Genomic DNA, 72,089 nt, shown 5'->3' on the forward strand with positions numbered 1-72,089 from the left:
TATTCTTGTGATAGTGAATAAGTCTCACAAGATCTGATGGTTTTTAAGGGTAGCTTCCTTGCACATGCTCTCTTGCCAGCTACCATGTGAGATGTGCCTTTGCTCCGCCTCACCTTCCACCATGATTGTGAGGCCTTCTCAGTCATGTGGAACTGTGAGTCCATCAAACCTCTTTTTCTTTATGAATTACTCAGTCTTGAGTATTTCTTTATAGCATTATGAAAATGGACTAATAGATTTTGTAACTCCACCTACTTTTAACATAATTTCAGTGCATTTTTAAAATAGTGCATTTAAAAAAAGTAGTTTACATTTTTAGACACAGGATGTACAAAGATATAGTTTTGTGACATCAATAACCTAAAGGGATGGGGACAGAGATGCAAATGAGCAGAGGTTTTGTATTTTATTGAAGTTAAGCTTGTATAAATTCAAATTATAGTATTATGACTAGGACGTTAAATGCAGTCCTCTTGGTAATCATAGAGAAAATAGTTTTAGTATATACACAAAAGAAAATGAGAAAGGAATTAAACATTTCACTACAAAATACCAACCAAACACAAAAGATGTAGTAATGCAGGAAATGAGGAACCAAGAAGAGGTAAGGCGTATACAAACAAATAGCAAAATGACAGAAGTAAATCTCTTCTTGTTAGTAGTTACTTTAAATGTAAATAGATTAGACTCTTCGATTAAAAGACAGATATTGGCAGAATGGTTTAAAACAAACTCATTTCACTTTTCTAATTTATCTTGTAATGTTAAGTATAATCTTTTTTAAATAGTCTTAATACTTAAACCAATTGTAAAAGTAATACATTATAACAGTAAACACTTGCTTACAAAAATAATAATGTCAGTGTCACAAGCAATAGAGTTACATTTATTAAGTTTGTACTATATGCCAAGTACTATTCTAATGGTTCATACTTAATTAGAAATAATACTACTTTAGTTCTCATCTTACAGATGGGGAAATTGAAGCACAGTTTGAAAGCTTACTCAAGGTTACACAGTAACTAAACGATAGCCTATTCTGATAACAGAATTCAACTGAACTGCTATGCTGAGATATTAGCTGTGATTATTACTAGTTTTATATATAGAGTATTACACAGAAGATTGGCCCTCCAATTTTCTAATCTATGTATTTTTAAGTGGCTTGCTCATAAAAATAATACAATAAGGAAGAAGTGGTCAATTCCATACATTCTAGATAGAGGACCACACATCTTTTCATTGGTGTGGCCTATTTATCTTCGAAATGATGATACGGTTACATGAGAGACTAGTGTGGCTAGGACTAGGCAAAGGATTATCACTCTTAAAAGGCTTAGGGTCCAAATTCTACAGATTCCACAGACTGACCTTATATTAAAAAGTCATCAGCATGAATAAATTGCATCCCATCTCTAGAAAGGCAGCGAAATATAACACACTTTTCAGTAGAAAGGTTTTTCTTTTTCCCGTCTGCAAGCTTGAATTCAAAAATCAGTCTGAAATTAGATTTTGTTGCCAACATTAATCTTAAATTTTAAAAAAGAGCATGTTTCTTAAAGTTGATTTATGCCAGCCTCAACTAAGCCGAGGGAGAAAAAGTGGGTCAAGACACTCTGAAATACTTTTTTAATGTCATGAGAACTGCAAATGCATGTTTTTGCTCTGAGGCGAAAAGAAAAGATTCAAAGGAAATGATTTTTGGGGGCTTCTTTTCCCTTATTGAGAAAATATTTGCTAGGTTTTACATACATTTCATCATAATGCATGTTTTCTTCAAATATCCTTCAGAGAAAATATTACCAACCATTATTCTAAGATTATCACAATAGAAAGATCATTTTATACACATGATGGTAATGATAAAATATGAATTAGGACAAGGAGGTTTTAGACCATAGTAAAAGAAATTGAAATCAACCTGAGTATGTCAAAATTGTAAGGAGAGGATGGCACTATGATATGTGACAATGGCCGATTTAAGATGAGTCCTAGAAATAGAAGGAAAAAGCATTAGATATTATGATATAAGACAAAAGCTAATGGGCTAACAATTTTGGAATCGAATGCTTCTTTTCAAGGTTTTAAGATCATAGGTAGAACATTCATGACTGTACAAAATGGAAGATCTGAAAATCACATACTATATATATTGGTTGAATATTTTTAACTTTATTTTTGATAATAATTTAAGATCATTTTAGAAGGAAATCAATATATACTTTGGATTTTGTAAGTGAAAATTTATAAAAGATTGTACAGTTGAATGGAAACTTCAAAGCAGTCCAGTCCAACCATCATTGGTTCATTATTCATGCATTAAATGTCCTGTCATTCCTTCAACAAGTGTCTGCTTAATTAACTGGAGTACAGTAGTAAATAAGGAAAACTGTCTTTATGCAGCTTATATATTAGCAGGGAGACAAGGACAATAAATAAGTAAATATGTAAAATGGTGATAGGACTAAGAGAAAATAAAGATAAGGAGAAGGCATAAAAAGAATGGAGATAGTTGCATTACTAATTAAGATGATCAAGGGAAGGTTTCATTGAGAAGATGTCATCTGAGTAAAGTCCGAAGAAGATGATGAATGACATTGCTAGATATCTAGTGGAAGAGCATTTCAGGATCAGCAAATACAATGGACTTGAGGTATCTGGGCATTAAACATACGTGTGCATGTGTCTTTATAGTAGAATGATTTATAATCCTTTGGATATATACCCAGTAATGGAATTGCTGGATCAAATGGTATTTCTGGTTCTAGATCCTTGAGGAATTGCTACACTGTCTTCTACAATGGTTGAACTAATTTATACTTTCATCAACAGTGTAAAAGCATTCCTATTTCTCCACATCTTCTCCAGCATCTATTGTTTCCTGACTTTTTAATTATCAACATTTTAACTAGAGTGAGATGGTATCTCATTGTGGTTTTGATTTGCATTTCTCTAATAACCAGTGACGAAGAGCCTTTTTTCCATTTATTGCAGCACTATTTACAATAGCAAAGACTTGGAACCAACCCAAATGCCCATCAATAACAGACTGAATAAAGAAAATGTGGCACATACACACCATGGAATACTATGCAGCCATTAAAAAAAGGATGAGTTCATGTCTTTTGCAGGGAAATGGATAAAGCTGGAAACCATCATTCTCAGCAAACTAAAACAGAAACAGAAAACCAAACACCACATGTTCTCACTCATAAGTGGGAGTGGAACAATGAGAAAACAAGGACACAGGGAGGGAAACATCACACACCAGGGCCTGTTGGGGTGTGAGGGAGTAGGGGAGGGATAGCATTAAGATAAATACCTAATGTAGATGATGGGTTGATGGATGCAGCTAACCATCATGGCACGTGTATACCTATGTAACAAACCTTCATGTTCCGCACATGTATCCTAGAACTTAAAGTATTTTTTTAAAAAAAGATATTTGGGCCTTAGGGCACACACCAGCAGTATAGAGCATGTTGAAAGGCCCACTATATGTATAAAAGTCATTAAAAGGTGTTTCTCTTTATTGTAGTGATGCAGGATTTCAGTCAGGGATACCCATAAGGTGTATGCAGTCCTGGAAAAATAGTTTTTGTGCACCTCTGCGTGTATAAACAATTTTATTAAAATATATTATCTTTTTATGGGTCCAAGTGTGAAGATTTAGAATGATGGATTGATGGGACATACTTAGGTTTACTGTCTGTAAACATCCTGGCTGCAGATGGGCACAGATTTTTATATAGCCCCCTTATTCCCAGCCCTGGTAGCCTGATAAAGTCACTCTTTATCCTTAAGTCACTTTCTACCATCCTGTTATTGTCATAACCATTTTACTTGCCCTGCTTCCTAATCATCATTCTCTAGCTCTTTGTAAGATTCTCTACAATTATCATCCAATTTTATTAGACAAACTACTGTATTTGCAGTGGAGACACCAGTTAGGAGACTATTACAATAATCCAGGGATACCTGATGGCGATCAATTGTGTCAAATGCTACTGATACACAGCATAATATGAAGACTGAGAAGTAATAATTGGATCATCGATCCTCTGTAGTTGTTCTTGCTGGCTGAGTGAATACCACCACAGTGTGGCAATTCCTTGTTAAAACACTCATTCCATATTTCCGCAGGTCTGGCCAATGTATTTCTGTTTAGGGATAAACAAAAAAATCTGAAATGTCCCAGATGTGTTCATGAACAGTTTAGTTTTTATCTTTCATTAGCACCATGTAAAACGTATCAACATGGCAAATCTTCCTTTTTCACTGAACCTGTTAGTAAAAGACCGATTCGGTGGAGACTTTGGAGATTGGTCCAAATGAACCTTAAATTATTGTTGTTTTCTTGCCAAGGGCTAGAAATGGAATTGGTGATTTAGGCTGTAAGGTACTTTAAAGAGGCAACAGAATTAGCAGAATGGTAGAAAGTGACCCAACTAAGGATTCGGATACCAGGGGCCGTAAACAAGGGGACTATACAAGAACCGGTAGCCCATCTCTAACCAGGGTGACCCCAGCACTGAGCCACATATCTGATTCAGCAAGAAGAACCTACATGCCTTTGGCCCGGGACCATAACTGATCTCAGAATGTGGGGCAATTCAAACTCATAAATAGAGGTAAATAGATACATTTGTCAGGCAGTTTCTGATGTCAGAACATGGTGAGGGAGGCAGTAATTGTGGAATAGAATAGACTCAGAGCTAGTCCTTATTCCAACGGGTGTTTATTTTACAAGCAGAAGGCTGTTATTTGGTTATTTGGTTTACATGAACTAATATATGTGAAATATTTTACTATATAAGTTTTAAGTATGATAAAACTATCCCATGACAGTTCAGGGAGCTGTATCTTTTATAACTGTCATGTATTTTATGGCATTGCCAGCTTTACTGAAGTTATTTCTGGGGAATAAGGTACAGGGCTCAAAATAACAATCAAACTTGAAGACAGTAGACTTTCCTTCATGTGCTTTATTTTTTTAAACTTATTTTAAAGGAATAACTAGAGAATTTGGTTCAGGTTATAAATAAGAAGCATCCAGGGATAAGACCCAAGCATGAGTCAGCATGAGTCAGCAATTCAGTAAGCCTGGGAACTGGAAATGAGTTGGAATGTAATAGCCTTCTATCACTTTAATATGAATAAAGCTTTTGAACTCCTGAAATTTCAAATGCTTGTGGTTGTCTGTTTGAAGACAATTTTGTAATATAAAATAATTCAGGGAAATATCTTCAGACAGGACAAAGTGTTACTACTGTGTCACATTAACAGAAATATTTTTTCTTAGTGACTCAAACAAGATGAAATAAGAACTTTTACTATATGAAATCTTGGGGCATCCACAATCAGTGAAAGCTTGGATTGCCTAAAATGAAACTCGAAATAAACCATTTGAGGTGCAGATTTCAACAAATTTAACATTATAAAACAAGGGGAACTTTCAAGTCTCCAAACACTGTAATCATATAAAGAGGAGACCCAACTTTTTGAGAAAGATAATGACATTTTATTTCATCAATGTCTTTCTATGAAATCTGGGTACTAGGTACTCACTGCTGTGAACTCCTGTTATAGAAAAGTAAACAAACAGGCAAGCAATTACCTACTACCAACTATTGAGCTAATTAGAGATGAAGACAGGGACATGGAAAAATTATAAATTATAAGTGATAGTAATATTCCAAGTGATAGTCACAGACAAATCAGAATGGTAGGCGCAATCATTCAGAACCAACCCCAGCTGTAGCTAACAATAGGGCATTATAGGTAAGTGTTTGTCGAATATTTGTCCAGGCTATAAGTAAATTCATTTAGCAAATTAATAATGTTAAGGTAATTAATGTTAAGGTAATGTTATTAATTAACATTAATAATGTTAATTTTAAGTTTAACTAAATTAACTGAGTAACTCTCCCTTTCATGTACAAAACTTGTATTTATCTCTGTATATTAGGATTTGGTCACTGTCTCAGAAGCAATTTGGAAATACATACTAATTTTTTAGATTGCCGAGAAATAATTAAATTATAAAATTTAAAAAATAATTCAGATGAGATAAACACCAAGTAGCAATGGTTCCTCGGAGCCTTTTTGAGTGTGGTAGCTACTTATTTGACTATAGTATAAGACTCAGAAACTGGCTTAGTTTGTAATCCTACAAATCTTCTACAGAGGGGCCTTAATTAGAGCATACGCTTTCCTATGTCTTTGAATAACATTCTGTGGTTTGCTTTGCATGCTTGGTTGGAGAGATAGGATCAGCATCACCAGTTCTTTATTTACGGTGCTCTAACTCTAAAAGCAGCAAATTGGACTCACTGATGTGGCAGCTGATATCTTCCCCCATGTCTAAATCATATTGTTGGCAGTAAATTAGATCTTGATGATCCTGGACATATTCCCAAGCCTCTTCTGATCTACTTGTGTTGTTGGCCAGTGCTAAGCTAACTAGAGTTAGTAAGTCACAATAAGCCGTTCATTTGAACAGGGAATTGTGAAGAAGAAAGCACTGTAGAGGGGGACGTTTAGAAGGAAGCAGGAGTGTTTTTTTTTTTTTAACTCTTATGTTTCAATCTGATAGGTTTTTGGATTTTATACATTGTTACATACTTACAAACTACACAGTCCTATTTTTTTCATTCTTATAAAGTACCTGGAAATATGATGTACTTAAATATAGGTAAAATTCAGTCTTGCAAGATGGAAAATGTGAATGTACTTAGCACTCCTGAACAGTGTACTTAAACATGATTAACATGGCTGGGTGTGGTGGCTTACCCCTGTAATCCCAGCACTTTGGGAGGCCGAGGTGGGTGGATCATTTGAGGTCAGAAGTTCGAGACCAGCCTGGCCAACATGGCAAAACTCTGTCTCTACTAAAAGTATAAAAATTAGCTGGGCATGGTAGCATATGCCTGTAATCCCAGCTACTTGGGAGGCTGAGACAGGAGAATCGCTTCAATCCAGGAGGCGGAGGTTGCAGTGAGCTGAGATTGCATCATTGCATTCTAGCCTGGGCAACAAGAGGGAAATTCCATCCCCCACCAAAAAAAAGATTAACGTGGAAAACTTTATGTTATATGTATTTTACCACTTTAAAATGATGAAAAAATAGGCAAAAGGTAGCCAGAAAGCAATGATATATGTTTGCAAACTTCTAACTCACTTCACTCATGAAAGTTCCTACAAAGAGTGTAAAATATCTTTAGTTATATAACTTCTTAGACAATTGGCCCCTTTAAAGCCCTCATAATAACTTATTTCCTGTAGGTTGGTTATATGAAGAGGAGGATTTTGCCTGTTGGGTTCAACAAATGATGTGTCCCCAGTGTACAGAATAGTGCCTGGCACAGAGAAAACACACAATGAATACGAGGCCACATTTCTTATTGTCTGGTAGGACACGTTATATGCTTAAAATAAAAAAAAAAATGAACATATATATTATTATGACTCTACATTCTAGAAGACATTTGTTATAAGACATTATTTTTTAAACATAACTCACAGTCCATTTCAAAATATATTTTTAATAAAGACACCCTTTACATGCCCATACAAGTATCTCCCAAATCAACATCCCACACCATTCACTGCTCTCTGGAAATTTAGCTGATGTGTGGAGTACAAAAGAATTTTTGGATTCCAGCAAGATTGGGAAACTGGGCTATACCTTCCCACTTTTCTTCACAGTGGGAAATTTCATGACTTTTATTTACCCAGTGAGCACTGCATAAGCCTCAAAGGGGAACTCCAATATGCTGTGCTTCCCAAAACTTTCAAATTACACAGCAGGGCTGGGCATGGTGGCTCATGCCTGTAATCCCAGCATTTTGGGAGGCTGAGAAGGGTGGATCACTTGAGATCAGGAGTTCGAGACCAGTCTGACCAACATGTCGAAATCCTGTCTCTACTAAAAATACAAAATTAGTCAGGTGTGGTGGCGGGCACCGGCAATCCTGGCTACTTGGGAGGCTGAGGCATGAGAATCACTTGAACCCAGGAGGTGGAGGTTGCAGTGAGCTGAGATTGCACCATCGCACTACAGCCTGGGCAACACAAGTGAAACTCCATCTCGAAAAGAAAGAAAGAAAGAAAGAAAAGTCATATAGTATTGTGAGTGTGTACCTGTGTATAAGACTTGTTAAATATTTCTTGGAAAGAATGTTTCTTAGGCAGAGTGTTCCAAAATGCTCCAAAGAGTGTTTAAGAAAATGCTGCTTCATCTAAAAACCAGAGTGTTGATTCTAAGTTAATGATGCCATCTTCTAGGTGGAACCATGTTAAATAACTAGTTAGTTGGTTGATGTCGCTCATAGAGATGCCATCCCTTTGGATAATCTAATCGAAGACAGGTTTAGAATTCTCAGAGTCACAAAGAAATCCATAAATCCCCTTTCAGTGTTAATTTAGCTTTCTGACACTGAGATACCCTTAGAGAAACAGCATTCTTAGGGCTATTTATTTTCATGTCATACACATTCTCCTAGCAGTCTTCCTTTCTGCTATTTTTATCATAACTCTCCAATATCCATCTGCAAAGGTAAGCACAGTTATTTCTAATCTTAAGCCATTCATTTCAGTTTTTTCTGCAAAGTGAGACTACTGGTTTTCTGTTGAGGATCAGGTAGAAAAACATGTTATGTGGTGTCATGTTTTTGTATCATATTTAAAACATACCTCAAATAGATTTAGGTATACTTCAATTCTCTAGTTAATGTGTACTCTGTAAATTATGTTTAAATTGATGTTAGTAAGATGTAGCTGAAATTTAAATATAGGTTTGCTGAGTTGAGTTTTGGTTCTTCTTTCATTGGGCTATAGCTATTTGCATCTTGCTAAAAATATTATGTAATTCAAGCAATTTAGCCAATGTAGTTTTGTGATGAGTTCTTAGAAAAGGGAATTGTCAGATCAAAGAAAACATACATTAAAAATTTTGATATATAGTGTCAAAATCTTTCGAAAGGCTGAGTCAGTTACATTTTTCATGTGGGAGTTTCTGTTTACTCATGCCCTAGACAACCATGTGCATTACTAAATATTAAAAGTTATTAACAAGTTGTTCCTCCAATAGTTTAGATTACTTAAGTGGGAAGCTATTTTCAGGACCTTGCAATTTTTTTTAGACATGTAGAGTTCGATTTTTGTAAAATATCCTGTCTTTTTCTTCCTTTTACAAAAACTGTTAGTTTCAAAAAAAAAAAAGTTTTTCATACTGGTTTCTAAAAACTCATTGTATCTTAAAATTAGCCTTAATTTATTGACGTATAACTTAGCGTGGAATCAAATTTATAGTCATGATAACACTCTTCTCAGTCACTTACATGCCTCTATCTATTCTTTAGTAGGAAAGAAGGGGACAGAAGTTATAGCTAACACACTGGGAATTCAACATAAGTGGTGTATTTCATCTGTGCCTTTCTTTGCCTGTACCACTATTTGCTTTACTTCCCACTAGAATTTTCTTTTTTGTCGAAATATGGATATGCTCATGGGAAAATGTTACACACGCAGAAGTCATCTGCTATGAATGCCACAGAAAAAAACAGTTTGAGAAATATTTATCTAGCATTTTATTCCTTTTTCCAGTTTGGAGTGGGGAGGGGGCTGGATAGAGATAAATAGAAGAAAGGGGAAGATAACTCAGATGTATGGAGGTCAGATGATTTAAGAATCATGACGTTCAACAAAACGAAGCAGAGACCCTTTAGATTCCTTAAATTTGTACCCTTTCCCTGATGTATTAGTTCTATTGCCCTGGCATTCCATTTCTTCCTCAGATGCAAGCAAGAAAACACAGCATCCTAAGAAGCTCCACAGCATTCTTGATATGGTTTCCCATAAAAATTCCCTTGATAATTAGCTAATATAAAGCATTCACATGAGTTTATTTGGAAATTGGCTGATGTTTTGTTTTCCCTGTTGCTGCTGTTGAAATAGTTTGAGTCTGAAATCATTATGGCTGTGGTTACATTTCTTTGGCCAAAGGATGTTGTGAAAGCCTCCATCACCACAGAAACAGATGAATATTCCCCTGCTCATACTGGAAAAAAGTGAATTGGTGACAGCAGCTTTAGCTGCTTCATGGGAGGCCCTGAGCCACCACTTGGGCTCGTGAGTTCATGTCCCCAAACACAATGATCCATTTCCTCTCCTGCTGGTCCCAGGAACTTTTGTGCACTGACCAGCCTTTGTGAATTTTTTTTAAAAATTATTTTTCAGATCTCTGATGTCTTTTGTAAGAAAGATGTTCTCACTATCCTTTCTGAAAAAAGAAACCTCTTTAATGAAGCTGAGGATTAAAATTCCTAGGTTCTGATTTTCTGAGTCATAATCTTTCCAACTCCTGTTACAAATAATGAATGTAGTAACAGAAAATTTATAAACAGAAATAAGCAAAAAACAAACAAATAAAAAAGAAATGACTCACTATGTCAGCAAGGCCATATTTATCCTGTAGATATTGTAATGAATAGCTCATTTCTTTTATATGAACTTATGTTTTAAGATCTTTAAAAGCCTGGGTTTAATTAAAGATAACGAAAAAGAACAAAGGATTAATGGTTTTAATATACACAGATAATATAGTATTTTGGTACCGTGAATCATTCATCTTTATAATATTAAAAAATATCAAATATGGGCCGGGCACAGTGGCTCATGCCTGTAATCCCCGCACTTTGGGAGGACGAGGCAGGTGAATGAATCACCTGAGGCTAGGAGTTTGAGACCAGCCTGACCAACATGGTGAAACCCCTTTCTCTACAAAAAAATTAGCTGGGCATGGTGGACGCCTGTAATCTCAGCTACTCGGGAGACTGAGGCAGAAGAATCACTTGAACACAAGAAGCAGAGGTTGCAGTGAGACAAGATCATGCCACTGCACTCCAGCCTGGGAGACAAAGTGAGATTCTGTCTAAAAAAAAGAAAAAGAATCAAATATGCAATGCAGCAGTGCAGCTGAACTCGGCTAACTTCAGAAGACAGGTCTTAGTTTGGTGTCTTACTGCATTTACTGCTATAACAAAAATGCCATAAACTAGACAACTTATAAACAACAAGCATTTATTTCTCTCAGTTCTGGAGGTTGAGAAGTCCAAAATCAAGATCGTAGAAGATTCTGCCTTTGCTGAGGGCCTGTTACATCTAGATGGAGTCTTTTTTTTTTTTTTTTTTTTTTTTGAGACAGAGTCTCACTCTGTCACTCAGGCTGGAGTGCAAGTGGCGTAATCTTGGCTCACTGCAATCTCTGCCTCCTGGGTGCAAGTGATTCTCCTGCCTCAGTCACCTAAGTAGCTGGGATTACAGGTATGCACCACCACACCTGGCTATTTTTGGTAGACATAGGGTTCCACCATGTTGGCTGGGCTGCTCTCTAACTCCTGGGCTCAGATGATCCACCTGCCTCAACCTCCCAAAGTGCTAGGATTACAGGCATGAGTTCTAGATGGAGTCTTCTCACTTTGCCTAGATGGAGTCTTCTCCCTTTGTCTAGATGGAATCTTCTTGCTTTGTTCTCACATGGTGGAAGGGCAAGGACGCTCTCTGGGGCCTCTTTTATAAGGGCACTAATGTCAATTATGAGGCTCTGCCCGCATGATCCAATCACCTCCCAAACACCCCACCTCTCACTACCATCACCTTGGGGAATATAATTTCAACACACAAATTTTGGCAGGATACAAACATACAAACCATAGTATTTGGCTATTCAGTTAACTCAGTCATGAGTTTTTTGTGAAACATCACTTAGCCTCTTTAGGCCTTAATTTGCCCATTTCTAAAATGAGGGTTGTTGACCTCTCAGTTCTTTTAAAAATCCATACTTAAATGTTTCTTCTCAAAGGCAAACACTGTGGAAATCTCCGTACCCACAATCCTAATTTTGTAAGTGAAAAGACCAGTTAGAAGAGCTTGATTTACCATCTCAGAAAGATAAAGAATGTCAAATTAAATATTGTGTTTAGTCACAGATAGCTTCTGTTTTTTGAGAAAACTGAGAAAATGACTCTTCCATTGCAAGAACCCTATCTGTTGCATAGTTCAATATTTTCTTTTAAAATTTGGTCACAGTTCTGAATGTCTTTTGACATATAGTAAGATAGTATCTTTTTTTCCTTGTAAATAATGGTTTCATTATTTTTATTTTACAAATATAAGTTCTTCAAGCAAAATTCAAACAATTCATTTTGGGGAATTTTCGTCTACTGTCTTTATGAGTACTTTTTCCCATTGCATTTATTGATGTCTCCATTTCAGTGACACCAGTTTTGCTTAAATTACTACAATTGTTTCTCTTCCATATTAATAACATCTTATTTCTTAAATCTCTATGCATTTGCCTCCTGTGTCTATGCAGTTAACCTAAGGCTTTCCATATAAGCAAAAGTTTTAGTCAAGAATGTTTTTCCTCTTCTTGTTTCTAATTAATTTATTAAATACATGTGCAAGAGTGTTGCTTTCATTCTTAAGATATTTCTATAAGCCTGTAATCATTATTTTTATTCTATTATTTTATCAACATTTCTTTGATATCCAAGTCTTATTGAAACCATGTTTTTATAGTGCTCACAAGGGGATCTACTTCTATTCCTTGCATTACATTTTTTTTCTAAATTTTCTTCTGTGTTTTTTTCTACTTCTGGTTCCCTCCATCCCCTAGAATATTTGTCCCCCTCTCTCCCTTCTCTAATTCATTTGCGTAGTTACCAGTTCTTTTCATTTTGCTCAGGCTTGTTTTGTGGAGTTTTGTCAAAAGCTTTAACTTGTTCTAAATTGTACAGATAAACTCTATTTGGCATCCTTTTTGGATCATCTGGGAAGATTCTTGGCTACGGATTGAAGGCTTGTAATTATTTGTAGGCAATATTCACAGGCTGAGAATGTGAACCTTGGGGAAAGAGAAAGAAAGAGATCAGCTTGAAACTGCCCTTGGCAAGGGAAAGGGACTTGGGGCTCTGCTCTAATTTCTTCTAATCTTTCTTTAAAGGCCTGTTCCACCTGATTAGGGATGCATCCTATTTCTATGAGCTTTAGTTCAGTCTCTAAAAAAAGTGATGGATGAATTGTCAAGATATACTACTAGTGCTGAAACCTTAATGTCCTAACTCCCAATATTTCTTATCTGATGTTTCTTTCAATCTCAGCTGCCATCTATGGTGGGATGTAGGACCTGCTACTTTTATGATTCTTCAATATTTTCTCAGGTTTGTGTTCAAAATTTCATTTTGTTCAATTTTCTTTTCAAACACTGGGATACAAGTATACATTCTCAATATTTTGTTGAAGAATTTTTTCTTTTAAATGCTACTTCCAGAAAACATTGAAAATGGAGTTATACTGTACTAGAATCTCGTGTTCTTTTCCTTGACAACCATTTTTCAAGTGGTAGTAGGTTCTACCTATCTCTGAATGAATATGAATTGAAATTTTATATGCATACTTTTTACAGCTTTTGTTAAGTATTCATGTTAGTGTTGGGAGAGAAAATTTCTCTATTCTGGTTTATTCTGCCAACTGTACCTGGGAATTTAAATGGTGTGTTTTTTTCTTTATAATTTTCTTCCTTCATCCTTTTCTTCTTTTGTGTTGTTATCACACATTAACTTATTGTAAATATAATGTAACATGATTTTTAAAACTATAAACTTTATTAAAAGGTGCATCTTATTTCTGTTATCTATCCTGCAATTTCCCACCCACCTCCCATAAATATTAACTGCTATAACTTCACATATATACTTTCAAATGTTCTTTATGCATATAAAATAACGAATATAGCATTTGATTTTTCTACTTTACACAGAACATGCCATGTTATATACTCTGTCATGCTTATTATTTTTTCAATGTTTTAGAGAGTTTTTCACATAGGAGCACAGAAATCTCCTTCATTATCTTTTTAAAGAATTTTATTTAAAGTTCAGGGGTACATGTGCAGGTTTGCTATTTAGGTAAACTTGTGTCATGGGGATTTTTTTGTACAGATTATTTCATCACGTGGGTATTAAGCCTAATACACATTCATATTTTTCTTGATCTTCTTTCTCCTCCCACCCTCCAATGAGTCCCAGTGTGTGTTGTTCCCCTGTATCTGTCCATCTGTTGTCATCTTTCTCCTCCCACTTATAAGTGAGAACATGTGATATTTGACTTTCTGTTCCTGGGTCAGTTTGCTAAGAATAATGGCCTCCAGATCCATCCATGTCCTGACAAAGGATATGATCTTGTTCTTTTTATGGCTGCACAGTATTTAATGGTGTATATGTACCACATTTTCTTTATCCAGTCTATTATTGATGAGCATTTAGGTCGATTCCATGTTTTTGCCATTGCAAGTAGTGCTGCAATGAACATATGTGTGCATATGTCTTTATAACACAACGATTATAGCCCTTTGGGTACATACCCAATAATGGGATTGCTGGGTTGAAAGGTATTTCTGTCTTTAGGTCTTTGAAGAATGGTTACACTGTCTTCCACAACGTTGAACTAATTTGCACTACCACTAATGGCCAAGACGGCCAACTAGAAGCAGCAAGTATGTGTGGCTGTAATGGAGAGGAACAGAAGGGGTGAGTAAATACAGCACCTTTAACTGAACCATCATTACTTTTTAGAACAGCCTCAAACTCCATCATATGCATATGTCATAACTTGTCTTCTATTGGTAGATATTTGTTTTGATTTTATTGTTCTGATATTATAAATAATATTAAAAAACATTATGCACAATTTTTTAAGTTTGATGTTCATAGAGGTTTAACAGTTTACATTCTCCATCAACTATGCATGAGTGTTTGCCTATGACTACACCAGGAGAGTTTATCAAACTTTTAGATTATTTCATTATTTGATAAGTGAAAAGTGGTACGCAGTAAATCCTCACTTAACCTCATCGATAAGTTCTTGGCAACGTTTATTTTAGGCAAAATGACACATAATGAACAAAACCAGTTTTACGCTAAGCTAATTGATATAAACAAGTGTTAAGTTCTTATGACATATTTCTGGTCACAAAAATGTCACCAAACTTCTAAATAAAGACCAAAACATTTCTAATATTAATCATCGAAATAAATGTCAGCTATACATGCATTTAAGAAAGATTAATGAAAACAAGTAAGATAACGATCTGCCTAGTTTTCCCAGTTCTGGGTGGAGGTGGCCAGATCCTGTCCTGGCAGGTCAGGGTGCAGAGTGGGAGCCAGTCCTGGCCAGGATGCCATCACAATGCAGGGTGCACTCACATCCACATCCACGCTGGCTCTGAGTGGGATCCTGTAGACACACCGATTCACCCAATGTCAAGATCTTTGGGATGTGGAGGAAACTGGTCTCCCCAGAGAAAATCCACAGACAGGCAGAGAACTGGCAGACTCCACACAGACAGTGGCCTCATCCGAAAATCATTTTACATTTTCATCAATAAATCTAGAATGCATATAAAGAAATGACATTGACTGAAACAATGTTATTAGAGGACCTGCTGTATAAGCATAGTTGTAATTCATGCAAATTTGATTTTAAATATGTTTAGACATATTTTCATATGTTTAGAGGCCATTTATATTTTATTTTTCTATCTGTTGGGTTCTTTGTACTTGTTTTAATTTCAAATACTTTGTATATATCATGCAGACATCTATAGCTTATTCTCAACTCGGTGTGCTCTGTATTGAGGCAGATTTCTATCTATAGTATTAAGTTTAAGAACCACTGGATTAAGGGATGTATGCATTTATCCCTATGTGTATAGGAATATGAGTTTAATGAATATACAAATATGACCACCATTTATGATGTTGATTTTATCATCCTGGGACTACAAAAAGAATTACATTTCCTTTTTATCTCATATTATGACATAATCCTTGACTCTTCTCAGTATTGAAAACTGATTTTACTCCCAGGACTGCATATCCATTGTGCAAGTGCTAACCGCCGTTAATATAGAACTAGATAGTTACCTGCCAGGTACGTGGCTCATACTTGTAATCCCAGCACTTTGAGAGACCGAGGCAGGCAGATCATAAGGTCAGGAATTTGAGATCAGCCTGACTGACCAACATGGTGAAACCTCGTCTCCACTAAAAATACAAAAGTTAGCTGGGCAAGTTGTGTGTGCCTGTAATCCCAGCTACTCAGGAGGCTGAGGCAGGAGAATTGCTTGAACCGGGGAGGCAGAGATTGCAGTGAGCTGAGATGGCTCCACTGCCCTCCAGACTGGGCAACAGAGGGAGACTCCACCTCAGGAAAAAAAAAAAAAAAGAACTAGGTAGTTACCTTACAAAAAGGTAGATCTACCAAATGGTCCTGAAAGAGAAAGGCAAGTTCTGCCCAAGGCCATTTTAATTTTTATTCTAGAAGGCAGACATTGATCCCAATGTCAGAAATTACATTATTTCAATTTTCAAAAAATATATTTAGATTTTACAAAGGGGAGCCTGATGAACACAAAAAACACAAACATGAACACACACACACCTGATAGCCAGAAACTGTACACAGTTTATCAACGTATGCATGCATGCATGTCTGTGTCTATCTTCCTTACATTTATATATCCATTAGGTTAAAATAGTAGAATTTAATACAGAGTCAGCAGCTGTAAAAATAAAAAAGCACGTACTTTTTCATTGCACTTTCCTTTAAAGCCACATGGGGTTACATTTCCCTGCTCTTGACAATAGAGAAAGTTTCATAATTTTAGAAAGTTTCTTAGAAAGTTTCATAATTTTAAAGTTATTCTTAGAAAATCCTGTGGACTCCTTCCCAAGAGTAGCCTTGATTCATAATTAAGATTATTATCCATTAAAAATTGATAATAATTGTGTTTAAGAATCACAATGTCAAATAATAATAAAAAATAAACGTTCCCCTGTCCTCAGCGTGGAATTCATAGTGGAAGGCTGCAGTGGGGAGGTGGTAGCAGAGGGAGGGGATGAGGAAGTTGGGTCGGCTCCTTATTCTTTTCCACCTGGAGTCACCTCTGGTTTTCTGAGTTGGAGAAGTGAAAGAGAGTGAAGGAGAGAAATTCTTTTTTTTTTCTTTTGAGACAGAGTCTCACTCTGTCACCCAGGCTCACCCAGGCTCACCCAGGCTGGAGTGCAATGGCATGATCTCAGCTCATTGCAACCTCTGCCTCCCATATTTAAGCGATTCTCCTGCCTCAGCCTCCTGAGTTGCTGGGACTACAGGCACCCACCACCACACCTGGCTACTTCTTTGTATTTTCAGTAGAGATGGGGTTTCACCACATTGGCCAGGCTGGTCTTGAACTCCTGATCTCAGGTGATTCACCTACCTTGGCCTCCCAAAGTGCTGGGATTACAGGTGTGAGCCACTGCATCTGGTCAGGGGAGGACTTCTTTGGCTGGCACTCTGAATCCTGGGGTTGGTGCTTTTATGCATATATTTATATACATAAATGTATAACCAATGGTAGAATTGGTCTTCTAATTATTGGACAAATAATAGTTTCATTAAGATATGACCCTGAAATAGCTGATTAATAATTCAAGGGAAAAATAGTTAAATATTATGTAACAATATACTGCAAAATAATATCATAGATTTAGAAAGAAATTATAACAAAAAAAGCATACTTAAAAAGACTAGTAGAAAAGTTATGTAAATATTTACTTTACTCAAGCATGAGAAAGGTCATTCTCTACATAGAAGCATAAAAAAACAGATCATTAAATTATGCTGCACAAAATTAAGATATTCTACGTATCAAAAATGCCACATAATTGATACACAATCTGAGAAAAAATATTTACAAATAAATCAATAAATAGGTAGAGATAATTAGATATCCTTCTTAAAATAATTCTTAAAATTTGTAATCTCAATAGAAGAATCAGACATTTAATCATGTTTAGCAAATGTTTAACAGTACAGAAAAATTTGTCAGTGAAGATTGCACAGGCAATCAGTTGACAAAAACATGCTATGAAATGTTTTTGTGATGGAATTATGGACATTTTAAAATTTTTAAATATTTTTCTGAATTTTACATACAGAAAAAGTGTTGCATTTCTAAAAATACAAAACTCTGAAATAAAGTAAACACAATTATTAATATTCATTAAATCCATTTCAGAAGAATGGTGTGGGGAGATATTTGAATAATATATATGTTCTTCCTCTTAAATTTTTTTTAGAAATAATCATACTTGTTCTATTGAAAATGTGATGGCAATTATTCATTTCAAAAAGACTGTGCTTGCAAAGCTGGTTTGCATTTCTAAAACTGAGTATCCTATTATAGTTTTGTAAGCTTACAAAAGTGTCACAAGTGGGAAAGAAAGCACAGTAAGTTAAGTGTTGCCCTAAACTTTGTCATTGTGTATCTTTGAGTAAATCATTTTACTTTTCTACCTTTTAGTTTGTTTATTAGACACCTGAGCTTTGAGAGTTTTCACTTACATAATGTTTTGGCAGGTCAGGGAGACTCTTAATATGAGCAGCTAGAAGTGAATTTGCCTGGAAAGCAGGGGACCATTGAGGCCATAACTTATTTCAATATTAGCAGGAAGCCAGGTGGCGTAGTAATGCTTATTAACCAAGTTTTAGTCATGAGCATGGAGGAGTAAGGATAAGTATACATAATTTCTTTTTTGAATTTGTTTCTATTCATTTCCATAGTCCTGTGACTTAAGAAAGTAACAACACATAAATAAAAACCATAAAACATAATTTTTCTAAAATAATAACATTAACAGAACATGAGCTGCCATAATAAGAAACTCCGTTGTTTCTCACATCATCAGTGGCATCCAAGTAGCTGTGCAAAGTCAGGATAAGTGATGATGCCTGAGATCTGATACTCAAAAAATACTCTTCGATTACACTCATGAATGGGCTTTCTCAGAGAAACTTTCGAGAGGAAGGAATTTTGCAGAAGATTATTAAAAACACTCCAACAGTTATGGGGCAACAACAGGGAGCACATGAATGTTAATTTTACTTGAGTCATAAAGATACCACGTGTGGAAGACTTTTGGGAAATATGGATATTAAATGAGTGTACAAAATGTATATGTGCTCAGTTCAGACACAGCGTGATCGATTTTAAAAGAATTAGGAAAACAAAGCTCATTCCTTGGACTAGGTGTTCACTTGCTGTTCTCTCCTGCAAGGGCTACAAGCTTGCACTGTTAGTGCTCTGTGAGGCAGCATCTACATAAGAAGAGCAATGGTAAAAAGGTTTTTTAGAACACAAAGTATTTGAAAAGGGAAAATAAGGTCCAATTCAAATTGTTAACAATACTTCAAGTTATCTCCATACGTATAAACAAACACATATAATTGATGTAAATTGGGTTATATTATGCGTATGATTTGGCAACTTCATTTTTTTTTACTCAGTGTTATTCATCGGTAGCTTCCTAAAAGATATATATCATTCTGTTTAGGGGCTATGTAGTATTTCAGTGTATGGACAGATCATACTTACTTAACCAATTATGTATTAATGGAGATGTATGTATGCTACAACTCTTCATACAGAATACATACTATGTAGTTGGCAACTGTGCTGGACATTGTGGTACTATGATGAGCAAGGGAAAGATGATTTCTGCTTTAAAAAGCATATAGCTTGGTGCAAGTCTTCAAAATAAATATTCAGAGGCAAAAAAAATGATGACCAGGAGATACTGATCCTTCTGCCCTTGTGGCAACTGCACAGGGCCTTAGAGCAGGGAAGCATGTGGTTTAGTTGCTTCTGGCCCTGAGCATCCTTGTGTGGTGCTTCCCAGAGCAGAGAAGCAATTAACAGTGCAGCCTGTGGTCCTAGTAGGCTGTGAATAGAATGGGTGCACCATTCCATTACACATGGGGAAACCATGAAGGAGCTGCTCCCCTCCCTGCTCTGATTCATTCTGCAGATTAGAACAGCCAATTAGATAATGCATGATCCATTCTGCAAATTAGAAAGGCCTGAATATTTAAGAATGCTTGATATAAAAACAGTTTAGTTTAATTTAAATATGCATGAGCATAATCAGATTTCAAGGTTTGAATTTGTTGAGGAAAGAAAAAGAAAAACCTATTAAATTCTTTAAGTATAATTTTGACTACTTTACATATTGATATATTGCTAAAAGGTACTTTTAAATACTGATAAAAGGTACTTTTACTGATACTTTACAAGTTCTAATTGCTCATTTAAAAAATATTAGAAAATATTTTATTTGGTTCAAAATTTGATATCTTCCCTGCTTTGAATTGTAAATATATGGTATAAAAATAATAATGGTTTCACTCAAACCCCATTAGGAAGCAGCTTATGTGCTATCAAATGACAGACTGGGAAGCACTGGTCCAATCTCTGCTTCTTAAACTACCTGTAATGAAGAATATACATATTAAAAATTATATATATGTATATAATATCTATGAAAATATATAGCTAAAAAGAAAAAGAAAAGGAACATAAATACAAGCCCTCTTTCTAATGTTAAGGTCCAGGTATAAAATTTCCTTGTCAAATTGTTATAAAAGTTTAATGATTATTCTCAAAATTTTACCTTGTCATGTCATAAACCTGCTAAGAAACCAGTCTGCAGCCAGCAATAGAAAATGGACCAAACTTTGACTAAGTCTGATTTATTACTGTCAGATTCAAATTTTGAGTTATTAGAAGCAATACTACAATTCCTTTTCTTAGGTATACAACTTAATAAAGTTTTCTGATTAATTATTTGTTATTAACTCTTAGAAATGGAACAACAGAGTGTTATTTTATTCTTCAGTAATAAATGTATATAAATCAATTTGTTTTGCTGACAGCATGATAGTTTCTGTTACTGTACATGTGGCTCTGGTCATTATTCTTCCTGTTGTTGGTTTTATGTATCAGTAGAGTATGCCTATTTTAATATTAAAATTAATGTATACTAGAATAGCCAAAATGATTTTGAAAACGAATAAAGTGAGAGGAATTAATCTTCCCAATATTAAGGCTACAGTAATGAAGACAGTGTAGAACTGATGGAAGGATAGAAATACAGCTCAGTGGGACAGAACAGAGAGGTCAGAAATAGATCCACACATTTATACACAATTAATTTTTGACAAGGAAGCAAAAATAATTCAATAAGAAGGAATAGGCTTTCAACAAATAGTGCTGAAGTGATTAAACATCCATAAGGAAAAGAAAGAGAATCTCGACATAAACTTTATACCCTATACAAAAATTATCTCAAAATGGATCATCAACTTATATATGAAACATAAAGCTATAAAACTTCTAGGTAAAACAACCAGCCAGCATCAAAATGGCAGGATCAAATTCACACATAACAATATTAACCTTAAATGTAAATGGGTTAAATGCCCCAATTAAAAGACACAGACTGGCAAACTGGATCAAAAGTCAAGACCCATCAGTGTGCTGTATTCAGGAAACCCATCTCATATGCAAAGACACACATAGGCTCAAAATAAAGGGATGGAAGAAGATTTACCAAGAAATTGGAAAGCAAAAACAATGCAGGGGTTGCAATCCTAGTCTCTGATAAAACAGACATTAAACCAACAAAGATCAAAAGAGACAAAGAGGGGCATTATCTAATGGTAAAGGGATCAATGCAACAAGAAGAACCGACTGTCCTAAATAAATATGAACCCAATACAGGAACACCCAGATACATGAAGCAAGTTCTTAATGACCTACAAAGAGACTTAGACTCCCACACAATAATAGTGGAAGAGCTTAACACTCCACTGTCAGTACTAGACAGATCAATGAGACAGAAAATAAACAAGGATATCCAGGACTTGAACTCAGATCTGGACCAAGCAGACCTAATAGACATCTACAGAACTCTCCACCCCAAATCCACAGAATACATTCTTCTCAGCACCACATCTCACTTATTCTAAAACTGACCACATAATTGGAAGTAGAACACTCCTCGGCAAATGCAAAAGAACAGAAATAATAACAGTTTCTCAGACCACAGTGCAATCAAATTAGAACCCAGGATTAAGAAATTCACTCAAAACTGCACAACTACATAGAAACTGAACAACTTGCTCCTGAATGACTACTAGATAATGAAATGAAGGCAGAAATAAAGATGTTCTTTGAAACCAGTGAGAATGAAGACACAGTGTACCAGAATCTCTGGGACACATTTAAAGCAGTGTCAAGAGGGAAATGTATAGCACTAAATGACCACCAGAGAAGCGAGGGAAGATATAAAATAGACACCCTAATGTCATGATTAAAACAACTAGAGGAGCAAGATCAAACAAATTCAAAAGCTAGCAGAAGGCAAGAAATAACTAAGATCAAAGCAGAACTGAAGGAGATAGAGATACAAAGAACCCTTCAAAAAATCAATAAATTCAGGAGCTGATTTTTTGAAAAGATCAACAAAATACATAGACCACTAGCAGACTAATAAAAAAGAAAAGAGAGAAGAATCAAATAGATACAATAAAAAATGATAAAGGGGATATCACCACTGATCCCACAGAAATACAAACTACCATCAGAGATTACTACAAACACCTCTATGCACGTAAATCAGTAAACCTGGAAGAAATGGATAAATTCCTGGACACTTACACCCTCCAAAGACTAAACCAGGAAGAAATTGAATTCCTGAATAGACCAACAACAAGGTCTGAAGTTGAGGCAGCAATTAATATCCTACCAACCAAAAAACGTCCAGGACCGGATGGGTTAACAGCTGAATTCTACCAGAGGTACAAAGAGGAGCTGGTACCATTCCTTCTGAAACTATTCCAAACAATACAAAAAGAGGGAATCCTCCCTAACTCATTTTATGAGATCAGCATCATCCTGATACCAAAACCTGGCAGAGATGCAACTAAGAAAAGAAAATTTCAGACCAATGTTCATGATGAACATTGACGCAAAAATCTTCAATAAAATACTGGCAAACCGAATCCAACAGCACATCAAAAATCTTATCCATCACACTCAAGTCGGCTTCATCCCAGGGATACAAGGCTGGTTCCACATCCACAAATCTATAAATGTAATCCATCACATAAACAGAACCAAAGACTAAAACCACATGACTATCTCAATAGATGCAGAGAAGGCCTTTGACAAAATTCAACAGTGCTTTATGCTAAAAACTCTTAATAAACTAGGTATTGATGGATTGTATCTCAAAATAATAAGAGTTATTTATGACAAACCCACAGCTAATGTCATACTGAATGGGCAAAGGCTGGAAGCATTCCCTTTGAAAACTGGCACAAGACAAGGATGCCCTCTCTCACCACTCCTAGTCAACATACTATTGGAAGTTCTGACTAGGGCCATCAGTCAAGAGAAAGAAATGAAGGGTATTCGAATAGGAAGAGAGGACTTCAAATTGTCCCTGTTTGTAGATGACATGATTGCATATTTAGAAGATCCCATCATCTCAGCCCAAAATTTCCTTAAATGAAGCTCATGGATATTATGTTGAGCCAAAAAAGCGATCTCAAAAGAATGCATACTTTGGTTTAATTCATGACTCCGTTTTATGTAGCATGTGTGAAATAATTATAGATATGGTGAACAGATTCATGGTTACTAAAGGTTAGACATGGGGTTGGAACTGGGGCCCATGTGGCTATAAAGGGGTAGGATGAAGAAGTCTTGTGGTAATGGTGCAGTAAAGTGTCTTGATTGTGGTGATGGTTATGCATACAAAGAACTAGACACACACACACACACACACACACAGTGCATATATAACTAGTGAAATCAGAATAAGCACTATGAGCTGTACCAATGACAGTTTTCTGGTTTTGATGCTGTACTATAGTTATACAAGATGTTCATAATGGGGAAGGCATTAAAATGTTAGATAGATCTATATCTGTATATATGTGACATCATCAATTTTATAACTTAATATTCAATTTTCTAATAAATCACTTGGAGGTTAAAAAAAGGAAGTCACGACATAATGTGAGAAGTTTGGGAAATTCTCAAAACAAAAGAAAAAGCAAGACATTTACCAGTATAAATCATGTATATTGATTTTTCAGTTATATAGTCTTATTTTTTGATGAAGAAAAGTTGAGGAAAATTAACAAGAGCCTACTAACAGAAATGCCAGGTAGGCTGGTGAGTCAGTACTTGGTTAATTAAAGCACTCAGTGCCTGTAACCCCAGCACTTTGGGAGGCCAAGGCGGGTGGATCACGAGGTAAAGAGATCAAGACCATCCTGGCTAAGATGGTGAAACCCTGTCTCTACTAAAAATACAAAAAATTAGCTGGACGTGGTGGCAAGCACCTGTAATTCCAGCTGCTTGGGATGCTGAGGCAGGAGAATTGCTTGAACCCCAGCAGGTGGAGGTTGCAATGAGCAGAGATCACGCCACTGCACTCCAGAGCGAGACTCCGTCTCAAAAAAAAAAAAAAGCACTCGCAGTCCTGAGAGCATTGTTTGAATTCATGGACTTACTATATAAATGACTTCAAAAGTTTTATTAGGTAATGCAAAGGGACTTTCTATAAACAATTTTTTTTTTCCAAAGAGTTTTCTAGAATAATTCTGAAAAAGGATAGTGCAAGATTAAAGGAATGGGCACCAAGTTGAACAGATTGCTTTTGAAATGATACCTGAGGATACTCATACTTCACTCACTAAGACTTAGAAGAATTCCCACTTCCCATCAGTGATAGCATCATTGGTCACTCAAATAGTTCCCTTTATGGTGTACTTTCCCGTGTTGACTGGAAAGTCTTGGGCTTTCATCCCTGGTGTATGTTGGGTCCAAAGGAAAGAGAAATCCAGAAGTGCCTTGAGAGGAAAAAAAAAGCAATTGAAGGAAAGAGAAAGAAGATGGTTCAAGTGAGAAACAAGGAAACCTTGTGTCCTCTCATAAGCTTGATAGAGAATGGCAGGTATCCAGAATGCAACTGATGGCTACAGTTCCCTGCCCCAGGGAATAGGAAAGGCTTTCAGGGAATTGTAAAGGAATTCAAAGGCTGAAGACAGAAAAAGCATTCCGGGAATAGGAAGCAGACTCCTCCATAAGGAAATCCATGTGGAAGAGCTCCATCTTTCGCCATCTCAAGTGAGGCAACTCATCCTTAAGAGCAGACATCCTTAAGGTGGCACATGTAGTGTGCGGGGGATAGTGGATGAGAACTCTGTCTATATTCTTCCTTGACCCTTGCATTAAATCTGATATTTGAATTTTTGCCAATGAACCTATGTAATGACATAATAGACATTTAGAGTTGTAACTTTTACTAAATAAAGTAGATTTGTCATAATTTTAAACAGTAAGAAGCCACATAAAATTTTTACTTGGGTACAAAAGTGCATATGGGTCATTAGAAAATCCAGTGAGCAATACATTTTCAGTATTATTACTTTTGAGAGGATTATGGAGGTAAGGTCCAGTCAATCCTCCTGAACCAGCAAATAATAAAAGACAACTCATTTTCTTTATGATTGAAGACTTAGAACACTTTGTTTTCATGCTTCTGCCAAAGGAGATGAAATTCTGAAGTGTGACTAGGTAGTGAAGCCAGTTGAAAAAGCCAGTTATGAGGAATAAAATAAAAAAGAGAGAGAGAAAGTAAGAAAAGAAAAGAGAAATACTAAAAATACTGGTTAAGAATATTTACAGAAATATTATTCTTTTATTCTTTTTTTTTTTTTTTTGAGATGCAATCTTGCTCTGTAGCCCCGGCTGGAGTGCAGTGATGTGATCTTGGTTCACTGCAACCTCCGCGAGCCAGGTTCAAGGGATTCTCCTGCATCAGCCTCCTGAGCAGCTGGGATTACAGATGCTCACCACCATGCCCAGCTAATTTTTGTATTTTTAGTAGACATAGGGTTTCACCATGTTGGCCAGGTGGGTCTCAAACTCCTGACCATGTGATCTGCCCGCCTCGGTCTTCCAAAGTGCTGGGATTACAAGCATGAGCCACCGTGCCTGGCCTCTCTTATTCTTAACTCTTTTTTGAAAAGGATAATAAACACTGGGTTTACCCTCCTGGTGAGGCTAGTGAAACCCTAGCTTCACTGCTTGCTGACTGTGTGAGCCTGAGTAAGTTACTTAGCATCTCAGGTGTTCATCTAGAATAATGATAATAAAATAACCTGCCTTATCCTGTTGTTGTGAGGATTAAATGAACTAATACATGTTCTTACTTTTATAACAATAAAGGTGTTAGAAACAGTGACTGTTACAGACTGAATTATGTCTCTCCAGAATTCATATGTTAAAATTTTAACTCCCACTTCCTCAGAATTTGGCCATTTTTTTTTTAGCAGTTTCTTTAAAGAGGTAATTAAGGTTTAGCCAGGCCATTGAATTGGGCTCTAATTCAATGTGACTGGTGTCCTTATAAGAAGCAAATACTAGGACACAACCACACACAGTGGAAAGTCCATGTGAAGGCACAGGGAAAAGACAGCCCTCTAACAAGGCAATGAGAGAGACCTCAGAAGAAACCAAGACTGCCAACACTATGATTTTGTATTTCTAGCCTCCAGAAACATGATAAAATAAATTTCTGTCTTTTAAGCCACCCAATAAGTAGCACCCATCTGTGGCATTTATTATAGCAGCCCTGGAAGACTAATAAAGGGACAATAAAGCAGTTTTCTGGACTTTAAAGGTTATTGTTATATCTATAGATATTTATTAATCCTTTCTAAATATCCTATCTGATAGTTTGTGGTCTTATAGAATATAATTAAAATTGGCATCTGCAATTTCTGTTTGCTGAGGGGTTCACAGTTTATCTGTCTTTCCGATCTTTTATGATAAGTTTTATTCTTCTAGCTGCATTTTGTTTTTCAAACAACATGTTTAAAATTTCTCTCTGCCACCAGAAAATACACCCTGGCTGAAACTGCTAGCTGTATACTCACTGCAGAATCTATGGGACAAGGACAGATAGGGTTTACCAGCTATGGACAAAGAAGAAGCTGTGAAAAATATCATCATCATCACCAACATCATCATCAATAGACAGATGTTGCACACATTGAATATGTTCTTGTTTTTAAGGGACATTTAAAGTTTATTAATAAAGAAAAATATGACATTGATAAAGAAAACAACAAATAAATAAATATCTATAAACATATGTCATCAATGAAAGGAATATGTATAATATATAAACAATATTTTATTATTAAATAATATGTAATCAAATATAAAGGTAATATTAATTAAAGAAAATTCAATCATACCTATAAGGTTGAGAAATTCAGCATATCATTAAGTGATTTCCCCTTATTGGTCAAATAAAAACTTATTTAATTTTATTGCTTTATTTTTTATTTTTATAGAGATGGGGTCTCACTATGTTGCTTGGGCTGGTCTCAAACTTCTGGCCTTAAATGATTCTGTCTCTGCCTCCCAAAGTGCTGGGATTCCAGGTGTAAGTCACCATGTACAGGCCTTATGTAATTTTAAAAAGACTTTAGACTCAATATATTTGCCTGCTGAAATTAGAAGTACTGTTGAAATAAAAATATAGTAGGTAAGCCTCAACATATGTACCAGGTAGATTGTGTCCTATTTAAATCTTATATAGAAAGCAAAACAATAAAAATATTCCCCCTTTGATGTAGTTGAGCTCATACTAACTAGCATTCTTGAATACTTTCAACTTGAAACTATTGAAACTATACTCACGGATGAAGCAAGACCAGTTTTGAGTTTAAAACCCAATAACTCATTTAAGAATGAATACTTAAGTATGTATCAATTTTAAATCTTTCTAAAAGCCTTACAAATATATTTACTCATATGTACATGTATCTCTAATTGATAAGAATGATTATAAGTAAACTCTGGATATATTGTAACAATTATAGTTTGGATGCGTGTCCACACCCAAATCTCCTGTTGAAATGGAATCCCCAATGTTGGAGGGGGGCCCGATGGGAAGCAATTAGATCATGAGGGCAGATTTCTCATGAATGGTTTAGTACCATCCTCTTGGTACCATCCTTGTGATACTAGATGAGTTCTTGTGATATCTGGTCATTTACAAGTGTGTGACACATCCCCCTCCGCGCCCTCCCAGCAAAACATGCACACACAAATACTCTCTTCTCTCTTGCTCCTGCTCTGGCCATTTGCCTGCTCCCTCTTTGCCTTTCATCATGTTTGCAAGTTTCCTGAAGCCTCCCCTGAAGCTGAGCAGATGCCAGCATCATGCTTCCAGTATAACCTGCAGAACTGTAAACCAAATAAACCTTTGTTTTTTATAAATTTCCCAGTCTCAGGTGTTTTTTTATAAGAATGCAAGAATGGACTAATACAGAAATCAATGGATGTCACTGTTGCTTCATAACATAATCAAACTACTGTTTTGACTATTATAAAGGCAAGAATATATACAATGCACATACCATTAGTGATGTAGTTAATCAACACTAGCAATATTTAAAGACACTATCAATACCACAAATTACAAACACTAATTGAGTTTTCTCCATGTGACAAGTGCATTACTGATTGCTACAAAGTTCACAATTAAGTGAAACACATATTCTCAAATATCAAGCATCTCATAATCTTGCAGAAGATATCATGAAACTATTATAAAAAATAAAATAAATATTACCTGGCAAAGACATTGAAATCCTGGTGAGCTTCTACTTATAACAGAACAGCGTCAGTAAGCCTCAAACAGAATCAAAAAATATAAAATTGGACAAAGTTGTTGAACAACCATCTAGCCATTTGTGCCTAGTATTCCATTATTGGAGTGCTAGGCATGTGGCTTGTGGACATGAATCAAAGGTAGATAAATCAAGAAGTGTTTACTCATGAAAAACTGCTAGAGCTTCATGTAAGGATGGTGAAAGTTGGACCTTCTTGCCCAAGGGTGCTTCCACAGCCCACCCTGTGTCAGGTGGAGAGAGCTGTGCCTTTTTATTCACATATGCCTGGCCTTGAAAACCAGCAGCTTGGTTATCAAAGGGATCAAACCTGACCTGGTGAATGGAGTGAAAAGCTGTGTGTGTGTTTGTTTTTGTTATTTGTCTGTTTCCTCCACCAAGAGTGGCAAACTTGGTAGAAAACAAATGAAAATCTGCCACTTTTTTAGCCTGCAGATACAATCCCAGTTCCCTGAGGAAGACTAGATAGCAATGTAACAAGGAGATCATGGAAATGAGAGAGACGTGGAAAGTCCAAATAAGCTCTCTGGGCATCACTGAGTGACTGGAAACTTGCATACAATTCCAGGAAAGACCCAAGGCAGCACAGTGGAATATGAAAGTCAGGGAAACTTGAAAACTGAATGAATATTAAATGTGATCCCTAACTCACACATGGATCTATCAGCAGAGGGTGGAGGCCTTATGCACAAGACACATTTCAGTAAAAACTCTGCTCACATCATTAGCTGACCCCTAAGCTATGTGGACATAGAAGTGAATTTTTTAAAAACTGAGCAAAGACAGCAACTAACTGCTTCTGAAAAGAAAGAGTCCACAGTTTAAATGTAACCAAACAACAAATGAACACAGTGGAAAAATACCCCACAATAAAGTAAAATAAATCAAAATCCAGATCTTTCAAAATAACATCTAAAATGCTCTGTTTTTAAATGAAAAAAAATTATAAGAAATTCTAAGAAGCCAAAAAGTGTTACTTCTATTCAGGAAAAAAAATTGCAATGATTAGAAACTGACTCAAAGTGGGCCCAGACACTGGATTTATCACACAAAACTTCAATACGTTATTTAAAATATATACAAAGAAGTAAAGGAAGCTATGTTTAAGGAATGAAAGGAAAATGTGTCAATTTCCTTACAAATTGGGTATCTCAACAGAGAATATAAACTATAAATCTTGGGAAATTCTTGAAAATTATAATAACTGAAATTCAAAATGCAATAGATGGGCTCAAGAGCAGACCTGAAAAGACAACAGGATCCTATAGAAATTGTCCAATGTGAATAATATGTAGAAAAAAGAGGTACACAGTCCTGTGGAACAACGTCGAGCATATTGCCATGGGTGCGCAGGAATTCCAGAAGGAGAGGAGACAGACAGAAGAAGTAGCAGAAAAAGTATTCGATGAGATAATGTCTAAGACTTCCTAAATCTAATATTTTAAAATCTAAGAAGCTCATTGGACCTCTACATAGAGTAAACATGAAGAGCTCCACACTATTGTCAAATGACTGAAAGCTAAAACGCAGAGGAAGTCTTGAAAGCAGCAAGAGAAAAATTATTATGCAGAGGGGAACAAAAATATAATAACTGAATTCTAAGCAGAAAGGATGTAAGCCAGAATAGCATACTTAAATGTAGATGAAAAAACCATGAATGCGGAATTCTATGTCCAGTGAAACTATTTTTTAATGGAAGAAACATGAAGATATTCATAGACATACAAGAACTGAGAGAATTCATTTCTAGCAGACCTGTCCTACAATGGATACTGAAAAAATAATTCGAGTTGAAAAGAAATGACAAAAAACAGTAATTCAAACTAGATGAATAATATAGAGCCCCAGAAATTATAAATAAGAAGATAAATACAAACAAATTGTATATATATATACCCACACGTACATAATTTGTTCTATCTGTACATATATATGTACACATAGATAGGCAAATAGTATACTGGAACTGTTTTGGAATGAAATCATCATCATATTCCATTGGAATTAAGCATCATCATACTGAAGTAAATTGTGGTAATTTAAAGATGTATATTGTAACAGTTTGAGCAACCACAAACAAAATTACTAAAAAATTACAGCTTAGTCAACTGAGAAGCTAAAAATGACAGTCTAAAACATTTTATCACGAAAAAGGCAGTAAAGAAAAAGAAATATTAAAGACGAGAGAGAAAACCAAAAGCAAAATGACAAACAATCCAACCACATTGATCATTACAGTAAATATGAATTGACGAAGTATTCCAACCAAAAGGCGGAGTTGCCCCTATCTGCTGTCTGTTAGAGACAAACTCAAGGGTCAAAGGCACAAATTGGTTATAATAAAGTATGAAAAAAATATCATGCAAACAATATCCATAAGAAAGCAGGAATGACTACATAAATCAGACAAAATAGACTTTAAGACAATAAATATTACTAGGAAAAGAGAGAACTATTTCTTAATGCTAAAAGGCCAATATACCAGGAAATATAACAATTATAAATGCATACGCCCCTCAAAATAGTTCCTTAACATACATGTAGCAAACCTGAGAATGGAAAAGAGAAATAGATAATTTAAAATGTGTGGAGGGAGATTTCAATATTTTACTCATTGGCATGACTAGAGGCAAAATAAATAAGGCTGTAGACTTATAGAATACTATCAACCCATTTGGCATATATAGTACACACCAGCAAATGACTGAAGAATACATGTTCTATTCAAAAGACATGGAACAATATCCAGGGTAGATGATATGCTAGTCTGGTAGACTCCATATTCTTAAGATGAAAATTATTCCCAATCAATTCATAACATCAACATAATCTCTATGAATATCTCTGAAGGCTTATGTTTTTGGTGTGTATAGGAACTGACATGCTGATTCTAATATTTGGAAATTCAAAAGTCCTAGCACAGCTAAAACAATTTTAGAGCTTAGAGTTAAAAAGAAAAACAACCTGTGGAAGATTAACATACCTGATTTCCAAGCTTACTGGGAAGTTGCAGTAATCAAGATAGTGTGACATAATAATGGTAGATGTACAAGTCAAAGGGAAGAGAATAGAAGGCCAGAATTAAACCCTCATGTAGTCAAACAATTTCTTTTAATAATGCCAAAACCATTCAATAGAGAAAGAAAAATCTTTCAATAAATCATGCTCAAACAACTGGATATCTATAGGCAAAAATATGTAGATCCCCACATTACACACAAAAATTAATTCAAAATATGTCATAAATTTAAATGTAGGAGTCAAAACTATAAAACTTCTAAAGAAAAACATGGAAAAAATATCTGTTACTTTTGATAGGGCAATTTTTATTTATATATGACACTAAGAACATAATTTTAATGTTGATACAAAATAGATAGATTGCACTACACAATTAATAGAGAGTACTTTCCTCTTTAAAAGACACGATTAAAGATAAGAAAAACCACAAGTTGAGATAAAATGTTTGTAAATCATCTGACTTAAATGATGATCTAAAGTACAAAAACCCCATATAACTTGACAATAATCTCTTGATAGAATTTAAAAACAGGCAACAGACATAAATAGAAAGTTCACCACAGAAGATAAGCAAATGGCTTATAGATTTAAAGTTAAATCTAAAGCACATAGAGTCTCCAGTTTATTAGTAATTAGGGAAATGAAAATTAAAACCACATGAGATAGCATTACACATCCAACTAGAATGACTAAAGTCAAGAAGAGTAAAAATATCCAAGGTTGGCAAGGATTTGGAAGAACAGAAACCCTCACATGGTGCTGATGGAAATGAAAAATGACAGTGATATTGTGGATAACATTTGTCAGTTTCTCAAATAATTTAGCATATGCATCTCATTTGACTCAGAAATTCCATTCTCAGATATCTACACAGGATAAATTAAAACATATGTCCACACAGACTTATAAATAAATGTTCATATCAGCATTATTCATAACTGCCAAAAATTGAACACAATTCAAATGTCAATCAAATGATGAACAAGTAACAAAATGTGATATATCTTTATAATGGAAAAGTACTACTTAGCAATAAAAAGAATTACTGACATATGGCAATGACATAGATTAGCCTCAAAACCATATGCTTAAGAAAAAAAGTCAGACATAGAATTCTGTATAGTCTATTATTTTATTTACCTGACATTTCTGGAACAAGCAAAATTGCAGAGATAGAAAGCGTATCAGTGGTTTCCTGGGCCTAAAATGGGAGCAGGAATTGACTACAAGTGGGTATGTGGATGTTTTGGGAGGTTGTTATTCATGTCCTAAATCTAAATTAAAATTATGGTTGTACAACTGTACAAGTTTACCAAAAATTGTCAAACTCTATGTTTACAATGGTCAAATTGTGTTATGTAAATTACATCTCAATACAGTTGTTAAAAATAACAGCCATATTATCTATAGATCTTCTTTAACTCACTATCTTTGAAAATATTCTTTAAAATTTTATTACTGAGGACAAGATTTACAGTTTAATAAAAATTATATCACTGCCTTTATTAAGCCCTTTTATTAATTTTATTTGTTAATACTCTGAGAATGTATTTATAAAATCAGAAATGTGCTTTTCATTGTTGGTATAAAACTCTCACAGCCAGCATTTATGTTTCCGTAACATATAGAAAATATATGTTAAGAATAAAAACCAAAATAAATTTATTTCACTGATTTCTAACCAGTGTTTGAATATCTTTGAGGTCTGTGGTGATTCAATACTGGAAAAATAAATCAAAGATAATATACATTAGAAACAAATGTGTAATGCCACAACATACGCCTAAGAGACTACTCCCAAACCATCCACAATTTCTCTTCACTCCATAGGAATGAGAAAGGCGGAACATCTGAGAGAAGACTGTGACTGTGAAAAGGGGCTTTGAGAATTTGTTTCCAATTTTAAATGGCCAAGTTATGGTGAGGCTAGAAAGAGTCTGTTTCCAAGCCAGTTCTCAGCATGAGTAAAGAGAACTCCTTTTAAAATCTGAATTACATGGTAGCTAAAGACATGTTGTTAATGACACGTTGGAGTTCTGCTACACAGACCATTGCCATGTATAGATATGCAAATACCTTTTATTAACTGAAAGTACTGCTATAAATTTTTCAAGTGTTAGAATAATGCATGTACTCTTACAGATTTTGATACCTTTTGTCATATTGGTTGGTGTTTTATGCACTGTAAGGGCATAGTAGCATCTATTTTGCTCAACTAGTGTGTTTAAACTAGGAGACATATTTTCATCTTATTAAGCCATAATGCTTTATTCAATAGGTGAAATTATTCACCACAATCAACACTTTCATGTTGCAAATCCAAAATCCAGTATAGTTGAACTTCCACTGGAGAAAGGGTTCTTGTCAAGTTGTAGAGAGCAGTCAGCTCTTATTATCTCTTCAACGTTTTCTTCTCCTTTCCCCACCTCACATTTAGAGAGAGGGACATGAAGTAAGAGAGTCTACTGTGATTCACAAACCTTCTCAGATTCACGCTGAGCAGGGCCGGGTTCAGAATCTGTTTTGTGGATACACTGGCAGAATGTATCAGTTTTTCATGATGTAGAGTTTGATGTAATGCTGTTAGGTAGCCAATTTGAAGTGTTCATAGTAAATGTTTGTAAGCTTCCCAAAGGAAAAACCTTGGACTTGAAGCTAGACATCCTGAGTTTTAGTTTCACTGCTTACTGGCTTCCTGTCTGGATAAGTTATAACCTCTTTGAACTTCTGTATTTTCATGTGTTCACTGAGGATCTTACATAATTAGTTATTTCTGATGTTCCTTTCAGCTATTATATTCTCTAACTTTTATGACTTTAAGCTTGATGGTATTTCCATACATCCTCCCCTTCTCACTCCAATCACAGAGAAGATTTCTGCAGTGTATGAAGCATACAGGAAGGCTGCTCTGTGAAATTATCACTCTGGGAGAGCATCTTGGGTGAGAGATGTAAAGAGATTGTATGTTCTATTCTTCATGTGCTTGTACTTGTTTCTCAGTCTCTTTTAATGTCTGATATGAAGCTTCATGGTGTTTTATGTGTGTGGTCAAAAACAGAGTGATCAGAGGGAACCAGGGAAAGGAAACAAGCAAGTCTAGGTACTCAGGAATGATGACAGTTTAAGCACAGTAGTAGGGATCTGTTGTACATCCCACAGAGCAGAGCACCTCGATCCCTGTCTGTATCCACTAACAGATAGTCTTAAGAAACACAAAGATTTTAGTGAGTTAGGCAGGTGCTAGATGAGAAATAGATCCTGATCTTTTCGTAACAAGTCACAGCATCCTTTTCTTGGATAGTACTGAAGGCTAATTAAGCATCAAAGCTCTCTTCCTCTGACCCTCTCCCCAAGTTCGAAACAGTTTGCTTCTCTTTCAATTATGACATGTGTGACCAGTTTATAGGAAAATGTTTATAATATAACTATCTTAAAGCTAATGATATTTGTTTAGAGTTTTTAGGCCAATGAATTTAATTGAATATTTAATTGAAAAACACAATTATTTCTATGGCTTGGCAGAAAGCAAGTCTTAGAGCTCATTAAGAACTGAAGGTCAAAGGAGAGACAGGCAGACAGATCACTAAAAAAACAAATTATAAAACAGATTTCCATGAATAGTTTTGCCTAATTTTCCCTGTACTTGCTGCATTTTCCTGTTTAAAGTCATTAGAATGAAGTGCTGTGTTTCTGAGAGTTACAAAAGAGTGATAGAGTGATAATACATTTTATCACATTGGGAATGATCTTTGGTACCAGTGGTATGCTCAGTTTGCCATGCCCTTTAAATTAAGCATTATAATAAATCTATTAAAGAAGACCTTTGTACTTGGAATTATAGTTTTGTAGAATGTGGCTGCTATGCTTTGAATGTCTCCTCCAAAACTTGAGTTGAAACTTAATCCTTAATGTGGCAGTATTGAGAGGCAGGGCTTTTAACAGATGATTGGATCATGAAGGTTCTGCCTTAATAAATGAAGTAAGCCACTCGTAAAGTAATGGAATAATGGGTTAATTGTAACTTGGTTATAGTAACTAAATCTGGGGAACAGGCTGCTGAGGAATGAAATTACGTAGGGGATAATAACAGAGTTGCACAGCTTGTCTTGAAAATCTCTCATCAGTATGAAGAACCAAAACCTTTGGAAAAAAAATAGAAGGACCTACAAGAATCACAAATCACCTGTGAGAAATGTGAGCATAATAATGGGTTAATAGATTAATAGTTTATCATGGGAGTTGAACTATGGATTTACAAAAAGAGGAGGAGAGACCTGAGCCAGCACATTGACTCAGCCCCCTTGCTACAGATGCTCTGCACCTCCTTGCAACTGTTCAATGTCCTCACCAGCAAGCAAGCGCTCACTAGATACTCTTTACACTTCAGGCTTCCAAGCCTCGTGACTGTAAGACGTTTCTTATACATTATCCAATTTCAGGCATTCTGTTATAAGTAATAACAAATGGACTAAGACAGTGTCTGTGGAAAGAAAACTGCTTCTGGCTTCCAAGGCAAGTCTAGTTACGTTAGTATTCCAAGTCACTAAGAATCTTTCTCCTGGGAAGCAGCTGAGGGGGTGAGCTCAAGGGGACAACACTCTCAGGAGTTGAGGAACTTTCACAGCTGCCTCCACCAAGTCAAGTATTTCTCTTCTGGCTCCTAAAGTCAACACTGAAATCCTTCTGGTTGTTTTCTGTCCTCTCTAGAGAGATTTTTTTTTTTTTTTTTTTTTTTTTTTGGACAGGGTGAAATCTGGCCCAGAAATATTCAGCTTCAAATCTTAATATTTTGTGATGCCAGTCAGTGAGTAAATGTGAATACAATTGGCAATCTTTTGCCTTAGTTATATAGTTACTGAAATTTAGCTATACTAGGCAGACATAAAAAATGCTTCTGAATATTCCACATGCTTTCTTTAATTGTATTTCCCTGAATCTGCTCTAGGGAAGTTTTTTTTAGCAGATGTTCCGACAATCTGGAACTGCCCTAGCAATTAATTTTTATAGCCCATGGGTTGCGAATGTGTTAAATGGAAATATGCCTACTGGAAACATACGTGTTGTTGACACTTTTTATAGAAACAGCTAACAGTATATTGCGGCAAACACATCTCATTTATGGGAAGTTAACTTTTTTCTTCTCTGGAGCATTGCTTGGACATTCTTCTTCTATTCTGTTGCCACAGTTTGTTAAAATGCTAGATATTCTTTGCTTTGAGCATTTGAGTTTTCCCATTGAGTTCTCTGATGCTACCTTTGGGGGGTGTGTGTGTGTGTGTGTGTGTGTGTGTACACATACGTATACACACATGAGTAGATATACAGGTGGTTTCTTCCATCCCTCCTCTACCTTTGACCACTTCATTAAGCTCCTCAGTCTTATCTATCTTTCCTCATTTGTATCAATAGAAGACCATGGATTTTGAGATTTCAAAACTACTAGTTAATTTACTCCATTCAAGCTCCACATGAGTGTGCTTGCCATCTCTAATGTGATATTTCCTCCCCTGGAAAGCATGTATATATAGGTACTTCAGTGATTATTAAAAAGATTTTTATCATCTTTCAGACTTCCATCAGATTTGTGATCAAAATTTAGCACACAAACAGTAATGAGAATGCCAGAAACACTGTTTGATGAATTTTTGACTCTTTACAAATATATATTGGTTATAAAATGATTTATAATTAATGAATTATATTTCTTCATAGTTTTACATTTTAATAATTATTAATATTTTATTCTGTATGTCTTATTCTCTGGGCATCTAAATAATACAGTATCACATTTCATCTTCATCTAATGAGAGTTAAAATTGCTGTAAACATCAGGGAGGTTCGGAAGTACAACTTTTACTACCACATGAAAGTGTTCCCCAGTCTAAACTGTCCCACATCCGAATTTCTCTCTGTTTACTCCTTTAACTAGCTTTTCTTGGAAGTACTGATGGCTTTTTTTTGTTATTAATTAGGCTTCTCTAACCTTGAAAAGGCATGAGTAGGCCCTGAGAAAATGAGTAACCAAAGAAGTAAAAAGGAAAACTAAGAGAAAGGCTGGGAGCTGTGGCTCATCCCTGTAATCCTAGCACTTTGGGAGGCCGAGACAGGCAGATTACTTTCAACATGGTGAAACCTCATCTTTACAAAAAATACAAAAATTGGGTGGGGGTGGTGGTGTGCACCTGCAGTCGGAGCTACTCAGGGGGCTGAGGTAGGAGGATCACTTGAACCTTGGGAGGCAGAGGTTGCAGTGAGGTGAGATTGTGTCACTGCACTCCAGCCTGAGCGACAGAGTCTCTGTTTCAGAAAGAAAGAAAAGACAACAACAACAGCAAATCTAAGAAAAAGCGGTTTTTCTGGGAACTGAGGGACAAAAGGAGTGATTAACTGTGTCCAATGCTGATGGGCGTCAGCCTGCAATGAGGACTGAGAAGCTGCCATTGACTTAGGAACATGGAGGTCATTTCAGGGGAGTGCTGATAACTGCATAGTTGGTGTGGATTTAAGAAAGAAAAGGAAAAAAAAATTGTAGACAGGAAGCACTGGTAAGTTCATACAAAAATTTTGTAGTAAGGAGAAGCATAGAAATGGAGCAATGAATGCAAGGAGACCTGAACGTTTTTAATTTTTCTTTAATAGAAAATAATTTTGAATAGCATTATTAATATTTTCTTCATTGAAAATTTATGATTCAAGGAAGAGAGAGGGAAAGTCATTGGAATCACATTTTCAAGTAGGTGGGATGACATAGACTTCAAGGGGCTGGTTTGGCCTTCATAGGATCACAGGAAATTCATTGCGGGGAGGGAAGGCTGAACATGTGGTAGATAGTTAGATTTTCCATGGGAGATCTCAGAAGGAACTTTATGGTTGCTTCTGTTTCCTCCATGAAATAGAAAGAAATGCTTTTAGCTATTTTATTTTTAATTTTAGCTATTATACACACATAAGAGGCCTGAGCAGACGCCTCTGGTGCACTGCCTCTGTTTCCTGGGCCCTCCTCTGAGTTCAACCACAGCAGCGGTAGCGAATCTTTAAGAGTTCAGATTTGCTTTGGCATCCTTGTGTTGTGTTCCTACCCAAGGCTGTTCTGAAGCCTCACCTGCAGTAAGAATAGCCCAGGAGGCCCAGTCAATGCAGAACAAGAACCAATGAATGGTTTCAGTCTTCTTTACATGAGAATTTGTTTCACTGGATAAAACCTTCGATCTTGTCCTTCAGGGGCAATTCTGGACAGCATGCTGTACACTTCTTAGGAGGATCTAACCAAACCGAGCACCCATTGCCCTTGTCCTCCATGAGTGACTTTGCTTACAGACAATCTGAACCCAAATACTTGACTCGGGCTCTGTTTTGTGACTATTTAAATAAAAAGAATATTTAAAATCACAGAAGGCACTGAAAATAAGATAAAACAAATCTCAGCTAATATAGATAACAATATTTAGAAACTAAATTTTAACCTCAAACTCCCTGGTAGCCAAAGCTCACAGAAAGAAAAGGTGAACAAAATGTTTACTGTTGTCTTACAAAACGGAGGATACTGATTCATTTGGATAAATTAATTTACCTCTTGGAAAAAAATTACAAAGAAAAGACAAACATGGATAAGACATTATAGTATCTTAAAATGAAACATTGTGGTGGGACAGTCATATTTCTCACATTTCTCCATCAGAAAAGCTGAGATCTTAATGTGGTTTCTGCACAACTGAGTATATGTAGTCAAGGATAGGTAATGCATCTTAAGTTTATCATCTGCATGCTTCAGGTCACTCCAAAATCAAAAGACCATGCTGTACTATGATATTGCTATCTAAAAACCTGACATGGTTTTTAAAAAGGTAGAATGCGAAAATCTAAATCTGGTTAAATATTTTCTCTTGTTGTGTGGACCTTAAGCCAACAATGCTTTGATTTGATTTGTAATTGGGCTGGCAAACTTCTCTCCCCTTAGAAATAGATGCATAGTCTAGATTTCTAAAGCCAAAAAAAAAGGCAAACATGTCACACCTAAAACAACAGTGTCCTTCAGGTTTTAAAAAAGAGATTGGCTGAGATAAGAATGCCTTGACTAGTTAAAAAAGAGGGTTTTTGTCCGATTGTTCATAGCCAGCAGTACACAACCAGAGTAAGCATGCTAATGCCTGACTTTTCTATGTAGCTGATCAGTCCACAAATAGTAATTTTGTGAAAGATTACAAGCAGAAACTTCTACCAATGCACTCTACCTAGTTTGTAGAGGGAGATTTTTTTTTTCCCCCTGAGGAGTCCAAGGCATACTTGAAATACTAGTATAAAGGATCCAGCATATGTTACTTCTTGTATTCCGCTAGTGTTTCACCAGAGAAACAGAACCAGTAGGAAACATATATTAAGACGTTGGAGGCTAAGTTCAAACTCCACAGGGCAGCTATCAGGAAGGGCAGGGTGGAACTTTCAGACACCAAGTAAAGCTGCTTCCCAGAAGTGGAATTTCTTCTTTTTCAGGAAAGCCTCAGTTCTACTCAAGACTGTCCAACTGACTGAAGCAGATCCACCCAGATTACATGGAATGATCCTCCTTACTAAAGTCAACTAATTACAGTTTAATCACATATACAAATTATTTTCATAGCTACACCTATGTTAGTGTTTGACTAACAGGACTGTAGCCTAGCCAGGTTGATATATAAAGCTTATCCTTACACCCCTGAAGAAGAATCGTTAATTCTCAGACTGTAGCAACACAGGAGCAGTCTCACAACGTTTGTTTGGATAAAAGCAAGTGAGAAAAAAAGAATTGTGAAAACCCTCTTGGCAGTATCTTTCTGATGAAGTACCTTGTGTTTAATATAGTCTCTTCTTCAAGTATAGCCCTAATCTACCTTAAATATTCAAATGCTTGTTATCAAAATGTCTTGGGGTCTCCAGGGATTTATGACTGAATCAGATACTTTCTCTGTGGAATCTCCACAGAATTCTGATTTCTCAGGATATCTTTAGTGAACTCACTGAATATCCTTGAATAACTATCAAAAAGATCCAAAAATTCCCTGTCAGAGAAATCCCAGTAACAACTATTACCATGGTTGCAGAGATGTTTGCATTTGCCAGATTTCGAGGGCATGCACAAGAAATACCTCTCCTGTCACATGGTACATGTACTAATAACACTGGGAGGCCTGTGTCAAAAACTAGTTGCTGAGAGTGTGACACTAGCCCATATAAAGATGATCTGATCCCCCGAGAGCTCACTAGCCAGATTTCTAAAGCAGGATCTTACTATGCTGTATCCTTATCCTTGAGGTTCTTTATACCAGTTTAAAAGTTTAATTTGCATTCCTAAAATAATGGATTTATCTGGAAAGGTTATGTGGTCCAGCAATCATAAATATTTTTAAAAGGAAGTGAGAATGGCTGGGCTATGTTATATGATCACTGTTTAATGGGATGTTAGCTGTGCAGGTTCTTGGCTGTTGCATTGTTTTCTTGGTTATAGTAACTAAATCTGGGGAACAGGCTGCTGAGGAATAAAATTACATAGGGGATAAGAACAGAGTTGACATTGTACAGCTTGTCTTGAAAATCTCTCACCAGTATGGAGAACCAAAACATTTGGAAAAAAAAATAGAAGGGCCTACAAGAATTACAAATCGCCTGTGAGAAATGTGAGCAGAGAATACAGTCTACTGTCTCCTTACAGACTCATCTTTTGCCTTTAGCTGGCCTTTGTGTGTTATAGAAGCTCAGTTGGTGGTAATGTGAATCAGTCATTATCATGGTTTGTTTTCCCTCCCTGCCATTTTTTGAGGGGATGAGGATTATGCCTTTGAAAATCCCCGTATTTCATTCCTGGCTTTTTCAATAGCTTTGTTTTTATTACAAATGTTAGAGGTAAAAAAAGCTGCTGCCCATGCAGAATAAAAAGATGTGCAGTGCCAATCAGCTTGACTTATTATCAATCTATATTCATAGCTGACTTGTGTGTGGGATTTCAAATTGTACTGACATTCTAAATATCTTCCTGCATTAACTTTTAAAATAACTGCAGTTGTGAAGTTAAGGAAATAACAGAAGTTCTAAATTAAAAGTTGGACCTAACGTTGTACTTTTAAATGTATTATCCCTTCAGATAGGCATTATAAGAAACTATAAGAAACTAACTACACATTTATATGATCAAGTTGTTATCATGTTCTTGGAAATTTACTTGTTTGAATTCTCTTCAGAGCCTGTGTTAAAAATTTTTGCATATTTTTCAAGAGAGAAATGCATACGTATAAAATTTAGAGTCTTGTACATTTGTTTAAGTTCTTTGTAGATTCTGGACATTAGCCTTTGTCAGATGGATAGATTGCAAAAATGTTTTTCCAGTCTGTGGGTTGCCAGTTCACTCTAATGATAGTTTCTTTTGCTGTGCAGAAGCTCTTTAGTTTAATTAGATCCCATTTGTCTATTTTGGCTTTTGTTGCCATTGCTTTTGGTGTTTTAGTCATGAAGTCCTTGCCCATGCCTATGTCCTGAATGGTATTGGCTAGGTTTTCTTCTAGGGTTTTTATGTTGTTAGGTCTTATGTTTAAATCTTTAATCCATCAGAGTTAATTTTTGTGTAAGGTATAAGGAAGGGGTCCAGTTTCAGCTTTCTGCTTATGGCTAGTCAGTTTTCCCAAAAATATTTATTAAATAGGGAATCCTGTCCCCATTGCTTGTTTTTGTCAGGTTTGTCAAAGATCACATGGTTGTAGATGTGTGATGTTGCCTCTGAGGCCTCTGTTCTGTTCCATTGGTCTATATCTCTGTTTTGGTACTAGTACCATGCTGTTTTGATTACTGCAGCCTTGTAGTATAGTTTGAAGTCAGGTAGCATGATGCCTCCAGCTTTTTTGTTTTTTTCCTTAGGATTGTCTTGGCTATGAGGGCTCTTTTTTGGTTCTATATGAAGTTCAATATGTTTTTTTTTTTTTCTAATTCTGTGAAGAAAGACAATAGTAGCTTGATGTGGATAGTATTGAATGTAAAAATTACTTTGGGCAGTATGGCCATTTTCATGATATTGATTCTTCCTAACCATGAGCATGGAATGTTTTTCCATCTGTTTTTGTCCTCTCTTATTTCTTTGAGCAATGGTTTGTAGTTCTTGAAGAGGTCCTTCACATCCCTTGTTAGTTGTATTCCTAGATATTTTATTCTCTTTGCAGCAATTGTGAATGGGAGTTCACTCATGATTTGACTCTATGTTTTTCTATTACTGGTGTATAGGAATGCTTGTGATTTTTGCACATTGATTTTGTATCCTGAGACTTTGCTAAAGTTGCTTATCAGCTTAAGGAAATTTTGGGCTGAGATGATGGGATCTTCTAAATATACAATCATGTCATCTGCAAGTAGAGACAATTTGGCTTCCTCTTTTCCTAACTGAATACACTTTATTTCTTTTTCTTGCCTGATTGGCCTGGCCAGAAATTCCAATAGTATGTTGGATAGGAGTGGTAAGAGAGGGCATCCTTGTCTTGTGCCAGTTTTCAAAGGAAATGCTTCCAGTTTTTGCCCATTCCATATGATATTGGCTGTGTGTTTGTCATAAATAGATTTTATTATTTTGATATCTATTCCATTGATACCAAGTTTATTGAGAGTTTTTAGCATAAAGGGCTGTTGAATTTTGTCAAAGACTTTCTCTGCATCAATTGAGATAATCATGTGTTTTTTTGTCTTTGGTTCTGTTTATGTGATGGATTACATTTATAGATTTGTAGACGTTGAACCAGCCTTGCATCCCGGGGATGAAGCTGACTTGGTTGTGATGCATAAGCTTTTGCTGTTGGATTTGGTTTGCCAGTATTTTATTAAGGATTTTTGCATCAATGTTCATCATGGATATTGGCCTGAGGTTTTCTTTTTTAGTTGTGTCTCTGCCAGATTTTGGCAACCCCATCAAAAAGTGGGCAAAGGATATGAATAGACACTTTTCAAAAAAAGACACTTATGCAGTCAACAAACATACGAAAAGAAAAAAAACCTCATTATCACTGGTCATTAGAGAAATGCAAATCCAAAGTGCATTGACATACCATCTCATACCAGTTAGAATGGTGATCATTAAAAATCAGGAGACAACGGATGCTTGAGAGGATGTGGAGAAATAGGAACACTTTTACACTATTGATGGGAGTCTAAATTAGTTCAACCGTTGTGGAAGACAGTGTGACGATTCTTCAAGGATCTAGAACTAGAAATACCATTTGACCCAGCACTCCCATTACTGGGCATATACCCAAAGGATTGTAAACCATTCTATTATAAAGACACATGCACATGCATGTTTATGGTGGCACTACTCACAATAGCAAAGACTTGGAACCCACTCAAATGCCCATCAAAGATAGACTGGATAAAAAAAATGTGGCACCTATACATTATGGAATACTATGCAGCCATAAAAAAGGATGAGTTTATAACCTTTGCAGGGACATGGATGAAGCTGGAGACCATCATTCTCATCAAACTGACACAAGAACAGAAAACCAAACACTGCATGTTCTTACTCATAAGTGGGAACTGAACAATGAGAACACATGGACACAGAGACGGGAGCATCACACACTGAGGCCTGTCAGTGGGTAGGGGACTAGGGGAGGGATAGCAGGGTGTGGGGAGATTGGGGAGGGATAGCATTAGGAGAAATACCTAATGTAGATGATGGGGTGATGGATGCAGCAAACCACCATGACACTTGTATACCTATGTAGCAAACCTGCACGTTCTGCACATGTACCCCAGAACTTAAAGTATAAAACAAAGAATAAAAAAATAAAAAATATTGGAGTCAAGTTTCAAGCATCGTTATCAAGTAAATAATTCCACCTCTAATCAATAGATAATTCTGAAATAGTATGAACTTGAAGCTATATATGGTTATATAACAAATCTGAAAATAATTTTTCAAGAGGATTTTCCAAAAAGTACCTTGAGCTGTGACTCACATATTATTTTTGCAGAGGCAGAACACCCACTTGGATATCTATTATTGGCTATGTTCATTTTAGAAAGGGACTTCATATATGTACAACTTTTGTTAGGTATGATAAATTGCTTATACATAGCTTAAAGTTACCAATATATTATTATTTTACCAGGGAGCCTGATAAGATGAATTACTGATAGAAAGTTTTCACATTTACCATATCCAGTTTTTCTCTCCTTCTAGAGACATGGCTGGATTTCAATTTTCCACCTGCCTATAATTAGGCAGGGTCGTGTGACTAGTTCTGACCAATAGGTTATGAGGGAAAGTGATGTATGCAATTTCCTTGCTGAAATACCATAAAGCCCATGTATAATTTCAGACTCTGTACTTGTGCTGCAACCAAGAGGACCACACATTCTACAAGACGCAGCTAAATGGCTGTGAAACATACATCCACCTGGATCTCTGAGTGACTATGAAGCACCAGGCCCCATCCATTCTGCTCTTGATGTTAGTTTAACAACAAATGACTTTTGTTATGCTTAGGTATCATGTCTTTATGATTGTTGTTAGCACAAGAAAATGATGGAATCAGACTAATACTGTAAGTATTTATGTATTTTCTTACTTTAGAATTTAAAGAATGTTGAGTGTCATTTGACCTTATGGTAAGACCTGATTAACATGTTATTTCCATCCTGCATGGTCCCTCTTTTACTACTAGTCACTAGTTATCAGGTAAAACACGGGGAGATAACAAAAGTACTGGGGTGACTATTCAAAGGGACTTATGACGGTTGGGTAGGGAGAGTGATCTTCAAGAATCCCTAAAATATATAAAATTCTCTATTCTACTTGGCCATTGCAGAACTAGATTATTCGTTAACAGTCTTTCTAATAATGAATTGGTTTTCCAAACCTTTGCTTAAATTTAGTATTTAGGCAATATCCTATCTCATAGAGATAATGTCAAATACTTAAACCAGTTTTTACTAATGCATTAACAAAAAAAAACACTACCATGCTGAATGAAGAACCCTGTCAATATGGACAGAAGAGATAACTTTTGATGGGAGGTATTATTTAGGAAAGATTCTGAATATATCCCAGTCCTGTTCCAGATGGGCGTTCCTGTGTGGAAACCTACACTCTGCAAACAAGATGTGTCATAAGAAAGCAATTCTTTGTGAAAGGAAAGGGACCTAAAAAGGAATTAAAGAAGCAAGAGATAAAAGGGAAGGAGCCCACATACATCTATTTCATATTTTGAGATTTGGGCTACTGTTCATACTGACTTTGAATCTGTTCTTCTGTTTTTCTTTATCTTTTGGGGCCTTTCGGGAGGTGGAGGGTTAGGGGAGGGATAGCAGTAGGTTGGGGGATGGGGAGGGATAGCATTAGGAGAGATATCTAATATAGATGACAGGGTGATGGATGCAGCAAACCACCATCGCATGTGTATACCTACATAACAAATCTGCACATTCTACACATGTACTCTAGGACTTAAAGTATAATAAAAAAATAAAAAAGAAGCATTTAATATGTTTAATTTAGTGATGATGCTAATGAAGATTCATCACACAAGTTAGTAATTACAGCCACCCTTAAATCTCTTTTTGGAGACTTTGTTTTCCAGTTCATCTCATGCTAGTCACAACTTGAAAATGAACAGAGTAGGAACACATTGAACCTAATTAAATTGTGAATAATTTCCATTACTTCTTCAGTGGTCATGCTAACCTTCTTCCTCTAGTTGGAGAGAGGTATTAGATTTTATGAGGTTGTGTTAATTTATTTAAAGTGTTTTCTTAAAAACCAAATTGCAAGTATTGGCTGTATAATGACCTAACCAAAAGAGGTTATAGTTATTGAATATACTGTCATAAAATACATTCATAAGACAGTCAGGAAGAGTACCACTTCTGTTTTTTGAAAGAACCTATTTGAGCCAAAGTAAAACTTTTATTGTCTTAGAGGGGCCGTTTTTATTTTAAAAGAAATGACCTTCATACATTGCAACCACTGGTTATAGAAATGAAGCAATTAAAGTAATACTAAAAAAGCAACATTAAAATAATTAATAATACTAAAGCATCAACATTAAAATGATTAGTCACAATAGTGAGAGTGAGTCAAAGACTTCAGCAAAAGGCACATACCCAGTGAATATTTTATTACTTAAAGTAAACACATAGGTTTGTTCAAATAAATAAAAGTGAATTCCTGGATATTGTAGAGAGACTTGAGTATCATTTTTGGGAAACCCAGACTAAGCTATAATACCTTGGGCTGTCTAAACATAACGAGAGAATAGCATTCTGAACTCAGCCATGCCAGAAACAAAGTGAGATAGAAAATAAAGCAATTTCCAGTACTTTTATTTTTAGTTATAGTTTCAAGGTCATCTTTGGGAAATTTGTAGCACCATGTACGAGAAGGTTGTGTAGTATCCATAAGTAATTAATTCTAAAGCTCCTTGAAAGGTTCTGATTTGTCTCAACGTCCTTGAAAGCCACTGTCAAATTCAAGGTTATAATACAGTAGAGCAAGATGAGATTATCTCCCTTCCTATCAGCCCGCTAGGGCCGTCATAACAAAACACGAGACTGGGTGGCTTAAACAACAGTGGTTTGTTTTATCACCATTCTGGAGGTTGGAAGTCTAAGTTCAAGGGCCAGCAGGTTAGGTTTCTCCTGAGGTCATTCATTCTCATTAGTTTGCATACAGTCATCTTCACTTTGGGTCCTCAAGTAGACTTCTCTCTGTGCATACACATACCTACTATCTCTTTCTCTTCTTATAAGGACATCAGTCATGTTGAATTAGGGCCCACCCATATGACTTCATTTTCTGTTAGTGACCTCTTTGAAGTTCCTATTTCCAACTACAGTCACATTCTAAGGTACTGGAGGATTAGGGCTTCAATCTGGGAATTCTGGAAATGGGTACAATTCAACCTGGAACCACCACATAGATGTTATGTTAACACCAAATATTTTCAGTGTAGGAAACCAGGGAGTAAGGATTTTGAAGGCTTATAAGCAATAATTTGCTGGAGTAGGCCCATACTAGGTTGAAAGAGCTAACTGCAACATTTTCAGGAATTTTGTAAGCTGGTTGTTTAAAACAGCCAGTATTAAAAATTGAATTTATATAGAATTACAATTAAATGACATATAAGAAATAAAGTTAATGTCCATCAGTCCTAATTGTTTACTTATTTTACTATTTTCTATGCCTGGCACGTTGCACAATGCCTAAAAATTACACCCACGTGAAAGAACGTGACATTAGTAAAAATCTGTGTTTATAGGATGCATGATTCGGGAGATCTTTGAGGGCCACAAAAAAAACAGGAACTTGTTGAGGTATGGAGGCATGGATAACAAAGGGAAGCTTAAACACTGAGCACAGAAATAGGTAAATTATTACTCATTTACCCACTTATTTGTAAAACAAACAATAAGCATTATTTTCCTTTGTAGAGGTGTTATTCCGTTCTTGTCTATATCCTGTGTTTATTCCTGCATATGCAAAAGTCTATTTTCTTTACAGACAGATATAATCTGTTTCTCCAGTTTTAGGTCAATGACAACTTGATAAATGTTATGATACGAATATTTGGAGGCCTTAGAAATACACTTCTTAAGTCTAAGACTCCACAGAGTTTAATTAAGTAAGGCCCCAATTGTTGCACTTGGAAATCCGTCAGCGCATTTGTGCAGAAGACATGCCTCCATCAGCTTCTCTCAGCCAATGGCTAAGCTAGGCAGGAATACTAAACGTGCTCTTTCCTGGGAGACACAAGACTCAGACACAAGACTCCCCTGACAGACTGCTTGAGCTCAGAACACTCCATCAGCCTTGCTAAATATCTGTAGAATTTCACTGTAATCTAAGGTCCATCCAGCTAACCATTATTTCTTCTTAATCTCCTTCACAATATAGGAGGAAGCAGTGACCATAATGACCACTAATGTGGGACGAACATCGATGACTTGGGGTCGCTTTCTCAAGACATAGGATTTAACACCCTGGCTAGGACTTCAGAGGACAATTTTTCTGCTGAGATGACTCTTAAAAGTCTGTATTAAATGATTGCCACAATTCAGCAGTAGAAGTGCCTGAGTTGCTTCGGCAGACAGCAGAGGAAGTAATAAGGAGGCTGAAGGAAATGGGCATGTTGGAGTGGATATATATGTGAAACCAGAATACCCTACAGATAATTGTGTTCAATAGGAGAAACAAGAGAGACACAAAGCCGTCGGGATTATGCTTATAAGAAGGGCACCAGCATAATTAAGTTCAGTAGTGACTCTTCTCTGCAAGCCGGGACTGATGGTAGGACAGACAGGCAATCACAAAACTGAGTGATTATCTATGGAGATGCAGCCATGAAGTAATAGAGGCCAGGTGGGATAACCCACTGCCAGAATCCAGAAGGAAGCAGTGACCATAATGACCATTAATGTGGGATTAACAGCAAAGAAGATTTGATCCGAAGGAAGTTGTGTAGATGGTTAATAGAGTATTGGTCTCTATTATAAAATAAATGGACAGCTCCCATGGATGCTGCTTAACATTGAATACCCAAAAAAGGGCAAGAATGGAAGAGCAGGATGCTGAGGATAACTCCTCCAACAACATATCAAAATACCTTGCTTGCTGCTAGACTTGAGCAAGCTATTAGATCTGGAATCCATTATTTGAAAAAATTTCTGCATCCCTAGGAGATAAGGGGCTTGATGTAGTCAACCTGCTAACAAGTAGCTGGCTGGACTGCTGAAGAAAATGTTCCATACCAGAAACTCTGTGTATGGTTCCACTGCTGAATATTTGAACATTTAGATGCAGTAGTACCTGGCGGGGTCTTAGGGCAAGTTAAAACCTTATCAGCCACTGTGGTCTTTCCATTCACGTGACTACCATGCCTGTTCGGGAGTAGCCAATGATGGAGGTAGTTAAAGTCAACTGTCAACTTACCTGTATATTTCTTCTGTGATGGATGAACATATGAGACAAATATCTTCATGCTTTGTGTCTATTTTCGATGTACATGACTTGACTCTACCTGAGACTTCCTTGTGTCTCATCTTCTAGGACATTTCCTTCCAGGTTCCTGTTCAGCTGGACAGGCCAGTGGCTGTTGTCCAAGAATCTAGATATATACTCACTTCAGGCCACTTCAGCACAAAGTAAATAACAAGGTATACATGGCTTTCAGCTCCTTCCTTTGGAAGTTTTTTTCTCTCTATTGTCTTTCATGGCTACATGTGAAGGGGATATACTTTAGCTGGCATTCATTTATGCCTTGAGCCCATGTGCCAGACTAGCCCATCAAAACCCAAGCCTAGGCTCACATTTTAAAATATTTCATGGTCATATAAGTGTTTTAAGTATTTGGTCTTCCATTTCCTCCAAGAAGTAGATTCTGAGATGGGTTAAATGTACAAGGATGATATTACACAGAAATTGCCCAAGTAAGATAAAATGGGAGGGAGCCGGAGAAGTCTGGAAGAACCATCAGACAGAGATGCAAGATTGGCCTGAGTGTAGAAGAAATGGAGAGAGGTTGGGTGCAAGGATTTTAGACTTCTGTGCAGTCTAAGGAAGATTTTACAAGGCTCTTGAGGAATCCTCAAGCCAAAGCTGTCCATCAACAGTACTATGTTGTCCAAGAACAAGTGCTACAGCGTTCCTGTTATGCACAGGCACTGGCCAGGAACAGTCTGTGAAAAACGAGTCTTCTGTTCTAAAGCAGTTATGGATTTGGGAGCCAGGCTCTGGGGTCCTTGCTCAGTTATGCTCCCCATAGTTGGAGGTTTAGGCATATGCTCTTGAACACCAAACCTGGTACAAAAATCTTTAGTTTAGGGCTTACTAAAAATGTAAGTAAGTCTTTGTTTTAGGACTCCCCAGAACCTTCAACATGCTATTATTAATTAGGAGTTTTCAAGAGGGGTTGTCACATTTTCCAAAATTTTTTCCAAAAATTTTGGACTTCATATATCTTTAGAGATTTTCTGTGATTTAAACTTTTGTGGAATATTGCTATAAAGTGGCTATAAAGTGCTATAAAGATAATATATTCTTTTTAACAAATAAAAAAAATAGTATCAAGATGTTTATGAAGACCAGAATTAGAGTCAATAACCAAAATGAATAAGCACATGAAAATCAACCTTTGAAACCAAATGACTTAATCTCCAATGAACTAAAACCAAACCAAACCTACATACAAACAAATGAAATGGATCTGTTTTAAACTGCTATTATTAAAACTTCCAACCAGGATTTATTTGATTTAACATTTTTGAACGAGTGAACAATGTGTTAATGTGGGAAAAATTAAATGGTCTTACTTACAAAATATTTTTAAAAGATCATAACCTGATTATTTTAACTTACATATTATTGAATAAAACTTTTTCTTTTAGCACAATAGTTAAAATTATTATTATTATTATTATTATTTTTTGAGATGGAGTTTCGCTCGTTACCCAGGCTGGAGTGCAATGGCGCGATCTCGGCTCACCGCAACCTCCGCCTCCTGGGTTCAGGCAATTCTCCTGCCTCAGCCTCCTGAGTAGCTGGGATTACAGGCACGCGCCACCATGCACAGCTAACTTTTTGTGTTAGTAGAGACGGGGTTTCACCATGTTGACCAGGATGGTCTGGATCTCTTGACCTCGTGATCCACCCGCCTCGGCCTCCCAAAGTGCTGGGATTACAGGCTTGAGCCACCGCGCCCGGCCAGTTAAAATTATTTTAATAACTATTTCTATGCAAATTCATATAACTAACACTTTATCTTATTTATCTTAAATATATTTTTTAAAATCTCCTATATGCTCTTCAATTCTATAATTGACTTTTTTCTCAATAGAGAGTATAAATGATTCTTTTCATTCAGCTTTTGTTTATATTTTAATCATTTATAAATTTGGATAGAATATGTAAGCTTTTAAGCATTCTTTGAGGGACAAAATGAATGAAATGTCATATGGAAGTCATTTTATAAAGTATTTTTTATAGGCAGGTTGTTTCTTCATTTTGTCTATATCTATATAACTTAGCACTTGGCAAAAGACTAAACATAAATTAACTACAAATTAGATTGACAAACGACTTCTGAAGATTCATTATTGGAATTTGTAACGCCTCTGTTTTAATGTGTATGTGGACTTTAGGATCCCCCAAAAGTTAAAAGTATGTACAATTTGGCTAAGTAAACACTACCCAGTACAAATAAGTTTATTGCTTAATTGGTTTCTCCAAAATTTTATTTATTTTTTATGCATCGTTAACTATTGGGTTTACTGACAACAACAAAATGACTAAACTTTCTGTTGAAATTAAAGCAAATGTTGGCACTAGCAATGAGAACTATGGTAAGTGATGACACACTCACCTCTCACAAAATGAGAGCTATTTCCAGGATCACATGGGGAACTCAGAATTGCCTGTCAGTTCAGACACATTGCTGAGTTAATCACTAACACTAAGTTGTGTAGCATATTCATGCTAGTTGCTTAGTATTATCTTAAGTAGAAAATAAAACTCAGGACAGAACTCATCATCACATACATTCTCCAGCATTGAAGTTACAGTAGACGGTACTAGTGGAAAAAGCACAGAGCTAGGTGAAGTTAGAAAATTTGTACATAAGTTCAGGCTATAGTGCCTACAAGCTAGAATGACTATTTTGACAAGTCAAGTTCAATTTAAAACAGCTAAAGTCATAGTTGATGATTTTCACTTGACAAAATATTTCTTAACTGTGAAATTTGTGTCTAACACAAATTTCACAATTAGTATTTCTTAATTGTGAAATTTGCTCCAAACTGGAGCAAAACTTGGTGTTATCAGTTTTTTAAAAATTTATTTTAGCCATTCAAGTAGGTATTTAGTGTATTTCATTCTGTTTTTATTTTGCATTTCCCTTATGACTAATACTGTCGGGAATCTTTCCATGTGCTTATTAATTATTTATGTATCTTGTTTGCTAAAGTGTACACTTAAATGTTTTGCCCATTTCTTTATTAGGTTGGGATTTTTTTTATTGCTGAGTTTAAATAATGCTTATATTTTCTAGATACAAATCTTTTGTTCACAGATGTAATTTGCATTAACATTGTCTTTTAGTCTGTGTTTATCTTTTTCTTCTCTTAACAGTATCTTTCACAGATTAAAAGTTTGTAATTTTATTATTTATCAAAATTTAATTTTATGGATTATACTATGAAGTGATATGTAAGAACTATGCTTTAGAAAAGATGAAAATTTTCTCTTATTTTTTTCTAAAATTTTTTATAATTTTAGGTTTTGCATTTAGTTTTCAATCCAGCATGATTTAATTTTGTACAGGTTGCACATCCCTAATCTGAAAGTCCAAAATCAAAACGCTCCCAAATTCGAAACTTCTTAAACAATATAATGTCACAAGTAGAATATTCCACATCTGACTTCATGTAACAGGTCACAGCCAAAACTTTGTTTCATGCACAAAATTATTAAAAATACAATATAAAATTATCTTCAGGCAATGTATATAAGTTGTATATGAAACATAAATAAATTTTGTGTTTAAACTTGGGTTCTGTCCTCAAGAACCCAAGCTGTCTCATTGTGCATATTCGGTTATTCCAAAATCCAAAAACATTCAAAATCTGAAACATTTCTCATCCCAAGCATTTGGAAAAGGGATACTAAATCTGTGTAAAGTGTGTGAATTAACATTCACTTTCTTTCCCTCTCTCTCTCCTTTCTCTCTAACTGCTCTCTTTTTCTTTTCATTTGTATATTCAATTGTTTCAGCACCATTCGTTGAAAAGACTGTCTTTTCTCTGTTGAATTGTATTTCTACCTTTACGAAAAATTAATTTACTAGATTTTTCCCCAGTATTGACTAATTACTAAAAAAAACTGCTACAAGCATTCATGTACAGGTTTTCTGTGAACATAAATTTTCATTTATTTTGGATAAGTACCTAGGGGTGGGATTAAAGGGTCATAAGATAAGTTTATGATTAACTTTATAAGAAACTACTCAATTGTTTTCCAAAGTGGCCAACTCATTTTTCATTCCTACTAGCAATGCAGGAGAGCTCCTTGTTCTGCATTCTCACCAAAATGTGGTATTATCAGGGCTTTTGACAAATTATTTTAGCCATTCATATAGGTGTATATTTGTTTCTCATTCTGTTTTTATTTTGCATTTCCCTTACGACTAATATTATTGGGCATCTTTCCATGTGCTTATTAATTATGCAAGTATCTTTTTGAAGTGTATACTTAAATGTTTTGTGCTCTCCTTTGTTAGGTTTTTTTTTTTGTTACTGCCAAGTGGGAATATTTCTAGATTCTATATTCTAGTCCATTTTTCTGTGTCTATCTTTTCACTAATATCAGACTGTCTCAATGACGGTAGCTTTCTAGTAAGTCTAGAAATCAGGTAGTGTGAGTCTTCTAATTGTTCTTTGCAAAATTGCACTAATGATTCTAATTCCTTTGACTTTCCTGGTAAATTTTACAGTCAAGCTTTTTGATAACAAGAAAAAATTTTGCTGAGGCTTTTATTGATACTACATTAAATTTATAGATTAATTTGAGAAGAACTGACATCTTAACAATATCAAATCTTCAATTTATGAACACAGTATATTTATACATTTATTCAAGTCTTCTTTTCTAAAAATCAGTATTTTTTTTAGCTTTTACCATACAGATGCTGTACCCTGTATTTTAAGATTTATTCCTAAGTACTTGATTTTTGGCAAATTATGTAATACCCATCTCAAAGAGTACATGCAATAATTTGTATATTGATTTGTACCCTTTGACCTACTAAATTTATTGTTAGTTGTAGAAGCTTTTTAAAAATAAATTTCATAGAGATTTATGTGTAGATAATCATATTGTCTATGAACAATGGTGGTTCTATTTATTTCTTTCAAATTAGTATGGATCTTATTTATTTTCAGTGATAAATCTTTATATGACTGTAATTATATAAAGACTGTGGAGTCTAGTCCACAGTCTTTATAAGATTATAACCCAGCAAGGAAGGAGAGTCAATATAGCAAAAGCAAAGACAGTTGCTGGAGGAAATAAAACCATTTAATGTTGTTAACTTCAATGGATTGAAAGTATTTAACTAATTATACTATATTAAGGCAGTTGAACTTTGTTTGGCAATGGGAGGCCATATACTATGAAAATATTTCTCTGAAAAAGCTGACATGATCTACAGTTAACATATGGTCTTGTACTGAACAGGTACAAACTTTAAACCCAGAAATGAGCTAAGGAAAAGGGTGAGAGTAAGAGATGGACCCCCTACACCCAACCTCCTTCCTAGGGAAGTATTAATCCAAGAAGGTATAGTGGAACTCCAGGCCTTTTCTGAGTTAGCAGTTGTAAATGAAGGGATCCTAATCTAGGATACTGGGATGACAACAAAGCTCCTTAAGGGAAAGAAGATGAATATTTAATAAATGGATAATAAATAATTCTTTCATGGGTTGGATTGAGAGCAAAAATCTATGAGGTTCATTGTAAAATGAGTAAAGTTTAACTTGTCTTGAGTTCCAGAGGTGAGGATGACGAACTACAGATATTTTGGGAGGTAGGCGAGGTAAGAGGGAAGAAGTGAGGCTTGTTCCTGATAGCCCCTCTCTCTCTGAATTCACTGAAGGTAAATGGAGCAACTGAGATTGATAGAATATTGATGGTGTGGACTATTTCTTGCCATGGGGAAAAAGGACAAGGATTGACTATGGATAAATCAAACACTGAAAGTGTTTTAAAATCTAAAAATGTTTGGAAATCAAACATTTTTCATTTCAAAAATTATCAGAGGTATAGAGAAAAGCAGAACAAAATGGGAAGTAAGAGTCCAGGTAAGCAATCAGCAGCCAGGGGATCTTCAGGAGTTGAAAATTTGCAAGAAAGACATAGAAGGCAATCCTGGAATCAAGTATGATTTATTCCACATTCCTCAAACCTAGAATATGTGTCTTCTGTTAAGCTATGATCTAATGCAATGATTAGTGACAAAGAGATGTAGCAGCTACTGGTTACCAATATTGATGCTTTTATGTATGTGGATGAGAGTAGGGACTCTGTTTTGTACACACAAGTGTGCAACATTCAAATCTTGGTCTTGACATTTATTAGCACCATGGCTTAGATCTTACTACTTAAATTTCTTCATTCAATGCTTTGTTTTCTATAAAATTGAAATAGTAATATCCATCTCAAAGAGTCCATGCAATAATTAGGTGAAATAACATAAACAAGATTGGTTTTTAATAAATATTACTTATTTTCATTGTCTCAAGATATTCAAATATTTGAAGCACTAGCCAGGGATGGTTTCAGGATTTCCATTTGGAGTTTGGCATGTGGATACCAATCTAGATGGAAGGCTGGAGCTAGGGAACTTCTCTTGGGGCTGTGTTTTTATAGCATGAATACTGTTTTTACATAGGTGTTATATTTATTTGGGGTGTCTTTCATTAGTTACATGACTAGAGCTAGCAGCTAGGGCTAAAACAGCCTTCACTCTGTGAGCTTTCTTTTGGCACTGCTGCTGCTCCTAAAGTTTGTTGCTTGATGAAATGGACCACATCTCACTATTTTTATAGACCCCAGTTGGTAGTAAATGTGTGTACCAACTAAAAAGGTCATGGTGCAAAAAGAGTTAGTTATACTGCTTGCTTTCTGAGAGTCCAAACTGGTGATATCTATTAAATCATTCTGAAGACAAAGATTTCAAGAGGGAGACAAAGGGTCAGAAGTGCTGCTTATTAAATCTCTGAGATCACGGTTTTGTGTCTCGCGGGTGTTCATAAACCTCAGTGACTGCAACTAATAGGCCTGAATTTTATCAACAACCTTTTCTGGGAGGCACACGGAAGAATGATTGAGCAACTTCTGATGGTAGGATTCTGACCATTTTTAAGAGCAATCCTTGGGCTGTTGTAAATAAACTCATAAAGTAAGAACTTATTCTCCGAAAGCAAATCAAAGGCTCTAAGGAGATGGTCAAAGTTTAGCTTTGAAGTGAGATAAAAACTATCCTCTAAAACTTATGTGTAAAGTTTGAATGAGCCAGACTATCAGAAAACTCTGAGTACCTGAGACTAATTCACTGATCCTGCTCTGGAAAGAAAGCAATAATAAAAAAAACACAGTATCTGGGTATTTTCACTTTTCTGGAAGGTTAACTTTTTAATATGGATTGTTTACTGTAAAAGAAGAGGAAATGCATACACATACACTCATGCAAATTAAGGACTTATAATAAGGGCATCACAGGGTGAGTGGCCAGGAGCTAGAAGTTCTGTGCTTAACATTTGATTGCCTATAGCAACCAAAAAGAAATACTCAATGTTTGGGGATTTTAGTCTACTTTTACTGCTGCCTGGCAGCATATTGGCCAACTCTGAAGTGTTCATAAATTGATTACAGAAGTTTTTTGACCTTTCTTAAATGACTCCTTTTGTTCTTCTCTACCTTACTGGTATGAAAAGTCTTATTTATGCTATTACTTAATTTTTTCAGTTTTCCCAAGCAAGATTTAAGAAATCCTCAAAACGAACGTGAGCATTAAGTGGATATAATTCTGACATTTGTTGCCATGATGTTTGCCAGACTGTTTGGACTTAGGTAACAGGCTAAGCAGATGTCTACTTTTTCTCTCACTGTTTCATGATAGCCTGAAAGTTTGCTTACAGTGATGAGTGATCCCAGATAAAGGGGTGCAATTAACTGTATACAGTGAACCCTAAAGAAATGCTCAAAATAAAATTAGTCTTAATGAATTGAAAATAAACCTAGGCCTGATGGCACTTTTTGAAGGTTGGGGAAATATGAAAAACAAAAGGGGAGGTGGCTACATGATTTACTCAAAGTGAAATTGTCTGCTTTCGAGTCTAAATTGCATGCCCTTTCAGAGGTAGAAAGGGCACATACACAATATCACTGTTTAATCATTTTACTTTTTTATTTAATGCCATCAATATTTCTCCATTGTCTATGCAAACTACTTAGATGGGGTTTTAGGGGCATTCAGGCTTCAGTATCAGTCTATGCATCCAGGCTTTTCTTTTCAGTTTCCCTAGACAAGCTGTACCAGCCAAGGAAAATAACTCTTGACTTGTCAGCAGAAAACACACAGTCCAGCCTCTATTCATTTTCCCACGCTGATTCCTCTGCCCAGAACATTCCTTCCTCAACATCTTTGCCTTGGTACTTATGTGGCCTTCATGATTCACAAAAGGTGTCAGATATTCCTCCCTGATTATCCCCAAAGCTTATTATATGTTTTCTTCAAATTGAATGATCTATGTATTTTTCATAATATTTTCAGATAATGTAAGTCTAAGGCTCTGAAACATAGAGTGCAGCTTTCTTGGGTTTACAGAATCCTAGGGCCACAGCAACCCGAGACTACAACATCCTGGGAGTACAGCCTCCTTGAGGTATATATGGCATCTAAAGGGTAGTGCATTCTGGGCGTCTAACATCCTGGAGGTATAGCAATTTGCAAAGATAAAATTCAGAAATTGTAATATCCCAAGGACACTCCCAGATTCCTGGAGTACAGCATTCTGCTTGTGCAGCGTCCCAGGTGTCTGGCCTAGTCATAGAATTGGTATAGAACTTGCTCATGGGTCCAAGAGAATAAAGCTGAGAAAAAGTGCAGTAAGAGGAAGCACCCAGAAGGAACAGCAGAACCAAAGCTAGGGCAAATTCTGGGCTATAAATGTGAAAGAAATAAAGAGAGGCTGCTAAATCCAATAAAGCAATATATTAACAAATAGGAAATCCAAACAAGAATGTTAGAATCAGAGCTTGGAAGGACTCTGCACTTCAAAGCAGAGATTTTCACTTTGAATGACTCATGTAGCCATCTTGCCCCTTGGATGCGTGAAGCTGCAGACTCTTTGTCTAGAGTCACTCTATTGTTGTTTGCATTTACTGTCACTATTAGTATAAACTTCAATCCATGATTTCTAGTTGAGGTAAGAGGCAGGCGAGACTTGACTCTGGACCGGATTGAAGACTGGCAGAAACTGGTAAGAGGCCCCTCGAAAGCACCTCTCCCAAAGACATGCTTACCAGCATTATAACAGTTTATCATTGTTATGGTAACACTCAGAAGTTACTCCCCCTCCCCATATTCTAGCTAATTCTGAATACCCTGCCCCTTAATCGGCATTAAAAGTGGGTATAAATATGACTGCAGACTGCCCCTGTGCTACTACTCTCAGCACTCTGCCTGTGGGGTAGCCCTGCTCTGTAAGAGCAGTCACAGAGCTGTAACACCGCCACTGCCTCGATAAAGCCGTTTTCTTCTATCCTTGGCTCACTTTTGAATTCCTTCCTGGTTGAAACCAAGAACTGCCCTGCATCACAGTTAATTTATTTTTAACCTTCTCATGTTTAATTTACTTGAAATTAGATAATGTAATCCACAAAGCTATGTGGTTATAGGCAAACAACATGAAGTCACAATGTCCTGAATTCAAAAGAGAGAAGGAAAGCACTATTGTCAGAAAGAAAGCTTATCTATTGCTGAATCACAAATTATCCTAAAACCTAGTGTCTTCAAAAAACAACCGTGGTATTATGTCTTAATGGTTTTATGAATCAGGAGGATTCCAAGGCGAGCTTGGCTGGGCAATTCTGTTGCTTCATGTGGTGTTGACCGAGGTCACTCAATGGTACTTGGCTGGTGAACAGATTCATCTGTACAGTCCAACATAAATTTCTTTACATGTTTGGTTCCTTATCTGGAATGATTGGAAGACTTGGGTCAGATGGCAATGTCCAGAGCACCAGCATGTGTTTTCTCCATTAGCAGTGGTCTCAGGATAGTGGGATTTCTTACATGGAGCCTCAGGGCTCCCTGAGGGATGTACCAAGAGCCAGGAAGTGGAAGCTGCCCCAAAGACTGGACAAGTGCCATTTATGTTATATAGTATAAGTCAAATAAGTTACAGAGACCCCCAAACTCATGAGAGGAGTATCAGGTAACTAACGTCCATCCTTAATTCACTAGAATTGTTAATGCCAGGCTTTCAGAATACCCTCTGAAGATGTATATATTGGGTGAGAATGCCATTGTAGTTCCTATTTTACCAGTTAATAAAGCTAGAATTATTTTTTTCTTTAAAGAATTAACGGAAATAGAAATAATAATATATTGTTCCCACATGCCAGTGGATCACTGTATGCACAGTCTGTTGGAAGCAATGCCAGAAATGTATATTTTGCTTAAAATATTTGCTATCACAATATTATGACATTTTACATGAATATACTTACCCACTTCAACTTGCATTTTACAGTGCTTTCCTGTGCTCTGAAATACTTCCTTCTCTCCTCCGTGTTCTCTCCTTTCCCTCAAACTTTATGTAAATTCGAGGAACAGCAAAATTTTACTAAACAGAAAATTGTCCATGTTTCTCTTTGCTGTATGTCCATAAAATACAGGGAACTATTTTTCTGATTTACCCTTTATACTGTCTTGACTCTCATCCATAGACATCACTACCCTCCCCAGTCCCCGTAATAGGAATATCTGAATGACTGGCAGTGAGAAATTCCAAGCATTAAAGTGCCAAGTCAAACAAATTTGGAAGGTATTAGGACTAAGCTTTTCATTCAAGTTACCTCATAAAAATTGTAGCCAATCCATTTATTCGGGTACTGTACAAATTTATTGTGTTTATAAGGTTTCTGCCCAGAGCTAGGTAGGGAAAACACAGAAGAAAGTAAAAACACGCTCACTATGTTTTAAAGCCAGTATTTCTGGGCCGGACATGCTGGCTCACACCTGTAATCTCAGCATTCTGGGAGGTTGAGGTGAGCCCATCAGCTGATGTCAGGACTTTGGGACCAGTCTGGCCAACATGATGAACCCCCATCTCTGTTAAAAATACAAAAATAGCTGGCCATGGTGGTGCATGCCTGTAACCTCAGTTACTTTGGAGGCTGAGGCAGGAGAATTGCTTGAACCTGGGTGGCGGAGGTTGCAGTGAGCCAAGATCACACCACTGTCCTCCAGCCTGGGTGACAGAGCAAGACTGTCTCACACACACACAAAAAAACAGTCCAGTATTTCTTAGACAATGTCTATATTAGTCCATTTTCATACTGCTACAAAAAACTGCCTGAGACTGGGTAACTTACAAAGGAAAGAGATTTTATTGACTCACAGTTCCATGTGGCTTGGGAGGCTTCAGGAAACTTACAATCATGGCAGAAAGGGAAGCAGGCATGTCTTACATGGCCACAGGCAAGAGAGTGAACTTGTGAGAGTGCAAGAAAAACTACCATTTATAAATCCATCAGCTCTCATGAGAATTCATTCACTATCATGAGAACAGCATGGGGGAAACCACTCCCATAATCCAATTACTTCTCTCCCTAAACACATGGGGATTACAATTTGAGTAGGGACACAGAGTGAAACCATATCAATGTCTAATTACATATTGAGGCAGTAAGTTTAAAGTTTGTGTAACCCATACTTGAAAATGCTATGGGATCAAAGATTGTACTCTAGTAATTCTTCTCAGGTTAAGAAACTATGACAGGCTTTAGCATAGACTGTCTCCACAGGTAAGCTTCAATAAGAGAGCCTCGCCTATTGATGTCTTGCATCACAAGTAATACGAGTAGTAATATTACACAGATCATAATGAGAAATTACTTAAGGGGCAGATGATCAGATTAAGAGTTATGTATCATTTTAATATTGACACCTGTAGTTTATCATTTTTGCCATATCCCTTCAAATCTCTCTGGAAGTAGCTACTTACTCGGACTGCAGCTCTCGTTTATCTATCTGTAATTTGCAATTTTTTTATAGCTTACTTTATTGCAGTGATGACTCCTGCTTATGTGAGTAATAAGAAGGATCTCTGGATAATATTCCCTGATTTGAGAACATATAATCTTGCTCAGTTTATTGATAATTTTCTACTTGTTCTAACTGAATCTCTCTTCTTTCATTTATTATATCAGGTTTTTACAGAACTTTTCACTTTAAAATTCATCTTATCTCTTAGTCCACCACTAAATTATGAAGTTCTTCAGTGTATACTTTGTATCTTATTTATCTTTAAATTCCAAGAAATTTTAAATTCCTAGTCCATAAAAGACACTCAATTTATTTTTGATTAGCAATTAAATGAATTAAGAAAATAATTTGATATCCTTGAACTAAAAGAAAATGCAAATTGAAAGTAATTAATGCTGCATTGAAAGTAATATTCATTTATATTTTAGTCGATTTTTTTTTTAACTAATTTGAGACACTGAACCTCATTAATCAGTAACAACCCATTACGAGAAAGTTTTTGAGTGTTGAAAAAAAGGAGGAAAGGTTGCATTGGTGAAAAAATGGTATATCATCTTTTGCATTGTATAGTTATGAGTGGTTTAATAAGGACAGGACTATCTTTGGGAGTACAATATCTCACTCATCTCACTAATACACTTGCTGATTTTCTTTCTGCTGCATCTGGCACCAAGATGATGCTAATGGTGTACTAGCAAAATCACAATTGCTGGGATTTTGTTGTTTTTGTAAATAGCAGTAGCAATAGATTCAAACCAATTCATCTATAAGCTCTCTGTTAGTACTACTGTTTGTGACTAGGGAAGATGGCTTCTGATATTTTGCCCATAGATAAAGAACTGTAAGTTTTCAGAATGAGAATAGCATTTAAGCAGTGACTTCACTGTTATTTTGCTCTAAGAAGCCTAGATAATGATTTTGAGATTTACATTCTCAAAATCACTGTCTTTGAAAGTGATGCTCAAAAGACTGTAGTTAGAAGAAAATATGCAAATGCATGATAAATCAGAGCACACATAAGTGGTAAAGTTCTAAAAAATGCCTCAAGAAACAGAAAGGATGTGACCTATTAGGAAAATATTTGTAATTCACATAGAGAAAATGAGTGAATTGTTTGGAGTCACAGTTTACATAAAACCAACAAGAAAACAAGTGCCAATCTAATAGAAATATGGGTAAAGGAGATAAATAAATAAGTAGCAAAAATAAATATGGGCAAATAAATGAATTTCACTTAAAATTACAGAAATACAAAACAAATGAGAAAAGTGATTCTAACACATAAATGCATTGCCAAAAATAACACGTTTAGTATTATATATTACTGGAAAGACTGTGGAATAACAGGGCCCTCATACTGTGCTGGTAAGAGAATAAGTTGGTGTCACATATTTGGAGAGTAATTTGATATCTAACAAAGCCAAAAATCCACAGATTTTTGACATACTTTAATGAATCACGCTATAGTTATTCTTACAAAGGAACTCCAGGATAAAATGAACCTTGTTTCAGCATTTTTAATTATTGAAAAACGTTAATTGTGTATTTTAAAATAGCAAGAATGTTCCTTGCCTAAAGAAAGATATTTAAGGTGATATATATTCAAATTACCCTAATTTGATTATATAAATGTATCAAATTATCACATGTACCCTGAAAATATGTATATCTAATCTGCACCAATAAAAATAAGCAATTTTTAAAGTGTAAGGAGGTACGAAAAAAACTCAATAATCAAGATGGATAATTTTTTTACATCAGACTTAAGGCAAAGAATCCATAAGGAACAAAATACCAAAATTTTGAATAAAGTCAGATTCAGTAACGGTGCCATACTGAGCCTGAGGCAGAAGGAAAAATATCAGTAATAGTAATCCTGTCTCTAAAAAAGTTTAATATTTGCATTTAGGCCCAAAGTGAGTGACTCACTCACGTTGACCTAGTCTTGGCCCTGGTCCACCTCCACTTGATATGTTTTGCTGTACATTTACCACCCTGAAATCATCATTAGAATGTGACTTCTGGTCCAATGTTTAAAATGTGCTTTGGGCAATAAGAGCTAACTCAAAATACTCTAGATGTAGTCATCGTTTCTTCCTTTTTCCCTTGTCATAAGCCACAAACAGCCAATTTCAGGCAAAAAAGACAAACATTGGTCACTCATAGTCATGAATTTTTTAAAGGGCTTCAACCAAGCATTCAAAATGGGGTGTGTTAATGTGGTATCTTATTACATGTGCCTTCAACATGAAACTAGACCTTTCTTCTCTAAATAGACACAAAGAAAACCGCTCTGATTAATGTTATTATTTTCAACATGTACTGTACTTCTCATAGGAGCTAACAGCATTTGAGAAATCTAAATGTAAGGAAAAACTATATAATAAATGGATTTTGATTGGAATAAAATACATGAAAGAAATTTTGGGGATAAGGGAAAGTACAATGGTTCTGAATATTTCAGTTAAATGTTTTGGGAGAAACATGTCAAATAAATTATTACTCTGATCTCATTTTTTTTTTTGAATTGTCTGAAATGTTTGCTAGTATTAATTACATTTTACTTCTGATTGGACTCCCCTTCCCCTTCTGATTTGACTCGCAACATTTAAAAAACTCCATTTGGTCTTTCTCCGTCTTTCTAGTTTCTCCACTGGGCTCTTTTTTCACCCTTTTGTACATTATCTAAATGTTTGTTTTTCTCTTGCCAAATTCTACTGTGACATTGGTTCTCAAACCCTTGTGGAATATTAGAATTGCCTTGGAAGTTCAATCCCAGTGCCAGGCTGCATTTCAAACCAACAGAATTAGAATTTCTGGGATGAAAACTAGGCCTCATTTTTGTTTGGTTGTTTTTTAATTTCTAAGAGATTCCAATGAGTAGACAAGGTTGAGAACAAATACTGTACTTTACTATTTAAAGCATGGTCATCACATTATCACCTAGAAGGTTGTTAGAAATACAGAATCTCATGCCCTTCAGCCCAACCTACTAGAACACAAAGTGCAGTTTTGAAATTCCAGATGATTCATATCCATATTAAAATGAGGAAAACATTGATTTAGATTACTATGTGTTGGCACCTGTCCTAATTTATCTCATATGGCATAATCCTGTTTCCACTGTCATTTGCTTGTGGAATTCTAACGAGGACATTGAATTCAACTTGAACTTGTAATTGAACTTATCTTTGTTTCCCCAATAGTGAATTATCATTTTTTTTCTTGATCTTTATCCCACTAGTCATATCTCTATTCATCCTGGCTTTATACCTCATAAGACTTCTTTAAAAAAAAATCCTCCTTCACACAGTTTCAATGTCTGTTTATATTATTCTCTTCCATATAGCTCAGGTTTTATTCCTTTTTATTTGTACCACTAATTCAGACATAATTGCCTCTCACTTAAACTTTTAAGATATCTTCCTGATAGACCATATTGCCTTTGGTCATTCCTCATTTTAATTTATCAGGCATAGTTGTGTTAACTTAATCTCCCTAACACACATCGTTGTCAGCTGGCGAAGAAGAGGCTAACCTAAGATTAATGATCTCTAAAAGAGACTTCTTGACCGGGCATGGTGGCTCACATCTGTAATCTCAGCACTTTGGGAGTCTGAGGCAGGCAGATCACCTGAGGTCAAGAGATCAAGACAATCCTGGCCAACATGGTAAAACCCCATTTCTAGTAAAAATACAAAAATTAGCTGGGCATGGTGGTACATGCCTGTAATGCCAACTACTCAGGAGGCTGAGGCAGGAGAATTGCTTGAACCCAGGAGGCAGAGGTTGCAGTGAGCAGAGATGGCCCCAATGCACTCCAGCCTGGGAGACAGAGAGAGACTCCCTCTCAAGAAAAAAAAAAAAAGACTTCTTATCTTACTTAAGCACCTCACTTGAAAATTTCACTTTATTGGTATTATAAACTACCATTTTAAAGACTATATTAAGGAAATTTTCACATTTTCTGATTTTTCTGCAGATAGAAAATAAGTGATCAAAAAACAGTATAGATTGGCAAAATCTAAAGCAGTCAATTCGAGAAAGCCACAATGCCTTTTGAAAGTAAATGTAATTATAAATGATTTTCACTTTCTATTAATTTAGAAAGAGGCCTGTAGTTCTTCTTTTCATCAATTATAATCCAACAAAGAACATTTCTAGTTGCAGGTAAGAGTATTTTATGTATTTCCTCAGCAACATAATGTAATAGAATTAGTTGTTCATGTTATGGCATTTTAATAAGTTAAAGTTTTTTTTTTTTTTTAACCAGTAACTATGCCATGCAAAAATAATTAAATTATCTGAACTTGACTCTACTTTCAATCATTAAAATGAAACTTTCCTCCTGATTTTAGTCTTTACCTTAAAAAAGAGAATAAACTCAAGCTAATGATACTTTGTAATGCTTATGCTTAATTTAAATAATGAAGTAAAACAGTCTTAACAAAAAGGATCTTTAGGTGTTTTTGTTGTTGTTGCTGTTATTGTTGTTTTTAAAAAAGCAGGATCTTGCTATGTTGCCCAGATTGACAGACTAACCTCAAACTTGGGGCTCAAGTGATCCTCATCCTCTCATCTTAGCGGCCTGAGTAGCTAGGGCTACAGGCACACTCCACCACATCCAGCTTCCTTAAGGTTTTAAATAGGAAAGTGAATGAATGCAGCTGAATTTCAGAAACTCAGTTGTAAATGTGTTTACATGAAGAGTAAGTGGAAGGATAAAGGGTGATTATCACTAATCGACTTTCCATTAAACACTATTTTTTTCTTAATGTGTGGGGAAGGGAAAGATAACAGGACAATACAGGCTGACAGGAAAATGCCCGGTGGAGTCCTGGGCTTGGTTAGAAGCAGGGCCTATCAGAGGACACCTCCTATGTGGAATTATATAACTCCAAACAGTGTTCTTGCATGTTTACTAGTCATATAATCTATTAAGAGTATTGCAAATGGAAAATCATCGGTCCTTGAACTGCTTCTGAATCAGTAAAGGAGCTTGAAAAAGTTTATTATCCATTTAATTATATTTCCTTATGGGCAAGCATGCTTCCTAAATTCTCAGGAACAATGTGAGATTACATAGTTAGATAGCAAGCATGCTTCCTAAATTCTCAGGAACAATGTGAGATTACATAGTTAGATACTCTAGAAAGGAAGAGAATTAAAACCAAGACATAAATGTTTTCTGTATCATTTTTTAACATAAGAAAGGAAAAAAATGCCTCCAAAATATGTGCTTATAAGCTGTGTATTTTGACATTATTTTAGTGACAATTAATCCATTTTCAATTCCAGTAGTTACTAAACAGACACAGATCCTGCCGCTTTAACTGCTGACTAATGAATGGTAATATGACATAAACTTTTGATTGCTACAGACACAGCTGGCAGCAGAATATTTAACAAAAGTAAAACCACAAATTCTAACCAACAACAACTTAAAGAATGAGTCCTCCTCTGGGAAGGAATTGGGACAGCATTTGAGGAGTCTCCCTTGCCCCAAACTCTGCAACAATTGTTAAAATATGGAATTTCGTAAATACCAAAACAAATTAATCTTCTCAGTTCTATAAAAGTTTCAGTGAAACTTTAAACATTAGCCAAGTAATGAGCCTATGCTTGAGTCATGAGAGCAGGGGGCAGTGATGGGGTCCAAACCATCTCAATATTTCTGAAGGACCTGTTTTCTTGCCTTCTTTGTGCTGCTTACCGGCTCCTGTGATTGGAGACCACACAGCACACAGAGAAAGGACAGTGATCAACTCTTGATACCTCAGATCAGAAAACAGTGTCATCTCCTGGAAACAGGGAGAAACAAATGAAGCAATGGCAACATTGGTGCAGCCTGGGAAAACAGCGTGGAAGCCATGACTCCCAGAGGGAATGAACAGCTCTGATGCTGAGGTGGCTTGACTGCACTGTGGAGTTGCAGAAAGAGGCCAGGGAGAGGAGCATTCCATGCATCTATTCTGGGTACATGTGTGGCCTTTGCAGACTTAGTGAAGCATTTGAGGAGCTGGGCTTCTTAGTAGACAACATAGCCAACGCTCAAGCACATGGTGAAAAAAATGTTCATCTATTCACTGGGAAACTCCGTAAGACTCAGATTTACATGTTCTTTAGAGTCAACAGCTCTCTATCCCTGCCTTCTTCCTTGTACTTTAAATATCAAGTCTAGTTAGTTGCTGCTCCCTAAATAACCACCATCTACCATACTCCATGTATAATTCTAACAAAGTGCTTCAATTTATCTGAGCAGAGCAGATACGTAAAATTTTCCAAATTCAATTCAAATCAATTTTATTTGACATTTACTGCCTTGACAAAAAGAAAAGAACCAAAAAAAAAAAAAAAAAAAAACCTGCAATAAGTTAAAACTAAAACCAAATAAATACAAACTTCCAAAGGTTTCATAATGCCCGGAGAATAAAGTCCAAACACCTCACTTAGTTAAAGGTACCGCATAATCAACATTTTGTTTAGCCAGGTCAAGTAGAGTTTGAAACATAAAAAGCAGTTCATAAATATTTATGTACAGTATTTGTACAGGAAGTCAAAAGATCTGATGTCTTCGAAGTCTGCCCACTTATTTCTTCTACTGCCTTGCCTCCATTTTATATGAACCCATTTGATCAAGTATCTCTCCTTATAAAACAAAATGAAGAAATAATGGTTCCAACATGGAAAAACAATATCTCCCTTACTAATAGTTAACAGTATAATCCTATGTATACAAATCATAGATAGATAGATAAACATATACATATTAGTGGAAGAAAAGATGGATGAAAGGAAGAAAGAATGAGAAAGCCTGTTGTTGAAGCCATTTAATTCTTACTACCACCAGGTTGAGTGTATTAAATTGTTGGTTCTTGTTCTGGAATCTTATGTTTGTATACCATTTTGTCAAAAAAAATTTGGAAAACATGGAATCAAATTTGTGATGCTCTGGTGAAAATAATCACAGTCTTTTAAAAATAAAAACTTTATTGACATAAGTGATAAATTTAGAATGAAGTTTCAGAGGAAGGAGCACTAGCTTGAAAGCCAGAAAACATTTTCATCACATCTTTGATACTAACTCAAGGAATGTAACATACGATTATATATATTTTTTATTATTTAGTTTGGTTAATAATAATCTGTCACTTTTGAGATTATTAATTAAGCCTTTATTGCTTAGGAGATGAAATACGGGTACTCAGACCTGCTACAACTTTTGATACTCCGTAGTTTGATATTCTGAAGATAAAATCAGATACAGAAAACAAAAATACCCTGAAAACTGTAACATACTGTGGAAATATATTATTTTCTCCACTCTACCAGATGTTTAGTAGATAAATAATAAAGTAACTTTTTGGCATATTTAGAACAAATAATGTCCCCCAGAGCTCTTAGAAGTTTGTTATATGGTTAGGGTAATATGGAAAATTATTTTTTATAATAATCTTCTGAGAATTCTAATATAAAAATACTCATTGTCAAGTATATATTTTTTTCTCAGTCTTCTCTCTAGGGGCAAGACTTGGTAAAGGTTATGTTGATTGTATTTGATGTATATTAAAGTTAGTATTTTAAAAAATGGTGTAGTTCGAATCCACATGAAATAAAAATATTCTAGAGACTTTTTCTTCATCAAATATATATATTAGCTAGAGATTTATTGCTGTGTTACCATCCAACAATGCCTCTCTTTGGATTTAATGATTTACTTTGAGGATGAGTCACATTTATGCATTTGATTTTATCTGTTTTGTTCTGAATATCTTGGAAGAGTACATATAAAAATAAAACTTGCAAATTCTTCTTCACTTGATTTTAATTTATGGTGAAAACTGATGAACTTCATAATTATCTAAATGTTTTCTAGCACCTATTTGCTTTATTTAAATATGTTTTTCTCTTTCATAGTCACTTGGATTATTATATTCCTATCTATGTATATTGTATGGGAAATCGTGGGCTAAATTTCAGTTACTAGTGCAATCCCTTTTTGAAATCCACTGACTTACGATGTGTATCTCTTTGATTTATTACACACATATTGAAAATAACAAGTGATATTTAAGTTTATCACTGTTTTATGAACAATCCAAAATATACTGGTGTTCCCTGTAAGCTCCTCAGAAGAAGAGCAAACACTATTATTCCCATTTCACAGATGGCTGTTCCTGGATAATCTAGATGCTTATCCAACTGATTTTCACAAAACAGCAAGAGAACTTTAAAAGAAAACAAATGAAATTCTACAAAGTCTTTTTGGGAACCAGTTCTGCTATTTATTAGCTGCGTGACCTTGAGTAAACTTTCAGTTCCTGAGGAGCTCAGATTTTACATCTTTAAAATAAAGGGATTGGAAGATGATTGGTAAGTCTCTTCCAACTTTAAAATTGTACAAATTTAAGTAAATCCTACTTTACATGATAAAATCAAGTATGCCCCATGCAAACATGTTTTACTGATAATTTGGGGTAAAGAATCAAACTTAAACCTATGGCACTTGATATTTTTATAGCACTTTAGAATAGTTTCCTTATTTATGGCTCTTATATCTTCTTGCAGTTAAAAAAATTATCTCCTCATACAACAGAGAGTACATTAAGTCAAAGAATTTTAAATCTGAAAGTCATTTAGTATGACTACCATTACATTTTAAAGTTGACTTTCATGTTCATTTATTGCTTTTATATCATATTTTATTATGAAAATTTTCAAATATTCGGAAGGTTGACTTACATACAACCTACATTCTAAAGTTAACATTTTGTTCTGTTTGCTTTATCACATATCTATCCAAAAATCCATTTATCTGTTCACCAATCCATCTTATTTCAGAGACATTTTATTTTGTTTTAATTAATTAATTAATTAATTTAGAGACAGAGTCTCGCTCTGTCACCCAGGCTGGAGTGCAGTGGTGCAATCTCAGCTCACTGCAACCTCCTTCTCCTGGGTTCAAGCAATTCTTCTGTCTCAGTCTCCTGGTTAGCTGGGACTACAGGAGCATGCCACCATGCCTGGCTAATTTTTGTATTTTTAGTAGAGATAGAGTTTCACTATGTTGGCCAGGCTGGTCTCAAACTCCTGACCTTGGGCAATCCACCCGCCTCGGCCTCCCAAAGTGCTAGGATTGCAAGTGTGAGCCACCACAGCCAGCCCCGACACATTTTAAAGTATAATTAATTGCAGATGTCTGTACCCTTCACCCCAACACTCTTCAGCATGCATATCATTAACTGAAGGTAAATATTTGTTTATAGCTCTATGTTTTTTAGTTTAAATTGATTTATAGTGAGTTGCACAGATATTAAGTGCTACGTGTGATAAATTAATAAATACAAATATCTAGGTATCTGAAAGGTTTGTCAAGATAAAGATTATTGTCATTTCCCCAGAAAGTTGTCTTGTGCTCCTTCCCAATTGACCCCATACTCACTTTTCATAAACAGCTACTGTTTTGACTGTTTCCCACCAGATAATTTTAACTATTGTAGAATTTCACACAAATGAAATCATATAGTATGTATTTTGTGGGGAAGGCTTCTTTACTCACCAAAATTTTTCATATGCATTCACATGTGCATATCAGTAGCCTACTCCGTTTTATTGCTGAACAGCATTCCTTGTCTGAACACATGGTAGTTTGATTATCTACTCTATTATATTTAATGGACAGCTTCCAGTTTTTATCTAATATACAAGAAGCTGCTATTTGCATTTATGTACAAGTCTTTGTGGGCATATATTTTAATTTCTATTTGGTGACCACCTAGAATCAGGCCTGTAGGGATGTAGGGGAAGAAGTATGTCTAGTTGTGTAAGAATCTACCAGACCTTTTCCCAAGGTATTTGTGGCATTTTATACCCCAACCAAAAAGGTTTAAGAATTTTAGTTGGTTATATACTCATCTGCATTTTATGTTGTGTCTTAAAATTTTATTTATTCTAGTAGTGGTATAGCAGCATCTCATTTTGGTTCTAATTTTAATTTTTCTGATAACTAATTATGTAATTCACTTTCATGTGCTTCTTGGTTATTTACATATTTTGTGCAGTGTCTCTCTAGTCCTTTGTCAGGTACACACATTGTGAATATTTTTTCCTGCTGTTTAGCTTGCCTTCTCATTCTCTCAATTACATCTTCTGATGAATGAATGATTTTAATTATGATATAGAGTAACATTATTTGTCATAAATACAAAATTATTTTCCCTTATATTGATTAATTTCTGGGGCCTTCTGAGAAACATCTGTTTACCCCCAAGTTTGCAAAAACTTCTCTTATGTTTTCTTTGAGAAACATTATTATATTTTCAGGTTTTATGTTTAGGACTATAACCCATCTTGAATTAAATAGCAGTGTAGTATGAGGTAAGGGATGAAGCTAATTTTTTTTTCTGATAGAGGTATCCAGTTCTTTTAGAATCATTTGTAGATGAGACTTTATTTTCCCTATTAGATTTCTTTAGTGCCTTTATACAAAACCAAATAATATTGTAAGGGCGGGACTATTTGAGGGCTCTCAATTGTGTTCCCTTGATTTATTTGTCTACCTTATGCCAGGCTATA

The sequence above is a fragment of the Aotus nancymaae genome, unplaced genomic scaffold (genome assembly GCF_030222135.1).
Source record: "Aotus nancymaae isolate 86718 unplaced genomic scaffold, 86718_ANA_hifiasm-v0.15.2.pri h1tg000014l, whole genome shotgun sequence".
In the NCBI taxonomy this organism is placed as follows: Eukaryota; Metazoa; Chordata; class Mammalia; order Primates; family Aotidae; genus Aotus; species Aotus nancymaae.